This window comes from Oryctolagus cuniculus, chromosome 3, assembly GCF_051225735.1.
Source record: "Oryctolagus cuniculus isolate XC-2025 breed Fujian yellow rabbit chromosome 3, ASM5122573v1, whole genome shotgun sequence".
In the NCBI taxonomy this organism is placed as follows: domain Eukaryota; kingdom Metazoa; phylum Chordata; class Mammalia; order Lagomorpha; family Leporidae; genus Oryctolagus; species Oryctolagus cuniculus.
Genome location: NC_142869.1, coordinates 56,161,227 through 56,233,315, shown reverse-complemented (window position 1 = coordinate 56,233,315; position 72,089 = coordinate 56,161,227). Strand labels below are relative to the sequence as shown.

At 36.8% G+C, this 72,089-nt stretch overlaps 2 long non-coding RNA genes and 1 pseudogene across 2 annotated transcripts in view; 1 reads left to right on the top strand and 2 right to left on the bottom strand.

The window, feature by feature from the left end:
* The window catches only part of LOC149127343 (uncharacterized), a 213,118-nt gene extending 208,155 nt beyond the window's left edge, over positions 1–4,963 (top strand). Inside the window, exon 4 of the long non-coding RNA XR_016231480.1 lies at positions 4,495–4,963. This is a non-coding gene — a long non-coding RNA (uncharacterized LOC149127343). The remainder of the gene's footprint in view (positions 1–4,494) is intronic.
* Positions 4,964–20,260: 15,297 nt separating this feature from the next.
* Positions 20,261–63,157, bottom strand: LOC103348793 (uncharacterized). Its single transcript, XR_011387208.2, has 4 exons — positions 63,102–63,157; positions 29,539–29,678; positions 21,954–22,090; positions 20,261–20,701 (listed from the first exon to the last, which is right to left on the bottom strand). It is a non-coding gene; the product is annotated as an uncharacterized LOC103348793 (long non-coding RNA).
* LOC127491956 (U2 spliceosomal RNA) lies at positions 31,837–31,940 on the bottom strand (annotated as a pseudogene).
* Positions 63,158–72,089: the final 8,932 nt, after the last annotated feature.

Sequence of the window (72,089 nt, the reverse complement as noted above, 5' to 3'; positions counted from 1 at the left end):
CAGATATATGTTTGTATGTGGATTATTTTAACCCACATAAATTTAATCAAAACTAACTACAACACACTTGTTTTTCATAATAATTATTGACTTACAAATATTGACAAACCTGTAATAGAGCTAAACAGGAAAACAAGAAAATAGAACACATTTTTCTATAATATTTGTAAAGATCTTAAGATCTGGAATATTAAAAATTTAGGATGGCTGGCGCTGCAGCTCAATAGGCTAATCCTCCACCTACAGCACCGGCAACCTGGGTTCTAGCCCTGGTCGGGACGCTGGGTTCTAGCCCTGGTCGGGACGCCTGGTTCTGTCCCGGTTGCTCCTCTTCCAGTCCTACTCTCTACTGTGGCCTGGGAGTGCAGTGGAGGATGGCCCAACTGCTTGGGCCCTGCACCCGCATGGGAGACCAGGAGAAGCTCCTGGCTCCTCGCTTCAGATCAGTGTGGTACGCAGGCTGCAGTGTGCTGACCATGGCAGCCATTTGGGGGTAAACCAACGGAAAAGGAAGACATTTCTCTCTCTCTCTCTCTCACTGTCCACTCTGCCTGTCAAAAAAAAAAAAAAAATAGGGGTTTTCTTAAATTCTGTTTTTTCATTGTGAAGCTTATTGTTCAAGGACTATGGATTTTCTTTTTTTTTATCTTTTATTTAATGAATATAAATTTCCAAAGTACGACCTATGGATTACAATGGCTTCCCCCCCATACCGTCCCTCCCACCCACAACCCTCCCCTTTCCCACTCCCTCTCCCCTTCCATTCACATCAAGATTCATTTTCGACTATCTTAATATACAGATGATCAGCTTAGTATACATTAAGTAAGGATTTCAACAGTTTACTCCCACACAGAAACATAAAGTGAAAAATAATAGATGATTTTTTTTTTAAATGATGATGAAATCAGAGCAGACCTATTGTCATGTTTAATCACAGTGAGAGTCAAGTTGGGAATTGATAATTTTTTTTTTTTTACAGAAGATCAGTTTAGTATGCATTAAGTAAAGATTTCAACCATTTGCACCCCCATAGAAACACAAAGTGAAATATACTGCTTGAGTACTCGTTATAGCATTAAGCCTCAATGTACAGCACATTAAGGACAGAGATCCTGCATGAGGAGTAAGTGCACAGTGACTCCTGTTGTTGACTTTACAAATTGACACTCCTGTTTATGGCATCAGCAATCTCCCTATGCACCAGTCATGAGTTTCCAAGGCTATGGAAGCCCCTTGAGTTCTCCGACTCTTATCTTGTTTAGACAAGGTCATAGTCAAAGTGGAGGTTCTCTCCTCCCTTCAGAGAATGGTACCTCCTTCTTTGAAAACCTGTTCTTTCCACTGGGATCTCACTCACAGAGATCTTTTTGCCAGAGTGTCCTGGCTTTCCATGCCTGAAATACTCTCATGGGCTTTTCAGCCAGATCCGAATGCCTTTAGGGCTGATTCTGAGGCCAGAGTGCTATTTAGGACATCTGCCATTCTATGAGTCTGCTGAGTATCTCACTTCCCATGTTGGATCACTCTCCCCTTTATTTATTCTATCGGTTAGTGTTAGCAGGTACTAGACTTGTTTATGTGCTCCCTTGACTCTTAGTCCTTTCATTATGATCAATTGTGAACTGAAATTGATCACTTGGAATAGTGAGATGGCTTTGGTACATGCCACCTTGATGGGATTGGATTGGAATCCCCTGGTATGTTTCTAACTCTACCAATTGGGGCGAGTCAGCTTGAGCATGTCCCAAATTATACATCTCTTCCCTCTCTTATTCCCACTCTTATGTTTAACAGGGATCACATTTCAGTTAATTTTCAACACTTAAGAATAACTGTGTGATAATTACAGAATTAAACCAGTCATATTAAGTAGAACAGACAAAAAAAAAATACTAAGAGGGATAATGCATTAAGTTGTTCATTAACAGTCTGGGCTATGCTGATCAAGTCACCATTTCTCATGGTGTCCATTTCAATTCAGGAGGTTTCCTTTTTGGTGTTCAGTCAGTTGTCACCGATCAGGGAGAACATATGGTATTTGTCCCTTTGGGACTGGCTTACTTCACTCAGCATGATGTGTTCCAGATTCCTCCATTTTGTTGCAAATGACTGGATTTCGTTGTTTCTTACTGCAGTATAGTACTCTAAAGAATACATATCCCATAATTTCTTTGTCCAGTCTACCGTTGATGGGCATTTAGGTTGGTTCCAGGTCTTGGCTATTGTGAATTGTGCTGCAATAAACATTAGGGTGCAGACCGCTTTTTTGTTTGTCAATTTGAACTCCTTTGATTAAAATCCAAGGAGTGGGATGGCTGGATCAAACGGTAGGGTTATCTTCAGGTTTCTGAGGAATCTCCAGACTGACTTCCATAGTGGCTTGACCAGTTTGCATTCCCACCAACAGTGGGTTAGTGTCCCTTTTTCCCCACATCCTCGCCAGCATCTGTTGTTGGTAGATTTCTGTATGTGAGCCACTCTAACTGAGGTGAGGTGAAACTTCATCGTGGTTTTGATTTGCATTTCCCTGATTGCTAGTGAACTTGAACATTTTTTCATGTGCCTGTTGGCCATTTGGATTCCCTCTTTTGAAAAATGTCTATTGAGGTCCTTGGCCCATCTCTTAAGTGGGTTGTTGGTTTTGTTTTTGTGGAGTTTCTTGATCTCTTTGTAGATTCTGGTTATTAACCCTTTATCTGTTGCATAGTTTGCAAATATTTTTTCCCGTTCTGTCGGTTGTCTCTTCACTCTCCTGACTGTTTCTTTTGCAGTACAGAATCTTCTCAATTTGATGCAATCCCAATAGTTGATTTTGGCTTTGACTGCCTGTGCCTCCCGGGTCTTTTCCAGAAATTCTTTGCCTGTGCCAATATCTTGAAGGGTTTCTCCAATGTTCTCTAATAACTTGATGGTGTCAGGACGTAGATTTAGGTCTTTAATCCACGTTGAGTGGATTTTTGTGTAAGGTGTAAGGTAGGGGTCTTGCTTCATGCTTCTGCATGTGGAAATCCATTTTTACCAGCACCATTTATTGAATAGACTGTCCTTGCTCCAGGAATTGGTTTTAGATACTTGGTCAAATATAAGTTGGCTATAGATGTTTGGGTTGATTTCTGGTGTTTCAATTCTGTTCCATTGGTCTATCCATCTGTTTCTGTACCAGTACCATGCTGTTTTGATTACAACTGCCCTGTAGTATGTCCTAACATCTGGTATTGTGATGCCTCCGGCTTTGTTTTTGTTGTACAAGATTGCTTTAGCTATTCGAGGTCTCTTGTGCCTCCATATGAATTTCAGCATCATTTTTTCTAGATCTGCGAAGAATGTCTTTGGTATCTTGATTGGGATTGCATTGAATCTATACATTGCTTTTGGGAGAATGGACATTTTGATGATGTTGATTCTTCCAATCCATGAGCATGGAAGATTTTTCCATTTTTTGGTATCCTCTTCTATTTCTTTCTTTAAGATTTTGTAATTCTCATCGTAGAGATCTGTAACAAGGACTATGGATTTTCAATTAAAAATAAAAGTATTTGAGAGGTTCTCTGATACATTTCCCCCCAAAAAAGATTTGTGTATCTGCTATTTCACAAGGTAGTTTATTTCCTTTTTAAATATTTTAATGATTTCACCACTAGGAGCAAAATCTATACTTATTCTAGTCCTGTAATCCTAATCCTAGATATTTGAATGATAGCAAATGAATTCTTCAAATCTAGTAGGACCTATGAACAATTTTGAAATTAACATATTTGTATTAAAATATAATATACATTTATAAATATTTTAAAATGATGTGGACATTTGTGTGTTCTGTTTTAGATAAGTCTTTCACATGACCTTTCATTTACTACTTAAGATAAAATCTATCTATTCCTTCTTTTTGGAAAATATTCTTATTTAAAATCCACAACTCTTTTCCAAAACTAGAAGTCACTTGAAATAATATCAGTCTCTAATTTTTGTTCACTGCTTGTTTATGAAAAGGGATCAGTGCCAGACATGATATCTTGGTCACTAGGAAGGAAGACTAGATTTTATGATGACATGATTTTGAGATCAGGATAGTGGTAGCACATGTTGTGTACATTCAACCATCCGGCTTTATAGCTTAAATTCATTTAATTCCTAGTCGCTCAAAATCCTCAGAATGTATAGATTTGAAAAATTCTGTGTAAATTTAGTGAAGCTAGGCAAAAAGCTCCATAATGATAAATGTCTTTGTCTACTTGTTTTGTTGTTAAATCCAAGCCTAGAGCCTATTCTAATCACTCAAAAGCTATTTAATGAGTAGGCTAATGAATGCTCAAATAGATAATAACTAGAGAAGCTGGGAATCAAGTCTCACATTCTCATTTAGAACTGGGATGTTTTAAAGAGAAACATGCAGGGCTGGCACTGTGGGGAAGTGGGCTAAGCCTCTTCCTGCTGCGCAGGAATCTCATATGGGTGCCAGTTTGAGTTCCAGCTGCTCCTCTTCCAATCCAGCTCTCTGCCATGGCCTGGGAAAGCAATAGAAGATGGCCCAAGTGCTTGGGACCCTGCACCCACATGGGAGACCCAGAAGAAATTCCTGTCTCCTCGTTTTGGATCAGTCCAGCTCCAGCCATTGCAGCCATCCGGGGAGTGAACCAGCAGATCGAAGACCTTTATCTCTATCTCTTCCTCTGTCTGACACTTTGCCTCTCAAATAAATAAATAAATAAAATGTTTTAAAAAAGGAGAAAAGAAAAATGCTGAAGTGTGACAGGCTGTATTTTTTAAAGTGAATCAAAACAGTGACTCCCATTCCCATAATGTCATGAAATTTGACATACTTGCATTTTCCTAATGGCACCTTTTGTTTGACTGTTTGCCACTTATATATCTTCTTTGGAGAAGTAGCCATTCTAATTTTTAGACCTTTTTTTAAAATTTGACATCTTTATCTTATAAAATTATTTTCTAACAGTTCATTAAGATATAATTAACATACTATAAAATTCCATTTAAAGTATAGAAAATAAGTCATTTGCTCTATGTTGATCCATAGTCAATAAATTCCAATCAAAATACAAGCAGATGTTTTTAGAAGATTTAATTATTCAAAAGACAGAGTTACAGAGAGAAGTAGAGACAAAAAGAGAGGTCTTCCATCTGCTGGTTCACGCGCCAAATGGCTGCAACTGCCAGAGCTGAGTGGATCCAAAAGATCTGAAGCCAGGAGCCAAGAGCTTCTTCCAGGCCTCCCACATGGGTACAGGGGCCCAAGAACTTGGGCCATCCTCTGCTGCTTATCCAGACACATTAGCAAGGAGCTGGATTGGAAGTGGAACAGCCAGGACTCGAACTAATACCCATGTAGGATGCTAGTGTTGCAGACTAGGGCTTTAACCTACTGCGCCACAGCACTAGCCTCAACAAGCAGGTGTTTTACAGACAAAAATTATATTTATATAGAAATTACATAGAAATTCAAACTCTTACAATTACCCAAAACAATTTTGAAATGGAGAAACAAAGTTGTATGTCTCATTATATGACTCAGGCTTAAAATGAAGCTTCTTTAAAGCCAACAGTGAAATATTGGCACAGGCTACTCACATATATCAATAGATTCCTCATATAATATGTGGATTTGTGATAATGTCATAAGGAATTAAATTGGTTAATAATGGTCATCACACCTATAAAATAACTGAAAATGAATTGTACATCTAAATCTATAACTATTAAATACAATGTAGATAACTTATATTCCTTGAGTTAGTCAAATATTTATTAGAGAATGCATAAAACTAAGGAAGGAAAAATGATCAGTTTCTCAGAAATGTTAAAGGTCAGATGCTTCTCTCGGTGGTTAAATTGCCTCTTGGGACACCTACATCCCCAGTTGGAATGCCTGGTTTACTTCTGCATCCAACTGAACTTCCTGTTAATACACAACCTGGGAGGCAGAAGGTGATGGTTTAAGCTTAGTCTCTGCCATCCATGTCAGAGACCAGATGAGTCCCAGGTTCCAAGTTTCAGGCATTGGACTGGCAGAGTTGGCTGTTTGGGCATTTGGGGAGTGAACAAGCAGATGGAAGATCTCTCTGTCTCTGTCTTTCAAATAAAATGAAAATAAATACATTTAAAAATGTAAAAAAAAAATTAAGCATAATCTCATGAGCTAACCAAGCATGAGAGTTCAAGCCACAAATTGGGAAAAATGTATACAAATAATATGTTGGGAAAAGGTGCTATGAACTTTTAAAATGAAAACTAACCATCAACTAAAATGCATAAAGGATTGAGCCAACAAAGAAGATACCCAGAGAATATATAAGAGTAAAAGTTTCAAATAAGAATATGAAGAAATTCTCACTTCTATTAGTTATTGGAAATTCAGATTTTAAAAAGTGGGATACCGGCTGGCGCTGTGGCCTAGCAAGTTAAGCTGCTGCCTGCAGTGCCAGCATGCCATATGGGTGCCGGTTTGAGTCCCGGATGCTCCACTTCCAATCCAGCTCTCTGCTATGGCCTGGGAAAGGAGTAGAAGATGGCCCAAGACCTTGGGCACCTGCACACACATGGGAGATCCGGAAGAAGTTCCTGGCTTCTGGCTTCGGACTGGCACAGCTCTGGCCATTGCAGCCAATTGGGAAGTGAACCAGCGGATGGAAGACCTTTCTCTCTCTCTCTCTCTCTGCCTCTTCTTCTCTCTCTGTGTAACTCTAACTTTCAAATAAATAATAGATTTTTTTTAAAAAAAAAGGTGGGATACTACTTCATATCTGATCACATTGATAAAGAAGACTGGAAACATAAAATATTGGCAAGAATATGGAGCAACTATTACTTTCATGTATTGCTATTGGGAATCCAAAATTTTAGATGCAATTTGAAAAGCAGTTTCTCAATGTATTATATAATTAAATGTACACATAACCTAGCACCCACCACTGTGTACATTTCCAGTTATCCATCCAAAATAAAGGTTAATATGTTCAAATGCTTGTACCTGAATATAATGCTTTATTTATAATAACTTTAACTTTTAATAATACAAATTCCCATTAACTGGTTAATGATGAATTGTTGCATATCCATACAATGGTATACTATTCCGCAGTAAAAGGAAATTGGATGTTTATACACTTACAAACCTGGATAAATATTGAAAGGCTAATGCTGAGAAGCCAATCATAAAACACATCATTATGGATGATTCATTTTTTTGAAGATCTTGATAAGGAAAGCATATAGTGACAAACAGCAAGGTAGTGATTGACATTGTTCATCTTAGAGATAATGCAAAGGGACTTTAGGAAACATTTCAAGTATTAAGATCATTATTCTAGGTTATTGTAATGGTTACTAACTTTGTGTGTCTTTTTTTAACAGAAAGTTGGGGTGAGGGAGAGAGACAAGTCACTGAACTATTTACTTAAATTAGTGAATTCTGTCATGCAACTTATATACGAATAAATATATGGAAAAATGCATATGGATAACTGTTTTGAGGCATAACAAATAGGAAAAACCTCTAACTCTTGGAATTCAATTTATTTAGAGTGTCTCACAATAGAATTTCTAAACTAACAACAATAGTAGATATGCCATAATTCATAGCTTCTTTAAGGCATGAATGAGTTGAAGATTTCCTAGAAACTTAAATGAATTAATTATATAAATGGCCAGCATTTTTTACAAATTAAGAGGCACATCTGCTTTTATCCTTGGTGCAGCTATATGAGACAAAACAAATCTTTCCAATTGAGGCCTGGTAAAACCCAGCCATTTATATAGTACCTCAGAAGATAAAGCTTTCTTGCTAAATTCATTGTCCCTGATGATATGACACAGAGATTTCATTCTTCAATCTGTGGGTTGATAAGCACCTCATCAATCTCACCAGACCTACCTTGCATCCTTTACCTGACCCCAAAAATGACTTTGCCATACTACATCATTGATCTGAAAGCAATCCCATTTCTAATACCACTCAGCAATACAACATTCTCAAAGAGCAACACTAGTTTTGAGTTCAGATTGGGACTCCATCTCAGTTGAAAAATTGTTCACAAGGAGACATTTACTTGGTATTAAGAAAGGAACAAAACAGAGAGCACATGTCAAAAGCAAAGCAGTGGTCTCAGAATCCCCAGTTGCAGCCACTGACTGATGGTAGGCACTGAGGATATACATGATCGTATGTGAAGAGGCAGAGTGAGAATGTTACCTTACCACAGTTAGGACCAGGCTGCTCAATGCTGAAGAGTCAATACACCAGACAGGATGTTTGATGAGGGAGACAATACATATATTAGACCAGCTACCCAGAGGAAGGTGTGCCCTGCAGTCTCAAATAAGCAGTTTCCCAATTTGCAAGCTAACAGGACAACTTTTAAAGGAGAAAGTATAGTTGTTAGGATTTGTGAGGGGGAGGTGGTAAGGGAACACAATGGGGCCTGCAGTTCTTAGGTAGACAGTCTAGGTCATGTGATAATAGAGGGGATTGAAATTATGCCTTCACAGAAATTAAAGAACAAAAGAGAAAGGGGGGAGGAAAGTATGGTTATCATCTTAGAATTATACCTATGGAATACATTGTATGTGTTCTCTTATATTAATAATAATTTTAAAAAGGCTTGTCATTGGTGCTGGTGTTGTGGTATAGTGGATGAAACTGCCACCTACAGTGCCGGCATCCCACGTAAGTGCTGGTTCAAGTCCCAACTGCTCTACTTCCGATCCAGCATTCTGCTGTGGCCTGGGAAAGCCGTAGAAGATGCCTAAGTCCTTGGGCTCCTGCACCCACATGGGAGACCCAGAGGAAGCTCTTGGCTCCTGGCTTTGGATCAGTACAGCTCCAGCCATTGTAGCCAACTGGGGAGTGAACCAGCAGATGGAAGACCTCTCTCTCTCTCTCTCTCTCTTTCTCTCTGCCTCTCCTCCTCTGTGTAACTTTGACTTTAAAATAAATAAATAAATCTTAAAAAAAAAAAAAAAGACTAGTCGAAGGGTAAGTCATAAGACAATTTGTTAGCTTTTGTTAGTTAAAATGTGAAGGAAGGGAAAGGCAGATGCATTTGTTATGGCCGTGAGAAGACATATCTGTTATCACTGCAATCCTCTGTCTTTTATATGTTGCTGACAATCCGCTCTGGGCCTCTTCTTACCACAGTAGCATCTCAACCCTGGCAGTTGTTACTCAAATTATGAAGATAATGAAACAGATATTTGGTGTGGTACACAGTGTAGGCAGAATTCTTATTTATTTTGCACCTAGCATAGAGAAAATTCTATTAATTCTGTATTCTAATATTGTAGGTACCTAAATAAAGAATAAATGTTTAGATATTCCTGGAGTTAAGGAAAAGATCTCATAAAGACTTGTTAAGCTTTTCTTCTCAAATTGTGAATTTCTTTTTGTAAAAATTAATTAATTAATGTGAAGTGTAGAGTTCCAGAGAAGAAGAGAAAGATCCTGAATATTCTGGGGCTGGGCCAGGCCAAACCCAAGATCCTGGAACTCTATACAGGTCTCCCACAGGTGTAGCAGGAGCCCGAATACTTGAGCTGTCTCTATGACATTCGCAGGCAACAGCAGCAGGCAGTTGGCTTGGATGTGGAGCAGCCACGACTCAAACCAGCACTCACATGGGGAAAACAACATCACAAGCAGTGGCTTAACCCACTGTGCCACTAAGCTGGCCTGTCATATAATAACTTTCAAGGTAATATATTGTAATCTATTTGTCAAATAAGTCTTCCAGTATCTTTCAGAGTTCAACAGTTATAATTTAGATTCATCACTTTTTTATGAATTTAACTGAAAACAGTAATATTAAAACTAGTTTGCAGCATTCAGTGTATTGTATAATTCAAAAAACACCATTGTTTCAGATGTCTATGTTTATGTATACTTAAAAGAACATAGACTTTTACATTTCTAATATGAACAGTCTTACTTTTAACACATAATTTATAATTTTAAGTATAATAAGCACCTACTTCTACAAAAACCTTAAGAAAAAGATTACTTAAGCTCTCACTAACTAGATTCTAATTGGGTTTCTAATTTGATATTAATATTTTTCACAGGAGGCCAGTGTAGCTACATTTTCATCATAATGTATCAGAATTTGAAAACCATTACTACCTGACAATATATGCTTACAATAATAATACACATATAAACATTTTCCACATAGCTCCTCAAATTAAGATATAGAATTCTAAAATGGTTGAACAATGTTTAATGTTGATAGTATTCTGAATTTCAGTTCTAAGTTTCCCTTTACTTAAAATGTTAAATAAATTGTTATGACAGTGCAGTAAATAGGCTTATTCATTATATCATCCATGAACTGTAAGTACTTTCTCTTCATGCAATGGATTGAATAATCTCTTGTCATCCAAGGATCAATAACAAAGATTAAATACATACATCAGAAACTATTGATGATATTTGGAAAGAGAGAAAAACTAATGTTGTAAATAGTTTAAAAGTCATTGTTTTCCCACCTAAAACTGCAAAAGTCTAGTAATGTAAATATAAACATCTCTTCAGAACCTAATGCAACAGATATCATAAGGACTCATTTATAATATGAGTCAAATAACTACTAAGTAGGGTAATTGCTCATAGTTTTCGGATTTATTTAGTTTTTCATTTTTATGTATTGTCCATCAAGTCACACATTTAAGGTGCGTGACTGTGCAGATTTATGTGTACTTTTATGTGATATTTTTTAAAAAATGGGCTGGCATTTGCAGAATGGAATTCTAACTTAATTAAAATTAAATAGGATGCAGCAGGCACAATGTAAATTTTCAAGAAACAAGAGAAGAAGGATCACCTACACGGGTCTTAAATTTGATCCAAGTACTGAAAGACAGTGTGATTTTTATGTATTGAGCCTCTTTGAATTTACACATCTGTTTTTCATGAGGAGTTTTTTAAAGTTAAATCTTCAAATAGTTCCTGTATAAATATAAGGTAATACAATTTATGCTGTTGTTTTTGGATTGCCCAACTGAAATCTTATAAACTTCAATATTTATTGTTAGAATGTTTTATTATTATGTGGGTTCCAAGAAAGTGCACAAATTATAGTACCTTAGGCTTATTTCGAAATTTTAGAGTCATTTCAAAATTTTAGAATACATCTGTTGAACAACCCGTGATGGTTGTTTATTCATTATTTCATCATCATAACTAATTCTATTATAAGTGATTTAGTGATATTATTAAATATTTACTTATCTTTGCAAAAAATAACACAATTTTCACAAATAACAAAGCAGTTCCCAGATGGTGGTACACATGGTGTCCAGATGAAGAAACTAAAACTTCTGTATTTTACAAACATTAGTGAGATGACGCAATGAATATAAAGTTTTATGCTTTATTGGTGTCAATACTTAGGCCAATTTGTAGAGTACAGATTTTCAGTTTTCTAGTGCTAATCAAAATATTACATATGCATTATTCCATATTTAAGTATCAACCATCTACTTTTGTAGATTTCTATTCTCATAATTAAGGAAAATAAACCCTATTAAAATTTGCCTTGCCATTTGTTTTATATGATATAACGCCTTAGAAATTGATAGAAGACAAAACAGCAAACAACCTTTAAAACTCCCTAATAGACCTAAACCATTTGCAAACACTACAAAACAATCTTTAACATCTGATTAAATATATATTCAAGGGATTGGCACTGTGGCATAATGGGCTAAGCTTCCGCCTGTGGGTGCTGGCACAGGAATCTCATATGGGTGCCAGTTTGTGTCCCTGCTGCCCCTCTTCTGATGCAGCTGTCTGTTGTGGCCTGGGAAAACAGTGGAGAATGGCCCAAGTGCTTGGGACTCTGCACCCACATGCAAGACCTGGAAAAAGCTCCTGGTTATTGGCTTAGGATTGGCCTAGTTCCAGCTGTTACAGCCATTTGGGGAGTGAACCAGCAGATGAAAGACCTTTCTCTCTGTCTCTCCTTCTATCTGTCTGTAACTGTACTTTTCAAACAGATAAATAGAATCTTTATATAGATACTTAAAATACAAGCTACAAATAAAAAATAAATACACAAAAAGGTATATATAAGTCTTTCTGCATATACTGTGATTCTCTTCTTTGTACTGTAGAGTGTTCAATTATTCTGGCTTCATAATAATGAAGAGTTGAGGAAAATATTGAGCAAAGTCATAAGAGCCTTCTATAGAATTCAGAAGAGTAAAGCTTAATGAAAAATACAAGGTTTAAAAATGTTGACATAAGAATGAATAGTTTTTTAAAAATAATTTGAAAAATAAGCTTTCTTGTTTTTTAACTTTTATTTAATGAATATAAATTTCCAAAGTACAGCTTATGGATTACAATGGCTTCCCCCCCACCATAACTTCCCTCCCACCCGTGACCCTCCCCTTTCCCTCTCCCTCTCCCCTTCCATTCATATCAAGATTCATTTTCAATTCTCTTTATATACAGAAGATCAGTTTAGCATACATTAAGTAAAGATTTCAACAGTTTGCACCCACATAGAAACACCAAGTGAAAAATACTGTTTGAATACTAGTTATAGCATTAAATCACAATGTACAGCAATTAAGGACAGAGATCCTACATGAGGAGTAAGTGCAGTGACTCCTGTTGTTGGCTTAACAAATTGACACTCTTGTTTATGGCATCAGTAATCTCCCTAGGCTCTTGTCATGAGTTGCCAAGGCTATGGAAGCCTTTTGAGTTCACAAACTCTGATCATATTTAGACAAGGTCATAGTCAGAGTGGAAGTTCTCTCCTCCCTTCAGAGAAAGGTACCCCCTTCTTTGATGACCTGTTCTTTTCACTGGGATCTTCTCACTCGCAGAGATCTTTCATTTAGGGTTTTGTTGTTGTTGTTGTTGTTGTTGTTTTTGCCAGAGTATCTTGGCTTTCCATGCCTGTAATAATCTCAGGGGCTTTTCAGCCAGATCCGCGTGCCTTAAGGGCAGATTCTGAGGCCAGAGTGCTGTTTAGGACATCTGCCATTCTATGGGTCTGCTGTGTATCTCGCTTCCCATGTTGGATCATTATCTCCCTTTTTTATTCTATCAGCTAGTATTTGCAGACACTAGTCTTGTTTCTGTGCTACCTTTGGCTCTTAGGCCTATCATTAGGATCAATTGTGAACAGAAATTGATCACTGGGACTAGTGAGATGGCATTGGTACATGCCACCTCGATGGGATTGAATTCGAATCCCCTGGTATGTTTCTAACTCTACCATTTGAGGTAAGTCAGCTTGAGCATGTCCCGAATTGCACATCTCTTCCCTCTCTTATTCCCACTCTTATATTTAACAGCGATCACTTTTCAGTTAAGTTTCAACACTTGAGAATAACTGTCTATTGATTACAGTATTCAACCAAAAGTATTAAGTAGAACAAACAAAAAAAGTACTAAGAGGGATAAAGTATTAAGTTGTTCATCAACAGTCAGGGCAAGGGCTGACCAAGGCACCGTTTCTCATAGTGTTCATTTCACTTTAACAGGTTTCCTTTTTGGTGCTCAGTTAGTTGTCACCGATCAGGGAGAACATATGGTATTTGTCCCTGTACTTCAAAAGAAACAGTCAGGAAAGTGAAGAGGCAACCAACAGAATAGGGAAAAAATATTTGCAAACTATGCAACAGATAATGGTTTGATAACCAGAATCTACAAAGAAATCAAGAAACTCCACAAAATCAAAACAAACAACCCACTTAAGAGATGGGCCAAGGACCTCAATAGACATTTTTCAAAAGAGGAAATCCAAATGGCCAACAGACACATGAAAAAATGTTCAAGATCACTAGCAATCAGGGAAATGCAAATCAAAACCACGGTTAGAATGGCTCACATTCAGAAATCTACCAACAACAGATGCTGGTGAGGATGTGGGGAAAAAGGGACACTAACCCACTGTTGGTGGGAATGCAAACTGGTTAAGCCACTATGGAAGTCAGTCTGGAGATTGCTCAGAAACCTGAATATAACCCTACCATTCAACCCAGCCATCCACTCCTTGGAATTTACCCAAAGGAAATTAAATTGGCAAACAAAAAAGCTGTCTGCACCTTAATGTTGATTGCAGCTCAATTCACTATAGCTAAGGCCTGGAACCAACCCAAATGCCCATCAACAGTAGACTGGATAAAGAAATTATGGGACATGTACTCTATAGAATACTATACAGCAGTCAAAAAAAATGAAACCTGGTCATTTGCAACAAGATGGAGGAATCTGGAAAACATCATGCTGAGTGAATTAAGCCAGTCCCAAAGGGACAAATATCATGTTCTCCCTGATCGGCGACAACCAACTGAGCACCAAAGGGGAAACTTGTTGAAGTGAAATTGACACTATGAGAAACAGTGACTTGATCAGCTCTTGTCCTGACTGTTGATGTACAATGTAATACTTTATCCATTTTAGTTTTGTTGTTGTTGTTGTAGTACTATTGGTTGAACTCAGTGATTAACACACAATTATTCTTAGGTATTTTATTTTAACTGAAAAGTGATCCCTGTTAGGAATTTGGAAAGCATTATGCTGAGTGAAAAATAAGCTTTCTAAGTTCTTACGAACTATAGAATTATGACATGAAATTAGTTCCTTTAATGGACAAGACTCATTATAATGTCCTGCCTGGTCCTTAGTGATTGCAGGTTTTTTCTATGATTTAACCAACACTTGCAGACTTAGACCCATTATACCCTATGTGTCTTTATTTTGAGTCAGAGTGAATTCAAATATTATAGAAAACTTGTTTTTAAACATTTATAATGAAATAACTTCATTATATGTATATGTATATATATACCATATATGCATATATGGTATATATATATATAACATATGCTTATATATGTGTATACATATATATATATATATACATGAGAGAGTGAGAGAGAGAGAGAATATGCCCATAACAGAATAGCACACTATTGTATAAGCACTCACTAAAGATTGATTGTATAGTATTAGTTGTCAAACTATCATATTTGTCACTTCATTATATGAAGAACTCTGGTTCAGAGGTACTTCCCATTGTGTCTTACAATAATTATTGAATCCATAAAGACACAGTATTTGAGACTAAAAGAGCTTGTGGCATTTTTCTTCCGAGGAATTCATGGACAACCAAATTGATTAGTTTATAATGATGCAGAATGCTGGTGCCAAACTGGTACATAGAAAAATAATTTAATAAAATAGAATGAGACGTGACTGTGTAATTATACTGGCATATGAAAATTTAAATGTTAAAATACTTATCAAGAGAAAGCTCATGCTGGAATCAACAAGCAAAGGTCCAAGGTAGAAATGTAGAAATGATGACTATAGTGCATATTCTGGAATGGCTGCTTTTTACGTGTATGCCAGTTGACATTTGTAAAGTACTCCTTGACATTCTCTGTGCTTCATGCTGAACAGCTTTGTTGTTACTAGAGTAATGACCCTGCAAAGAGAATTTATGTAAGTGGCCATAAGGATGGCAATGAACTCTAATCAAAGCATGTTATAAGGGACCTTATTACTAAACAAGAAGGTCTTAGCTTGGGTCAGATGACTTGAAAAGTGAATTCATGATTTATTGTGGCAATCAACTTCTTCCTCCTAAGAACTAGTGAGGCACTCTTCTTTCAATGGATCTGGAAACCTTTGGCAATACTAGACCAACTACAATGAATAGTCTAATATTGCTTTCACTCAAACTCAGTTGTCACCGTCTGGCTTCAGAGACCTTATTGATGATCATAAAGGCCTTACCTTCAGAATGATGTTATTATCTTTAGCACTCTTTCTTTCTTCTTTTCATGTTTCTTTTTTTGTTTTCACCTACTTGAAAGGCAGAGGCAAAAAGAATATCTTCCATCTACTGGTTCATTCCTCAAATGCTGGCAACAACCATGGCTGGGCCAGTCAGAGCCAGGAACCTGGTACTCCAGCATTGCTGCCTCCTGGGATGCAGTGGTAGGAAGTTGAATTTGAAGTTGATGTTCCAAAACTTGAACCAGCATTCTAGCATGAGATGCAGGTGTTCCAAGCAGCAACTTACCCTGCATCGCTTGCTCCAGTTCTTTTTTCTTTTCTTTGATTTCCCTGAATTTGAGTACACTGCACATCTGGCTTCTTCTTCATAGTGACTTCATATCTACTTATTCTTTTCTAAAGTCATTCTGTTTAAAGGTCTAATGCAGATTTGGGTAACAATGGAAGATGAAAAAAGGAAGATCCATTCCATAACAATTCTTGTCTCCTTTCACATTGTCCCACCCTGTCTAGTCCCATCTGTGGTATGCTAAGCATACTAACCTATGCAGAAGAAAAAGTGTTAATTTTAAGTTTGTCCTCTGAGACAGTTTACCTTGGTGAAAATGTTGAGATTAGTGGGTAATAAGAAGTGTTATATGCTCTCTGAAGCTTTTAGTAAGATGTTGAAGGACAGAGGTTAAAACTATCTTATTTGAAAATCTGTCTTCCAATGTATAGTCTTAATTTAAGACAGTGCCTACATCTTGACATTTCCTTCTGCCTTTTTACTTCCTCAGGTAGAGTAACACTTAGAACTTGCACTTTCATCAATGTAAATCACATGTCATGTCTGAGCTATATAGTATTGAGAGGTAACCAGACATGCTTAAATTATATATGTGCATAAATAAAATATAATATATAAAATAGATAGATAAAAATATATTTGTGTATTATCACAACATTTTCCAAAGAGAAAGGAAAGTTGAAAGCTAATGCTAATTATTTGAAGGAAAAAAGTGTTGCTGCATCATTTGAAAAACAGAGAGAGAGGCGGGGAAGGTGGGAGAAAGAAGAGAGGGAGAGATCTTCAATTCACTGGTTCATTCCTCAAATGGCCACAAGGACCAGGGCTGGGCCAAGCCAAAGCCAGGAACCAGGGACCATGAGATTCATCTTGGTCTTTCACATAGGTAGAGGAGCCCAAGGACTTAGGCCATCCTCTGCTGCCTTCCCAGGTGCATTAGCAGAGAGTTAGAGCAGCTGAGAATTGAACCAGCACCCATATGTGATGTCAGCTTTGCAGATGGTAGCCTATCCCATGGGTCACAACACAGGCCCTGATTGATCTTTTATTTTTGATCCTTACATTCTGCCTTTCTTCACTGCAATATGCACAGAACAGCACCTGCCATATCTCAAGCTTCAAGTAAATGCTTGTTAAATGAAGAAATAAAAGGATGAAGAATTCTTTGAGTTATTCAAAGATATCCCTTAGAATTCCTAAGAGTTCTCCAACTGTTGTCTCTGGAAAAGATTCTTTATGTCCTGCTTGGATAACCATGACTTCTGATCATGAGACTACTATTCTCCTAGATGATGACTTCTATTTCTGAATGCTATTGGCTGTGCTATTGTCTTAATCTCAGAAAGGAGACTGCCCATTGCTACCTCAACTACTCTTTGCTTTTAAGCCTCTTAACAGAGCAGGTACTAGACCATAGCATTTGACCGTGGTTTAGTGAATGTGGAATGATGAACAAGAGGACTTGCATACAGAGAACACTACTAAATTTGGCAATACTCAGTATGGGAATTAGTCATATATGGTTTTTATTATTAATATACTTTTAACATTTTGGTGAGGGAGGTTACTTATTATATTTACTATTTAGGAATGTATAAATCAGAAAAAAAACTTTTACCACTTTCACAATCATTGCTAGAGTCCTGAAGTATTTTAACTCCACTTACCATCTAATTGACTTTTATGATATTTTTGGCAAGTATTTTAATTTTACGTGTATTCACTATCCCACAAATAGTAATATTGTTAATTAGTTAAACAGATTTTCATTTATAGTTGCCTTAATACTTCCCTGTTGTTATTATCTTTCTTACAGCTGGGATTAATTTTCTTTAGCCGGATAAATTCATCTAATATTGTTTTTATAACTGGTTTACTATAAATGTTTTATCTCTATGTTTGTCTCTTTATCTGTCTCTTTCACTGTAAACCCCTTTATATTGCTTCTTTTTGGTAAAAATATTTTCCTTGAGTAGCAGATAGTGTGCAGTTCAATTCTTTCAGTAATTCAAGTATTATTATTAGGTTTCCATAATTTCTATTAAAAAGACAACTTCTGTTATTTTTTCTCTTTTGTAAAGATTGCTGTTTAAACTCTGGCTATCATTAATTTTTTTGCCTATTGTTTATAGCAGTTTTCCTATGTGATATTTAAAATGTTTATTTCTTTGAATTTACATTGCCTTAAAAATGTAATGGTTGTAAACTATTGGGCTTAAATTCTGTTTTCAATTCTATTTAGAAGACCCAAGCTGATAGTCCTACAGAACTGATGCATTTTCTTTTGGTTTTCATTCTAGGATTCCATCTTACATTCATGTTAGAACACTTCCCTCCATTTTCATGTCACTTTTCCCCTTCAATGTTTTCCATCTTTTTATAATTTGTGCTTGCTATTCCCTCTGGATATTTTTTTCAACCTCTTCCAGTTTGCTAATTCTCTTTCATCTGTATTTAACCAAATTTCCAACCTATGTATTAAATTCTAATTTTATATATTCTAATTTTATATATTTCAGTTTTATGGTATAGTTTGATTCACTTTGTACATTCAACTTTTATGGTTTAATTTTCCATCTTCTCTGCCTTCTTAAACATATCAAACAGTTATTTTCACCCATTGGTCTTATAACTCTAATATCTGGATCTCCTAGTGTTTTATTTCTTTTTGTTATTTATTCCCTGAAGTTTTGATTAGTCTTTTTTTTCTATATATACCAGCAATAACATATATTTATATGTATTTACTTTCAATTTTCTATATGATAACTTTGAGATGCTAAATAATTTCATATTCTTGTGAAACTACCCTATAAGCAGGTTATCTCAATCCAATAAAAATTGAATTTAAGATTCTGTGAAGGATGTTCCTCACCTGTCTTTATCTGGTTTACCCTTACTCCTGGTGCATAGTTAAGAATCTCAACTAAAAAGTGGGGCTTCTCTTGGTGTTTTCCACTTTTTTAATTTATTTAATTTATTTTTTTAAAAAGATTTTATTTATTTATTTGAGAGGTAAAGTTAAAGACAATGAGATGGAGGGACAGAGAGAAAGGTCTTCCATCTGCTGTTTCACTCCCCAAATGGCTGCAATGGCCAGAGCTGCACTGATAGGAAGCCAGGATCCAGGAGCTTCTTCCTGGTCTCCCATGTGGGTGCAGGGACCCAAGGACTTGGGCCATCTTTGATTGCTTTCCCAGGCTATAGCAGACAGCTGTGTCGGAAGAGGAACAGCTGGGAGTAGAATCAGCACCCATATGGGATGCCTTCACCGCAAGTGGAGGATTAACCTACTGCACCAAAGGGCTAACCCCACTGTTTTCCACTTTTTTAGGCTCTGCACTTTGATCAGTAGCTTTTCAGATTCTGTAGATGGTAAGAATTTCTGCTCAGAACCTGAGCATCTAGCCATCTCCTTCTTATTTGTCTATCCTGCCGCAGAAAACTTGAATTGGCAATCACTTTGGCAAATAAATTGCAGTAGAATCTTAAATTGAGACCCTAAAATTTCTTCCTATGGAAGTTTTCACTACTCAGAGTGCATGCAGCTGCTTTAGCACACAGAATTCTAAACTCCATCTCTCCATACCTGTTTAACCTAAACTAGATCTTTTGATTGGCTTCTCTTACTGAATAGTGAATTGGAAAATGCCTTAAGGGAACATATCAGAGGTGAAAGTGGGCACACCTTAATGTGCTTCCCTTCTCTCCTGGACATCGGTCTCTTCATTTCTGCCTGTATTGTTTTTCCCTGTTCAAATGGCGTATTTTGTTATTGTCTGTATAGTTGGTTTTGTGTTTCATTGAGCTTTTTATTGTTCTCTCCAGAAGTGTTGGCCTAATACAAGATATTAAATTATTTCCTGAGGCAATTTGGCTTTAAATAGCATATGTAGGTCATCAATCCTCCAGTCCACATTTAAAAAAAAAAAAAAAACTGAGTGACATATCTCTGCTAAAACAGACCTTTTCAACATTTCATCAAGACATTTTCATTTGTTACATTATAACTAGAATTTTTCCAAAGAATGCATATTAGTATAAATTTGTATAATTGAGTTTTAAAAAAACTAATATAGTATTTTTACCAGACACATAAATTAACTTTTAGATACATAATATCATATGGAATTTTCATGTTGTGGTTTTCTTGTTTATCATTATCAAAGTATTAAAAATTCCAAGAACCCACTCTGATTCAAAGCACCAAGCTACAAATTTCTTTATTGATCTTTATTTATGATCTATATTTTCTTTTTCTTTTCATTGGTATAATTTCTTCATAGAATTTAGTGGAAAAGCTTCCAAACTTACAGAGCCACTCCACTTTTTTTTCTTTCTTTACTTAAAAAGGCCATCTCTTTTTCTCTTTTTTTGGAACTAAGGTCAAGCTTGTGAATGTAATACTAATCTTTGGTAGGGCTCTCTTCACATGATTACCTAGTTGCTAGGGAGGAAAAAAAGCTAAGCAACAAAGCAGGTCAATGGCATTAGATTTGAAAGGAAAATCCTCTTTGCCTGACTCCCTAGAAAATCAGACACCATGTCAGGATTAACTTGATACCCAATAAAGGAGAAAGTTATTGAAGTGAGATTTCCACATAATATGTTTTTCTCATCTTCTGATTTCACTTTATATCCTAAAATAAAAAAATAGAAAGATTTCAGCTAAACAAGATTTCATGACTCTCTGAGAAAATATGAATCAAAGTAAATACATTTTAGTAAAAAATGGCAGGGAAGAACTGATATGACTAATATCTGAATTTAGAATCATATTGCCTAAATTAAAACCTTCAATTTACAATCTACTAATTTTGGTAAATTTCTTCAACCTTTTCTTCTAAGCCTAATAATATATTCTTTCTAAAATGGTCATAAAAATAGCACCAACACCTAAGGTTTTCTATTATTTAGTATTACAAACAAAACCCTAAAGAAAATACCTGACATATAGTAATCTCTCAATAAATGTTGATACCATTTGCATTATCTTTCCAATGACTAGAATAAGATATTGCAAAGAAACCAAGTAATACAATATGTGTTTTCTAGTCTCAAGCATTTTAAAGATGCTCTTGTAACTTCAAACTCCTTTTCCTTTTATTTTCCAATTACTAGTGTTGTAATAGATTTAATTTACAGCTTCCCTCAATCTCCTTTTTTTTTTTTTTATGAAAACAAAGTCAATAGAAGTAACATTTGATTTAGATTAGGGATGCAGTCTATTAAAACTTTGTTTTCTTTTTGCTGATGCATTGATCATAATTATCTTGTCAGATGTCACTAAAGACAGTGACAAGGTGGTAATAAAGCTTTGCAAGTTTAAAATAAAGTCAGTTGTTTTTATTTGCTAGCTTGTAAGTTCTGGAGCTTTTAGCCAAGCATGAAAAATACTCTCAAGAAGAGTTGAAACAAATAAAATCTAGTATTAAGTCTCAAAAATCAAAATACCCTGTTTTTTAAGTCAAGGAGTTATCTATATTAGTATTCACACTGCTTTCCCACATCTAGTACAAGGTATGGCAAATGGTATTCACTAAATGCTTAACTGTAAAATTTAAATTAGATTTCAGGCAGGTACAGATGGGACGTGTATGACAATTAAGTGATGTCAGTGAGATTCTAGATCATGAGTACATCTATACATGTTAACTTAGGTCAAATTGGTTTTATTTTCAATATACTCAGTAAAAGTAAACAAAAGACAGACAGACAGACATCCCTATAGGTAAGAAAGTTCAGGAGATAGGAGCAGGTGTTTGGCAGAACTGTTAAGATGCCTGCATCCTTTTCAGAGTGCCTGAAGTCTTGACTCTGCTCCTGCTTCCTACATTAATGCTAATATGGCCTGGGAAGCAGTGGTGATGTCTCAAGTAGCTGAGTTCCTACCATCCAAATTGAAAACCTTGATTGTATTCCAAACTCCTGGCTTCACCCAGGCTCAATCCCAGCTGTTGTGGGCATTTGGGAAGTAGATCATCAGAGTGAGCTCTCTTGTCCAGTTGGTTGTCTCTCTTTCTCTGTTACTGTGTCAAATGAAAACAAAATCAGAAGGTAGTAAGAACAGCAGACATTTTTCTGAAAATCAAGGTATTTATTCTCTGTCTTTTCTTTGGTATCATTGATGCATAAGGAAGTATTAGTTCTACATCTACTGAGTTTATATGAAAAAGTATTGCCTGCTGATTAATACCAATTTTAACTGAGGTAGTAACACAGAAGCTGCTTTGATCTCAAATATTGAGCTGCCCATTAAGTGTTTTCAATGGCTTTTTAAATATCCCCAGACATTATTATTCATATAAATGTATATATAATTCTGATTTTTTCTTGTCATCACACAATAAAATTTAGATCATAATATCAAAATAGAGGACAACAAATTTTTGCAGAAAAATGTATCTGTGTCTTTATAAGTTATGGTAGAAAAATACAAATTATTTAAGAACATTGATTAAAATAGATTTTAGTTTATCATGTCAAATAATTCCCTAGTGTATAAAATTATAGTCTTTTCTTACCCAGGTATAATTTTCTATATTTGTTCTCCAAGTATTTTTTGGTGGCTGAACCAGAGATACCAAAGATTTTTAATGAGTAAATTCATAGGTAATTCTATATATAATTATTGTATGGTATTATATGTATGTAATAGGAAAATAAGATTTCAAAATGAATAAATATAATTGATAACATGGCCACTAAATATACATCACCAGGTGATTATTAGAATTGCCAGAAGTATGATTTTAAGGCTTGCAGATAAGATACCCAGATCCTACTCAAATTATTCAGAATTTAAGTTGTTTAGGGACAATCATCTGTATTTTCTTCTAAAGTTGCCTACATTGAGCTCAGCTGATTATCTGATGTGGGTCAGATAAATGCAACATCAAAAGTTTGGAAAGCATATCTTACATTTTTAAACAAGGGAAGAGAAAGAAATAGATTCACATTTTTACACTCACAAATTTAATAAAATTAAGGCCCCTTAATTGGCAACAAAAATATATTGAAAATTATTTCAGGTTAAATATCTCATCAAACAATATCTATAAGCAATGAGAGAGAGAGAGAGAAAGAGAGAGAGAGGAAGAAAAATCTATGACAAGGAGACAACTTGATTACTTGGTTCACCCAGCTCTTCATAGCCTACTTGTTTGAAAAGAACTTGTTTTTCTTTTTTTTTTTTTACATTTTTTTTATTTGACAGGTAGAATTATATACAGTGAGAGAGGGACAGAGAGAAAGGTCTTCCTTCAATTGATTCTCTCCCCTAATGGCCGCTACTGCCGGCGCTGTGCTGGTCCGAAGCCAAGAGCCCAGTGCTTCCTCCTGGTCTCCCATGCGGGTGAGCAAAAAGGGCTAGTACACGATGCCCCAACCGGGACTAGAACCCAGGGTGCTGTAGCTGCAGGCAGAGGATTAGCCAAGTGAGCCGCGGCACCGGCCAAGAACTTGTTTTTCAATAACTGGACATATGTGAGGTACCTCTAGTTTCTTAACTGTCCTTAAATCAGTGAAGGATTGGATTAACATGCATAAGGACTCGAAAGAATTTTTAGAAGCAAATTTATTGAAAATATTCTGCAGTTATTTATTGTTTTTGAATATTTATTTTGTTTAGTTGAAATGCAGTTCAACAGAGAGGGAGGAGGAGAGAGGGAGCCAATAAGCTTTTGACCAAAATATATTTTAAAACTATACACTCTCAAAAAAACATAAAAATGAAAAGGGGAAAAAAACTAAGAAATCAGAAATACCAAAATAGTGAAAACATATTTTTCTTTAAAATTTACTCTTTATAGAAAATATTCATTTTGGTTCTTATCTATTAAAAAAGTATAATTCCATTTTAATAGTAATGAATACACTAAGGAAATGTGACTATTTGGGGTACATAAAGCTCAATTTCATCTAAGGCATTATATCTCAGAGAGCTAACAAGAATAGAAAATGAAGATTTTGAGATCCAAATATGTGATTATATTTTGTAACTGGGAAATGCCTTAAATAAATCTTTGGAAATTATAATTTCAAAGAGCAAGCTCAATTTTAATTAAGAGTCTTATTATATTAAAATTATATGTTAACATATTTAAAATATTTTATGGTCCCTCATTTATGAGAATATTTACAATGGAAATAGCAATTTTTATTACACATGTTCCAACTCTATCAATTTAAGTGATTTTATGATCAATTAAATATTAATTATCATACAAAATATAAAATGTTGGTATTATATACTGTGCATTTATTTTGTTAGAATAACTATGATTATTAGTGCACGATCATGAACTGTTTAAGACCATCAGAAGAAAAAAAAATAATACTTTAGTGCTTGCATGTTTATAAGTGGGCATTGTGGCACAGTGTATTAACTTGCTACCTGGGTGCTTGCATCACATGGTGGAGTGCCATTTCCTGTCCCAGCTCCTCTGCTTAACCTCCAACTTCCCGACAATGCATCCTGGGCAGCAATAGATGATGACTCAAGTTCTTGGGTTCCTGTCAACCCACGTGGGAGACCCAGGTGGAGTTTCAGCCTCCTGGTTTCAGCCTGGCCCAGCCCTGGTTGTTTTGACCACTTGAGGAGTGAATCAGAGTCAGTTTCTCTCTCTCTCTCTCTGTCTCTCTCTCTCTCTCTCTCTCTCTCACACACACACACACACACACACCACCTCTCAAGTAAATGAAAAATATGCATTTTTTTAACGATCGTCTAGTATAGATCTGTGCTTCTGCCCCTTTAATGTGCTTGTCAGTTGCCTGGGGACCTTGCCAAAGAGCAGATACTAATTTAATATGTCTGAAATGGGACCTGAGAGTTTGTAGTTCTGCTGTGTTCTCAGGTCATAAAATGCTACAACACTACTGGCCTGTGAGCCAGGCTCAGATCCCAAGGCTCCAGAGCATCGCAGCCCAGACTGATGTCTTGGCTCATGACTCCAATATCATGCCTCTCAAAATTCTGTAACTGACCTGTGGCAAGTCCTAGACATGGAGCTTTTGGGAACTTTTTCAGGAAATCTGATGGACAACAACATGTTGAGAAACAGTGCTCAAGAAAAAAGTTATAGTTTAGAAGACTTTGCCAAACTTCTGAGAATGTCTGGTGCTAAAATTGTGAAAGTTTGTCTAATTCAAAGACTCTGGAGGCCTGGAATTTGAATACCTTTAATGGCTGTAATGAAAACAAGTCCACCTATACCTCCACAGCCCAAGCACATTCTTGAAATAAAAGCATGCTTTAGGCAAATAATACTTTTAATTGAGACAAATTGACCCTTAGGATCAAGCCATTAATGCTCATTGTCTCTTCTCTATCATTAGCAGACATCAGTGGGTGGATCAGCATAAGAGCTGTAAATGAATACTTGGTATGGTAATAACTGCACTAAATCTGAATGTTTCTTGAAACCATTTGCACAACTTTAATGTACCTGTGATTTAGTCATCTCCTTGGAGGGCAATTTTAAACTGTTGTTCCCTTGGTTTAGAAACCTGTATGTGGTTTATGACCCAGTTAGTTTAAATTGATTCTTTCTCCATGTACCCAATTAGCAATTATGGTTTTCGGAGCCCAAAGGGGGAAGGTGTGTGTTGGGGGTTGACAATCGAAGTCATTAAATACAAAAACACAAACAAAAACTAAAAAAAAAAAAAAGAAAATCAAACCAACTTATCATTAGTCATCTTGGAAAAATGTATTGCAAATTTTAGTGGCCTTACTTTGCTTTTATATTGCAAGGTTATATATGCCTACAACTTCTATAGTTGACAATGTCATTTTAAATTCTTTTGCTGATACTACTTGCTTCCCCTTTCTTTTCACATAGCCAAGCAGTGAGCCTCATATTCTTTCCCTTCCAAACACAGGGATTTTGTCATGCTTTTCATGCTCTAAGCCCCATTTTCAGTTTAATTATAAAATTACTACATATGAAGTAGGCAGTCTAGAGATTGTTATAGCTTATTGTGTCATTAGAAAAATAAACTTAAACCAGAGATATTAATTTTAATGACTATAAAATAAGACAGCATTAAGGGTCCTGGAAATCATCTGGCATAGAGTGAACTTTCAGCATTATTGATCTCAGATTTAATCCATGCATTTAACTTGCTCCTGCCTGTGGTCCATAACACACTATGTTATTTGAGGAAAACTTGCAAACAACACAGAGTGAATTCTCCATTTTGCAATCCCAGGTTTGTTCCCTTTCCCCCAACATAGAAAACATATAACTGGGCAGCTAATGTCTCTGGGAAGCTGGAGCAGAGCCTAGAAAACACTAAAATAAATGGGAAAATAAGATGAATTGGTTTGGTAGGGAAGCTGTACAAAAGTGCCACAAACCAGTGGCTTAAACAACAAAAATTTATTGTCTCTCAGTTCCAAATGCTGAAAGTCCAGAGACTTGGTAGGTCTGCTCCCTTAAAGGAGCATGCTGTCCTCCTCTGAGCCTGCTGAGGCTTGCTGGCAGCTTTGAATTCCCTCCACTAGTGGCAGCATTGTCCTCATCTCTGCCTTGGCGTTCATGTGGAGTCTTCCGTGTGTGTGTGTGTGTGTGTGTGTGTGTGTGTGTTTGTAAAACTCTTTTTTATAATGCCACCAGTCATTTCTGATTCAGACCTCATTATTTTTTGAATATTTATTTATTTGAAAGGCATAGTTAGAGAGAGACAGGCAGAGAGAGAGACAGAGAGACAGACAGAGAGGGGTCTTCCATCTGCTGGTTCACTCCCTAAATGGTTGAAATAGCTGGAGTTGTGCCAAGCCAAAGAGTCGGGAGCTTCTTCAACATGGATGCATGGGCCCACGTACTTGGGTCACCTTCTGCTGCTTTCCCAGTCTCATTAGCTGGATAAGGAAGTGAAGCTGCCAGGACTCTAAGTGGCATTCATATGGGATGCCAGCATCACGGGTGGTGGCTGAATCTGCCATGCCACGACACCAGCACAGGACCTCATTTTGACTTGATGCCCTCTGAATAGACCCCATTTCCAAATTAAGTCACAATCTGAGACTAAATCTAAGGGAATTAGGACTTCAGCTTATACATTTGGAGGGGGAGCACAATTCAACCTAGAACATGAGGAAAAATATTTGGAGACTGTCTCCTTCTACAGATCACCTGGAGAGGTGAAAATTTGATGACAACAATTAAAGAAGACCAAGAATTCCTGTTTTATGATGAGATATATATATATACACACCTGACTTTCATTAGCACCTGTAATTTTAAAGTAATATTCATCAAAAATTTAGTGCATGGTAGGCCTTTTTAGTGTTATACTTCTTCTGTTTCCCCAAAAACCACATTCTGAGGTGAGGCACAGAGAAGTGTTTTATTATTTTTTTTTCAAAGTTCACAAAAGTGCCAACATGCATATCCAATGTTACATTTTTTCCCCTAAATTTATTTGTTATTTGAAAGAGTTACAGAGAAGAGAGGAGAGACAGGAAGAGAAAAAGATCTTCCATCTGCTGGTTCACTTCCCAGATTTCTGCAATGGCCCAGTGCTGTGCCAGGTAGAAGCCAGGAGCTTCATGTGTGTCTACCACATGGATGGCAGGGGCCCAAGCACTTGGGCCATCCTCCACTACTTTTCCCATGTCATTAGCAGGGAGTTGGATCAGAAGTGGTGCAGATGAGAAATGAACCAACACCCATATTGGATGATGGAATTGTAAGTAGTGGCTTTACCGCCTAGACCACAGTGCCAGCCTGGTATCATATTCTTAGACACAATGGGTGAGCTGATCTGCCTCCAAAGCCAGAAGCTGAGGTGCTTACCTAGCATGGAGTGGTTTCAAAGACTTTCTGCTAGAGATCAGGACTCAAAAAAAGTATTTATTTATTTGAAAGACAGAGTTATAGAGACAAGAAGACAAAGGGAGAGAGAGAGAGAGAGAGAGAGAAATCTTTGTTCCAACTGTTCACTCTCCAAGTAGCTGCAATGGCTGTGACTGGGCCAGGTCGAAGTCAGGAACCTGCAAATTCATCTAGGTCTCTCACCTGGGTGGCAGGGGCTCAAGCACTTGGGCTGTCCTCTGCTGCTTTCCCAGGAGCATTAGCAGAAAGCTGGATTGGAAGTGGATCAGCCAGGACTTAAACCCTGCACTCATACGGGAAGCCAGTTTTACAGTGGTAACTTAACCCACAGCACCACCATACCAGCCCCTTTCGGTGTTTTCTGTGTGTGTGTTTTTTTTTAAGATTTATTTATTTATTTGAAAGTCAGTTATGCAGAGAGAGAAGGAGAGGCAGAGAGAGAGGGAGGTCTTCCATCCGCTGGTTCACTCCCCAATTGGCCTCAAGGGCTGGAACTGCACTGATTGGAAGCCAGGAGCCTCTTCCGGGTCTCCCACTCAGGTACAGGGGTCCAAGGACTTGGACCATCTTCTACTGCTTCCCCAGGCTATAGCAGGGAGCTGTATCAGAGGTGGAGCAGCCAGAACTCGAACTGGCGCCCATATGGGATGCCTCATTGCAGGCAGAGGCTTTACCTGCTGTGCCACAGCTCTGGCCCCTGGTATCTTTAAAAAAGGATATTTTCCTACTGTTTATCTGGAACTAAATCTTTAACATTGCTGGACATTTTTTTCCAAGTGAATGTATATGGTGCAAATTTTGTCTATTTCCAACCCTTAATCATATCAGTTAATTAATATGAATCAAAAAGGTGATTAACCTGAATAAACCACAAGTATAGAAGTGCTTAAAGGTCCTATTGTATTGAATTAAAAATTTCATTGAAGTTGAGAAAAGAGAAAACACATATATTTGTCCATTTTTGAATGAATACACATCATCGTGAAATCAGTTCGTAGGGAATATAAACCGCCTTGCTTTACAGGGAATACAAGCAGATCCTGGCAGGAATGTAATATCCACATGGGTCTTTGCTGATTGGGAGAAGAGTTATTCTCCTTGCTGCATTGACACCAATTTTTCCTTAATGTTTGTAGTTCAGTTGGAACCAGTCGTGTAGAGATCAGTTAAAGGGGCCACTGCACACATAGTAAAGAGATTTGAAGGCGTTTCTTCAGAGGCAGGAAAGCTCAAGACAGAATAACAGATGAGTTTCTAATGAAAGGGAGTTGGGAATTACCTAATTATTGCCTTTCCACAGAGGTGGCAAATGTGTCACTAGAGCCCTTAGGGAGCCGCACACTGCAAAGGAAAGAGAACAGGCAGCTTGGGAAAGCAAGCTTAACAAGACGCGTGAGAACACAGCACAGCTAGCCAAATGATGCAATGAGTTCACTGAGTAAGAACAATATTTCTATTTCGCTATCCTTTTCCAGAGTGACTTATTCCATTCCCTTTCCCTTAAAAGATGTTAATTATGAGCATTTAAGTTAGTTCTTATATATTGTTCCATTTAATGAGATCAAACAGCCTGCTTTAGAACCTAGTTTCATTGCATTCACAAACATTGGTGGGAAGAGGTCAGAAGCACGTACCAGAAAGAAAACGTATTTTCATGGATGAAGTATCAAGATCAATCCAGGAAATGGATCGGACTTAGGTAGAAAAACTGGCAGCAACGTACACAGAGGAGGCAGCAGCTAATCAGGCAACCTCATAGGAACTGTTGGAAATCCTGCAAGTAGAAAAAACTGTTTTGTCAAGTAATCAGGAAAACAGAAACCTGGTCTGCTAGGAAGGAAAGAATGAGGCAAAGCAGCGGGAGGAGACAAGGAATCACCTTTAACAGAGAAAGTGAGGCAAAGCCCTGCTTTAGGCCAGCACTTGCATTTGTTTCCTGTGGATAAGTAACTCATCTACAAGAATAGCTGGCCTGAGGCTTGCAGGTGGAGAGAATTAAGGTCATTATATTAGTTTAACCTTTGAAAAACAATCTTGATTACAAAACCATTTAATATAATAAACAGAGCACAATACTTCACATTAATTGGCGCTCTTTAACCTTTATCCAAAAGTGTGATGTGGGTAAGGGGAAGGACCACATAGTTCCAAAAGGCAGTTTAAAAGAAACCCATGTGATTTAAACAGTTGTTTAAATAGTTGTCTCACGGGGAATATATTCGCAGCAAAAAACTAAAAGACAGGTGAGATTCCATTTTGGCTGTCTCACCTGGTGGCTCCCAGAAATAGCCCATCATTTCGAATTGCTCTTCGCAGACTGAAGCCATCCTGGGAGGCAGGGTTCAGGGTTCACTGGAGCTAATCTCCCTTTCATATCTGAGATCTTCTGACACTAAGATGTCATCTAGCTAAAGTGGAAAATGCATTCCTTGTAATCTACTAAAACAAGGGGGCCTAGAATCTTATAACAACTTCATAAAATTAAAGTGCCTATGGATACTGATTCTACTAAGAGAAAATTGTAAGGCATATGGAGAGTGGAACAGGAACTGGGGCTTTTTATAATGTCATATAAGCATTTCCCTTCTGTCTGATGGCTGATTATTCTCTTTAGTAATACAACAGTGATCCTGTGGATTGTGTTGGGGATAGAGATGGACACTTGAAACACATCTCACCATTAGAATCCTGAAGTGAATAATAACTACAACAGCAAAACTCAGTGTCACCTGTTTTAATGAATAATATCTTGACATTTCTTGTGGGTTGCTGCATCTCTCACAAAACACATGCATATCTGGCTTTTTGATTGTTAATATCAAGAGATATTTTAGTAGTAATTTATTTTAGTAGTATTTTAGTAGTAATTAATATAAATTCCTGTTTTCCAATGTGAACTGAAAAACTGCAGACTCAGACATATGGATGATACAGATTCAGCATCACTAATGCAAAAATCCAAAATCTGAGGTTTCCCAAAATATCACGTTTCTAGTACCAACATGATTCTTCAAATGGAAAATTCTATGTATGATTGCATAATAGGCCACAGTTCTAACAAAAATAGTGGATAAAACTGCATTTAGACTATATGTATGGGTGTTCATGAGACATAAATGAATTTTGTATTTAGACTTTGTGTTCCATTGCTAAAATATCTCATTATATATATGCAAATATTCCAAAATCTGAAACAACCCCAAATCCAAAATACTTCTAATTTCAGGTATTTTAGATAAAGGATAAACTGTTGTCTTTTATATATCTACTGTATTATTTAAAATATTATTTAACAAGTCAATTTTTCTTCTCCTAGACTCTGGCTAACTTATCAGCACTTTGTGTTTCTGAGAGTATTTTCTTGTTTCTGTTTTTCCTGGTTCCTTGGCCATGATCCACAATTTATCACTGTGTTTATTTCATATTCTCCACTCTTTCTAGATTTTTTTCTCTATTGCATCCAGCCAACTCCTTTCCTTTCTTCATGGCCCAGATTAAAATCTTCCGCTCTTATTAAAGTGTCATATTTTGCTTCGGCCAATAACTTCTTCCACCATAGTTGAAATACTATTTATTTCTGACCACATTACCTAATGGCAATTTATTTTGAAAATATTTTTAATCTTTATTTGTTCTTGATTTATTTAAATGTAAGAGAGAAAAGAGAGGGAGAGAGGATGAGAGGGAGAGAGGTCTTCTATCTACTGATTCACTCCTGAAATACCCTTGACAGCCAGGGCTGAAGCCAGGAGCCAGGAACTCCATCTGAGTCTACCACTTGGGTAGAAATGATTCAAGTACATAAGCCATCATCTGCTGGATCCCAGGATGCACATTAGTGAGCAGGTCTATCTGAAGAAGAGCCAGAATTTGAACCAAGCACTCTGATATGGCTTCTAGAACACTCATCCCAAGTTGTGACTTAACCAAACACATGTTCATAACAATATTAATTTTTAAATGTCTACTTCCTGGGACTGTACCTGATATGTGGTAGATATTACACTTGATCTAAGCCAAAAGGCCGAGAAGCAATTATGATAGATATTAATAAATGCTAAGCAAGTGGATTTTTGGTCATAGGAGGGAGAAATTGAAATACTTCATGAAATTTAACATTTTGTTAGACATTCTGTATATGTATTAATCTGGTCTTTCTCAAATTGTATACATATAATTTATATGAGATTATCTTTAAAGTGAAATTTACATTTGTATAAAACATACTTATGTATATCAGTATTGGCTTTTCTTAGACTAAAAATGCCAGCTTTAAAATATAATATTCTAAATGTTTTATCCATTTCACTGAGTTAGATGCTTGCTACTGACAATAAGCTTCCATAATAAAAATAACACAAAGAAATTGGGTACAATCTTTTGTTTGTTTAACTTTATTAAAGAGAGAAACAAAGAGAGAAAATCCATTTTATAGAAGATGAATGACTTGGATGATAAATTCACTTCTAATAAAAAAAACAAATTTTGGATGCAAGCTTAATTTATATAAAATATATAGACCAATGAAACAGAATAGAAACACCAGAAATCAACCCAAACATCTGCAGCCAACTTATATTTGACCAAGGATCTAAAACCAATTCCTGGAGCAAGAACAGTCTATTCAATAAATTGTGCTGGGAAAACTGGATCTCCATGTGCAGAAGCATGAAGCAAGACACCTACCTTACACCTTACACAAAAACCCACTCAACATGGATTAAGGACCTAAATCTACGACCTGACACCATCAAATTATTAGAGAACATAGAAGAAACCCTGCAAGATATTGGCACAGGCAAAGACTTCCTAGAAAAGACCCTAGAGGCGCAGGCAGTCAAAGCCAAAATCAACTATTGGGATTGCATCAAACTGAGAAGTTTCTGTACTGCAAAAGAAACAGTCAGACGAATGAAGAGGCAACCGACAGAATGGGAAAAAATATTTGCAAACTACGCAACAGATAAAGGATTAACAACCAGAATCTACAAAGAAATCAAGAAACTCCACAAAAACAAAACTAACAACCTACTTAAGAGATGGGCCAAGGACCTCAATAGACATTTTTCAAAAGAGGAAATCCAAATGGCCAACAGGCACATGAAAAAATGTTCAAGTTCACTAGCAATCAGGGAAATGCAAATCAAAACCACAATGAGGTTCCACCTCACCCCAGTGAGAATGGCTCACATTCAGAAATCTACCAACAATAGATGCTGGAGAGGATGTGGGGAAAAAGGGACACTAATCTACAGTTGGTGGGAATGTAAACAGGTAAAGCCACTATGGAAGTCAGTCTGGAGATTGCTCAGAAACCTGAAGATAACCCTACCATTCAACCCAGCCATCCCACTCCTTGGAATTTACCCAAAGGAAATTAAATTGGCAAACAAAAAAGCTGTCTGCACCTTAATGTTCATTGCAGCTCAATTCACAATAGCTAAGACCTGGAACCAACCCAAATGCCCATCAACAGTAGACTGGATAAAGAAATTATGGGATATGTACTCTACAGAATACTATACAGCAGTCAAAAACAATGAAACCCGGTCATTTGCAACAAGATGGAAGAATCTGGAAAACATCATGCTGAGTGAATTAAGCCAGTCCCAAAGGGACAAATATCATATGTTCTCCCTGATTGGTGACAAATATGCACCAAAAAGGAAACCTGTTGAAGTGAAATGGACACTATGAGAAACAGTGACTTGATCAGCCCTTGCCCTGACTGTTGATGAACAACTTAATACTTTATCCCTCCTAGTATTTTTGTTTGTTTGTTCTGCTTAATACTATTTGTTGAATTCTGTTGATACTTAACTGAAAAAATGATCCCTGTTAAATAAAAGAGTAGGAATAAGAGAGGGAAGAGATGTGCAATTTGGGACATGCTCAATCGGACTTGCCCCAGATGGTAGAGTTAGAAACATACCAGGGGATTCTAATTTAATCCCATCAAGGTGGCATGTACCAATGCCATCTCACTAGTCCAAGTGATCAATTTCAGTTCACAATTGATCATAATGATAGGACTAAGAGTCAAAGGGATCACATAAACAAGAATAGTGTCTGAAAATACTAACCCTAGAATAAAAAAAAAAAGGGAGAAAACGATTCAACATGGGAAGCGAAATACACAACAGACCCATAGAATGGCAGATGTCCTAAACAGCACTCTGGCCTCAGAATCAGCCCTTATGGCATTCAGATCTGGCTGAAAAGCCCACTCTGTCAAAATAAAAAAAAAAATGACCTAAATGAAAGATCTCTGCGAGTGAGATCCCAGTGGATAGAACAGGTCATCAAGGAAGGAGGAACCTTTCTCTGAAGGGAGGCGAGAACTTCCACTTTGACTATGACCTTGTCTAAATATGATCAGAGTCGGTGAACTCAGGGGGCTTCCATAGCCTTGGCAGCTCATGACAAGAGCCTAGGGTGATTATTGATGCCATATACAAGAGTGTCAATTTGTTAAGTCAACAACAGGAATCACTGTGCACTTACTCCTCATGTAGGATCTCTTTCCTTAATGTGCTGTACATTGTGATTTAATGCTATATCTAGTACTCAAACAGTATTTTTCACTTTGTGTTTCTTTGTGGGTGCAAACCACTGAAATCTTTTCTTAATATATACTAAACTGATATTCTGTATATAGAAAGAATTGAAAATGAAAAAATATATATGCATTTATTCACAGAAAACAAGCACTTTGTTAAGAAGCATTGAATAATTTGCAATGAACACTATTTTTATAGTTAAAAATAATACCATATTACTCATAAAGAGCATTCAGCCATCAGCTATTATTTTATTTTGGATGAAGGAAATCCTTGAGTTAGGCATCTGAGTACAAGTGTCAGCTTACTTTGGCTCAAATACCAACTTTCCTTCTTGTTCAAGCAATTTAAAAAAAATATCCTTTACTTTCACCATATTATTTTGGGAAGATCTTAGAAAAGTGTCTGACAAAAAGAAATTCCTCAGTGTTAGCTATTATTATTTCAATCAATGAAGAGTCACAGAATCTTCACAGCTGAATGTTCACAGAGAAGTTCTCCGCTTAACTGATTATGGCATGATTCATACATTCCCCACATTTTGAATCAAAAGCCAATTTAAAAGTCTTCAGAACTGGCAAAATTTGGGGCAAGATACTCTTATTTCTGAGTATTTGATTTTACTATAATACTTTTCTAAAGTTCCCTTTTATCCACTGATTATTGCAGTATCTCTGGCTAAAATTCCAATTTTGTTTCTTGTAGGTAATTTTGCTATAATTTAGTTCAGAATTTACCAGAACATTAGCAACAAATTGAATAATTTGATATTTCCTTAGTATTTAAATTTCACTGAACAATTATAAAGTCCAAGCAAGACTGTTGATAGCATCTATAATTTAGGCCAGAGATTTTCAGCAAAGTCTTCAGCTCAAGTGATGATACATGTTTAATTTTAATCTGTGTTTAATAGATTCTCCCAATATCAGTCAAAAACTTGTAGTATAGCCATTTACAAGTTTAAATTTTTATAAACCATAATATCTTGACAATATTATGTCTTCCTTTATATCCATCACAAAATACTCTATACTCATCTAGAAAGCTACCAATGTCAATGCTTTATTTCTCCAAGTTGTCCTGGTTATGATTTTTTTTTCATTTCTAAGATGATAGCAAAAACAAGACAGAAACAAATTACAAACCAGAATTAACTACGTGAAGTTTGAAGTGTTTAGAACTGTGAAGTACAAAGTTCTCATATGGACAGAGCAACCATGAAAACCAACATTTGGCAGTTGGTGCTTCTACTGAGTCTGTGCTAGCCTGCGTAGAAATGAAACTTTAGCCAAATGGATTACTACTTTAATTTCAAATTACCTGTGACAGTATGTGTTTCCATAATATTCTAACTATAAATGAAGCCACTGATTATAGCAATACTCGTGATTAAAATTTCATTATACCTGTATCATGTACATATGCACACTTTCTGTAGGCAATTGCCAAGACTTATTTCTCCTAGAGCCCAGTAGCCAAGTCATAAGATATTTCTTTTCTGCTCTCTGGTTATAACAATTACCTAATTTTCAAATTAATTCATTACTTTGGCTCAATTGCTGGCATCTAGGGGTATGACCTTTTCGAAAACTCGGACCAACCAACTGACCACACTTTTCTGCCACTTTTACTCCTAAAGCTAGTTACTTTTTTGTATACTAGTGAGTTCAGTTTTGTGATTACCAGTAAGTTTATTTTCTTGTTTCAGAAAGAAATCACACACAGAAAATACAGTTAGAGGAACAATTTAGAACTAAAACCCATTTTTTTGCTTATTAAATACACATTTTAACTGGAGTTTTTCAGTACACATTTGTGTTCAGGCAAAAACTTCAAAAAATCAAAGCTGTACCCAAGAAAGGTTCTGGTAATTCTGTTTTGTACCCATCTTAGTCATTAGGATCCAAAGCTGTCTTATGAGGTGCACTAGAAGGATTTCCTCAATATAAGTATTTTCCCACCTAGATGCCACTTTTTCTGAAATTCTATCATGGAAATTATTTCTTTGGCTGAAAATTTGTCATTGATCTTTACAAGGCATTTTTTCTTTTCATCACAGTGACCCATGAACAAGCAAAAAGGCTCAAAGAGGAAAGTGCTCATTCCCAAATCCATATCCCAGTACCACTACTGCACAGAACTTACAACTTAAAAAAAAAAACAAACCTGCAATTTAGATTTTCTCATGGAGACTTCCTATTTTTTACATAACTCTTCATGATACTTCTATATTTATTTTATGTTATTGTCCTTAAATCTTTATTAAGTAACATGTGAATATAGTTCATGTGTTCCTCCTCTATTTTGAATTTTTTATGATGAGTTTTTCTGTTAATTTATTGATCATGGCCTAGAAACTTTACCTAATAGACACAAATATCTATTTCCTATTCCAATCATTTCTCCTGTACCTTTGAACTCATTTTATATGTTTAAACAATTGTCATTCCTAAATATCACATTATAAAAGAAAGCTATAGCATCACTTTTACATTTTCATTGCAGTCAGTTTGGTAATTATTAAACATTTTTTCTTTCTTAAAATGATTTATTATTTGAAAGGCAGAGTTATGGAGAAAGAGGGACACACACACACACATACACACACACACACAGGTTTTCTATCCATCAGTTCACTCCCCAAATGGTAGCAGTGGCTGGGGCTGGAACAGGCCAAAGCCAGGAGCCAGGGGCATCATCAGGCTCTCCCACTTGGCAAGCAGTAGCCAAATCACTTGGGCCATCTTCCGCTGTTTTCCTATGCACTTTAGCAGGGAGCTGGATCAGAAGTGGAGTGGCCAGGTCTTAAACTAGTGCTCATATGGGATTCAGTCTTCTAGGTGGCAGCTTAACCCCTCCACCCCAATGCCAGCACTTGAAGGAAGAGTGAATCAGCCTGCACGATTTCTCTGTCTTTCTCTCCTTCCCTTTCAAGCAAGTTTGTTTAAAGATTTATTTAGTTGAAAGTCAGAGTTACAATATATTTTTTAAAGATTTTATTTATTTATTTGAGCTGTAGAGTTAAAGACAGTGAGATGGAAGGACAGAGAGAAAGGTCTTCCATCTGCTGTTTCACTCCCCAAGTGGCCACAATGGCCAGAGCTGAGCAGATCCGAAGCCAGGAGTCAGGAGCTTTTTCCTGGTCTTCTGCATGGGTGCAGGTGCCCAAGGACTTGGGCCGTCTTCTACTGTTTTCCCAGGCCATAGCAGAGAGCTGGATCAGAAGAGGAGCAGCCTGGACACAACAGGAACTGGCCCCGCAGGCAGAGGATTAACCTACTGTGCCACAGTACCCACCTACAATGTTTTATTTTTTAAATAAAAATTGCTTGTACAGACTGAGAAGTTTCTTACTGCTCAGAGAACACATTTCCAGGTGTTCAGTGTTGCATCACGTTCCCATGTGTGATCCTAGCTGGTACATTGGACAAGATGTTGAGGGAAGATGTTGAGACCTGAAGAGTGTTGTTACCTGCGGAGAGCCAGACTCCCTGCTATCATCCCTACAGTTGCTTTCATACACCCCTGAGCTTCAGGAGAACGACTGCCCTGCTTCTCACCACTCAGACTACCCGTGTGACCAGAAACATGAGTACACAGGAAAACAGCGTTTACCTAAGGAGATTCAGTAAATCACGCAGCTCTCAGTGAAATAAAATTTCTAAATGAAATAAAATTTCTGAAGTAGAAAAAGACAATCAACAAACAATAAAATGGTAGCATGCAAAGGAGAGACAATCAAAAATAAACTTTTGGAAATAAGAAAGTTATTTGTATAAAGATTTAATATAATGAACCAAAAATACAATGAAACCTTTTTTTTTTTTTTTTTTTTGACAGGCAGAGTGGACAGTGAGAGAGAGAGACAGAGAGAAAGGTCTTCCTTTGCTGTTGGTTCACCCTCCAATGGCCGCCGCGGTCGGCGCGCTGCGGCCAGCGCACCGCGCTGATCCGATGGCAGGAGCCAGGAGCCAGGTGCTTTTCCTGGTCTCCCATGGGGTGCAGGGCCCAAGCACTTGGGCCATCCTCCACTGCACTCCCTGGCCACAGCAGAGGGCTGGCCTGGAAGAGGGGCAACCGGGACAGAATCCGGCGCCCCGACCGGGACTAGAACCTGGTGTGCCGGCGCCGCTAGGCGGAGGATTAGCCTAGTGAGCTGCGGCGCCGGCCATACAATGAAAACCTTTAAACATAATGGAAAAATATCTCAAAACACAAAAAATGAAAATAATGTAAATACTTGGTATTAAAAGGGAGAAAAAGGAACAGCCAAGGCATATGATATAGCAAAATTAATTAATATAAGAAATTTTCTTCTATTTGTGGAAACTCTTAAGTCCAATAAAAACAACACTGAAAATTTGTTACAAAATTGATCTGATAAAGACACACACACACCCAGATCCTCATTACAGCACGCTAATCCTAGTGATGATTATGAAGATATAATTCTATAAGTATCTAGAAATAATGAAACAATAACTATTGAAGGAAAAATAACAAAACAGTTCTTATCAGCTAAGTTGAAAGCTGCAAGGCAGTGGAGTATCTATATTATAAAATAAATTATGTATTAAAATACTACACACAGCAAAGAATAATTCCTCTATCAGAAAGATATTTTCATATATTAAATTATTCTGAGCATGTATTACTAACACATGCAATCTAAGTAATTAAAATCTACCAGTCTCAAGGCAGAATGGGAAAGAGATTTTGAGATGTGGATTTATCTGCAGGAATATATTGATGAATATTTTCAATATCCAGCACCTGTGTGGAATGAATGAAGCAGGAGTGTGAAAGGAGAAGTTGAAGTCTAATGCTTTTGTATGTGTATACATACATTTGAGTATATATAAAATTATATATTATATAAGTATAATGTTACTAATCATCTTTAAGAGGCAAGATTTTTGGTGACTTAAATTTTTTCTTTTTTGCTACAATATTCTAAAAATTTTATTTTATGTTATCAGAAAATTATTAGAACATTTCCATAAAGTAAGATTTGAAAAAAATCACTACAGAAGACTTAATTTCTTTCTCTACAGTGCTAATACCCCAGTTCCTGTACTAGTCTCCTTTCTTATATTCTACCAATTGTTAACATTAATGCCTTATTGTATTGTACTATATTAGGAGAATATAACTTCCTTGTGTATATTTTACACTGATATGTATTTCCTTGCTCTTCATTTCTATTCATGATTCTGATAATATATATATTATATATATAATATATATATACTGATTCTAAAGCCATAATATGAAATGTTTATTCAAGTCATTTTATAGGCCTAGAACATTCCCATCTGAACTGGAATGTGGATATTGGTAGATATATCTGTACTTTTGAAGCAAACATATTTAGCATTTTCAAAGACAAGCTTTAGACTACATATTGCTTTTCGCCATGCATGCTGAGATAACTGCCAGAGCAGACCCATTTGGGAATAAACAAAACAATAAAAACTCATAAAATTTTAAAATTTTGTCTTCCAAAAATAGAGTAAAAGGCAGGATTCACTGAATTCTGAAATGCATTCTCATCTCATCTGACTGAATTCTTTCCTCAGATAATGTGGCAGTTGCAATTATTTATGTGTCCATTAATTTTCTGCTTTTTGAGTAGATACTTTCTGTTCATTATTTACCCAGCATTTAATGTATTGCCTATCAAGCCCATAATATATTCTGATAAATGCTTCAGCCCTTTCCATATGCCAATGCCCTAATATGGATTCAGATTCTATCTCTTTTTCTGTCAAAAGTAAATATTCTATAAGGCTTTCCTATCTCTGTGCAAGTAGATATAGGCTCCAAGTGGTGCATGGACTTCTAGTAACTCAGAATTCAAAAACAACATTTATATTTGTATATGAAATTCTTTTTGGCATAACTAAAATTGTTAGGACTTTAGGGTACATTAAGCAATTCAAACTTATCAGACTAGTTGGAATCCCAAACTTTCATGTCCCTTCTCAAGTAAGACTGACACAAAGAATGCTTTGTTAAACTGAATTAAACTTGAAATAGTTGTTTGTTTGTTTGTTTGTTTGTTTTTGTAGATAGGCATAAGGGTCCTGTTGAGATAAAATAGAGGTATGGAGAGAAAGCAGGTAAAGGAGAAAGGGTTTTGAGTAATCCAAATCCTTTATGCACTTCTACTTCCTTGTTTGTAAGATGGTAACTATAAGAGCAGGTGTTATGGGACACATTCCATAATAGAGTAACTGGGATCCAGACATGCCTCTCCTTCTGGTCAAGGTTTCTACTAATACGCGCATTAGGAGACAATAGGTGATGGCTCAACTACTTGGGTTTATGCCACCCATGTTGGAGACCCAGATGGATTTTCTGACCTCTGGCTATGGCATGTCCCAGAACTGCGGTGGGTATTTATGGTGATATCTCTCTCTCTCTCATTCTCTCTCTCTCTCTCTCTACTTGTCAAATAAACTTTTAAAAATAAATAACATAGGGAACGGCTGGCGCCGTGGCTCAACAGGCTAATCCTCCACCTAGTGGTACTGGCATACCGGGTTCTGGTCCCGGTCAGGGCGTCGGATTCTGTCCCGGTTGCCCCTCTTCCAGGCCAGCTCTCTGCTGTGGCCAGGGAGTGCAGTGGAGGATGGCCCAAGTCCTTGCGCCCTGCACCCCATGGAGACCAGGAGAAGCACCTGGCTCCTGTCTTCGGATCAGCACAGTGCACCGGCCTCTGTGGACATTGGAGGGTGAACCAATGGCAAAGGAAGACCTTTCTCTCTGTCTCTCTCTCTCTCACTGTCCACTCTGTCAAAAAAAAAAAAAAAAAAAAAACATAGGGAAAACAATTTCTGTAAGGTTGCCATATTGTTTTTTGAAAAATGCTGATAGAACATTTAATAAAATGTAGTACACAGAGAAAACATTCAGTAAATAGTTGCTATTGTATTTTTACCTTTCTAATAATCAGTTGGGATTGAAAGATTTTAATATTACAGAGGAGAAGACTCTTGGACTGGTTGAAATCTGTCTGACCAATCTCCCTCCTTGGTAGAACAGTGATCAATGCACTACTTAGCAAATAATTATGATACTAAATATCCCCAATCTCCCTTTTAAAAAGACTTGTTTATTTATTTTAAATACAGAGTTACAGAAAGAGAGAAAGAGATGGGAGGGAGGGAGAGAGAGAGAGATTGATTGATTGATTGATTGATTGATTCCATCCACTGATTCACTCCGCAAATGGCCACATTAACCAGGGCTGGGCCAGGTCAAAACCATGGACCCAAAACTCCTTCCAGGTCTCCCACATGAGTGGTAAGGGCCCAAAGGCTTGGACCATCTTCAGCTACTTTCCTAGGCACATTAATAGGGAGCTGGATCAGAAATGGAGCAACTGGGACACCATCCAGCACCCGTTAACTCACTTCACCACAACACCAGCACCTCAAATTTCTATAACAACATGCACATAGGCTTAACATCTAGGAAAAAAAAGTACCAATCCCCACAAATCTAAAATTTTGAAATATCTTTCTTCAATATGATTGGAAATATAGAGAAGGATGACTTAAATACCCAAGAGACCATGTGTGTTCAAGTATGTGGATTGCTATTCAATTTGATTAAGAAACCACAAGCTTGGCAGAGACAGAAATGTCAATGGAAAGTATCAACAGTAGTAGTAACCAAGTTGTGATAACCAGATTTCCTTGTCTCTAATTTAGTGTATAAGATTCATTTCTGTTATACAGAAATGTAACCACATGAAGGTGAACATAATGCTGCACTCTTTAAAATGTACCGTGAGCCATGGAAAATTTCCCATTTGTTAAGATTGGATTCCCCAGAAATCAGATGATGAGATGATTATTTACATACAGAGCATAAAGTATTGGGCATAGGTGTGGCAAGAAGCAGAGTTATGTAGGGGTAGGATCTAATCTGTGATGTCATCTTAAAGAAGATCCCAGTCTACTGAACAATGGCATATAGATCTTAGACACTCCTTCTGTGTTGTGTGGAGGCAAGTGAAACACTTTCCTGCTTATTTATTGACTACTCACTAGAGGCAGAATGCTCCTAGAAAGAAATGTGGTATTAGGCAAAGCCGATTTCTTCAACTACAGTAATTTCTGCAGAAGACTGATAGCTAAGACCATATTGAAGAAGGACTCCAAACTTCTGAAGCAATGTATCATTCTTGAAAGAGTATCTGGGGCCGGCGCCGCGGCTCAACAGGCTAATCCTCCGCCTAGCGGGTTCTAGTCCCGGTCGGGGTACCAGATTCTGTCCCGGTTGCCCCTCTTCCAGGCCAGCTCTCTGCTATGGCCCTGGAGTGCAGTGGAGGATGGCCCAAGTGCTTGGGCCCTGCACCACATGGGAGACCAGAAGAAGCACCTGGCTCCTGCCTTCGGATCAGCGCGGCATGCTGGCCATAGCACACCGGCCGTGGTGGCCATTGGAGGTTGAACCAACGGCGAAGGAAGACCTTTCTCTCTGTTTCTTTGTCTCACTGTCCACTCTGCATGTAAAAAAAAAAAAAGTATCTGGATGGCCCATGACATCCATGACATAACCCATATCTTGTGTGATTCAGATCTTTTTTTTCAAATAGGCTATTAAAAAAAAAAAAAAAAAAACAGCAATTTCAGGCTTCTGTTGGGCATCTCTTTCAGGTAGAAACTTTAGAGATTAGTAAGACCAAGAACAACCCCTGTCCTAAAGCTGGCCTGAGGGATAAAAATAAAATTATTGCTTCTTTCCTTCTAGATTTCCCCTTGCACTCAGCTAGTAATTAGGATTGTGTGAGTGTTAGTTGGGTAGGTCTATATTCAGATTTCTGAGGTATCTCCATACTGTCTTCCACATTGGCTGCACCAGTTTACATTCCCACCAGCAGTGGATTAGGGTACCTTTTTCTCCACAGCCTCAGCATTTGTTAGGTGAATTCTGTATGAGAGCCATTCTAACTGGATTGAGGTGAAACCTCATTGTGGTTTTGATTTGCATTTTTCTGCTGGCTAGTGATCTTGAGCATTTGTTCATATGTCTGTTGGTCATTTAAATTTCCTCTTTCAAAATATGCCTACGAAGTCCTTTGCTGATTTCTCAGCTGGAATGTTCATTTTATTGTTATTGAGTTTCTTGAGCTCTTTATAGATTCTAGATATTAATCCTTTATCAGTTTCATAGTTTGCAAATATTTTCTCTCATACTGTTGGTTTGCTTGTCACTTTGCTGAATTTTTTTGGGCAGTGCACAAGCTTCTCAGCTTGATGTAATCCCATTAATCAACTTTGGCTTTGATTGCCTGTGCTTCTGGTGTCTTTTCCAAGAAGTCTTTGCCTATGTCAGTGTCTTGTAGGGTTCCCCTGATATTCTGTAGTGGTTTGATGATATTTGGTCATAGATTTAGGTCTGTTATCCATTTTGAGTGGGTTTTTGAGTAAGGTGTGAGGTAAGGGGCTTATTTCATACCTCTGCATGTGAAGATGCAGTTTTCCCAGCACCACTTGTTGAAGAGACTTTCCTAAACTCTAGGGATTTATCTTAGCTCTGCTGTCAAAGATAAGTTGGTTGTAAATGCGTGGATTGATTTCTGTAGTTTCTATTCTGTTCCATTGTTCTACATATCTGCTTTTGTTAGTTTGTTTGTTTTTGTTGTTTTTTAACCAGTACTAGGCTGTTTTGATTATAACTGCCCTGTAGTATGCCTTAAAATCTGGCATTGTGACATCTCCAACTTTGTTTTTGTTGTATAACATTGCTTTAGCTATTCAGGATCTCTTGAGTTTCCATATAAATTTTAGCATATTTTTTTCTAGGGCTGAAAAGAATGTTCTTGGTATTTTGATCAGGATACATCAGATTTTGTACATTTTTTGTAAATTGCTTTCAGTAGAATAGATATTGTGATGATATTGATTTTTCTAATCCATGACATGGAAGATTTTTTTCCATTTTTTGTGCCTACTTATATTTTTTTTCTTTAATGCTTTGTAATTTTCACTGAAGAATATATTTGACATCCTTGGTGAAACTTATTCTGAATAATTTATATTTTTGAATCTGTGTGTTTGGAATTGATATTAGAAGTTCTTTCTCAACCACGGCATAGTCTGTATACAAAGACTATTGATTTTTGTTAACTTTATATTCTGTAATATTACCAAACTATTTTATGAATTCCAATGATCTCTTAATGAAGTCTTTTAAATCCCTGATATTTAGAATTGTGTCATCTGCAAATAGAGATAATTTGACTTCCTACTTCCCAATTTGTTTCCTTTGATTTCTCTTTCTTGCTTAGAGGCTCTGGCTAAAAATTCCAGGACTACACTGAATAGTAATGGTGAGAGTGGCATCCTTGTCTGTTTCCAGATCTTAGTTGGAAAGCCTTCAACTTTTCCCCTTTCAATAAGATGCTGCCTGTGGATTTGTCATAGATTGCTTTGCTGGTCTAGAGGAATATTCCTTCTGTACCCAATTTGCTTACGATTTTCATCATGAAAAGATTTTGTATTTTATCCAATGCTTTTTATGCATCTGTTGAGGTAATCATCTGTGTTTTTTCTTCAGTTTGTTAATGTGATGTATCATATTTATTTATTTGAAAATGTTGAACCATCCCTACACAACAAGGATAAAACCCACTTGATCCGGGTGAATGATCTTTCTGATGTGTTGTTGGATTCATTTGGCTAGTATTTTGTTGATGTCTATTTTCATCAAGGGTATTGCTCTATAGTTCTGTTTCTCTGTTGTATCTTTTTCTGGTTTAGAAATTACGATGATGCTAGAGGAGGCAAGATGGCGGAATAGGAAGGGAGCACACTAATTGTCCGGGGAGAGACAGTTTAATAAAAGTGGAGATACTGCAGGTTCAAGGAAGAGTAGGGGAAGAAACAGCAGAAGAAACTCTTCCAGAACGAGTGATTCACAGCGGACCTGCGTGGAGAGCGTGGGAGCCCACAGTTTGGGACACCAGCGGCAGACTCAACACACCAGCGCTGGAACGCGAGGTGAGCCGAACCTCAATAGCCCAAGACACCGGCAGGCAAGTGGAAAGAGGAGACTAGAGGGAACGACCCCCCGGGGGGGGGGGGGGGAAGTTCACCAGGCTAACTAGAAGAGAGAGAGGAAGAGAAAAAAAGTGACTGATACGGACATGGGTTTCTCTCTCTCTGCTCACCTCTCAAAGGCGAGCAAGACAAAGAGCAGGCGCCATCTTGGACATACGTCATAAGCAGAGCGACCTCAGGTCTGCACCGGCCCTGAGCCTAGCAGAAAAACCTGACTCTGGGAAGGGCAAATTAACAGGAGATTAGGACCTAGTAAATTTGTGGTGCTACTGAACTGAGACTGTGAAAAAAGAGACTGTGGGGGAGAGAACTCATGGAATTCACGTGAGTACTCTCCAGAGACGCTACAATTCCATAACTTTGGCAACCCAGTGGGAGACTGAAGGAGAATTTGAGCCCACTCTGAGGGCCGAAGAGATTCCCTGTGTGGTCCTTGGGAAAGAGCTTCTGATCTCTGGCTCCTGTGGGTATATCATTTGCCTGATAACTACCTCCAACTTCATTCAGCTGTGTGGAATGACTTCCCTTTTGAATCAAAAAAAGAAAGAGAGAGAGAGAGAGGGAGAGAGATCTACCACACCTAACCTGGGAGTGTCACCTTTGGCACACCAAACAGAGCTCTCAGGCCACACCCATCTCAAGCCTCTAAGGCTCCATCAAAAACAGACAGTCCACTTAATCTAGAGTCATAGTATAACAAGAAAAAGCACCACAATGAAGAAACCAAATATCTCCAATATGCCAAATAACAAACGCAAAAACCAAGATAATAAAAACAAGGAAGTCACTATGACGTCCCCAAATGAAAAAGACACCCCAATTCAAGATTATGAAGATGATGAGATAGAAGAAATGCAAGAAGCAGATCTCAAAAAATTGGTAAGAACATTAAGAAGTTCTCACAAACAAATTCTTGAACTACAGAAATCCTTAATGGACAAGATAGAAAATCTCTCTCGTGAAAATGAAATATTAAGGAGGAATCAAAATGAAATGAAATAACTAGTACAACAGGAAACTGTGATAGTGACAAGAAATCATAATGAAGTGAAGAATTCAAGAGATCAAATGAAAAACACAATAGAGAGCCTTACAAACAGAATGGGTGAAGCAGAAGAGAGAATATCAGACTTAGAAGACAGAGAACAGGAAAGGATACAGTCAGACCAAAGAAAACAAGAGGAAATTAGAAATCTAAAACATATTGTCAGGAATCTGCAGGATACTATTAAAAAAACCAACATTCGGATTCTAGGAGTTCCTGAAGGCATGGAGAGGGAGAAAGGAATAGAAGGCCTTTTTAGTGAGATATTAGCAGAAAATTTCCCAGGTTTGGAGAAGGACAGAGAAATCCTAGTACAGGAAGCTCACAGAACCCCTAATAAACATGACCAAAAGAGATCCTCACCACGACACGTTGTAATTAAACTCTCCACAGTGAAACATAAAGAAAATATCCTAAAATGTGCAAGAGAGAAACGTCAGATTACTCTCAGAGGGTCTCCAATCAGACTCACAGCTGAATTCTCATCAGAAACCCTACAAGCTAGGAGGGAATGGCGAGATATAGCCCAGGTACTAAGAGAGAAAAACTGCCAGCCCAGAATATTATATCCTGCAAAGCTATCATTTGTGAATGAAGGTGAAATAAAGACTTTTCATAGCAAACAGAAATTGAAAAAATTTGTCGCCACTCGTCCAGCCCTGCAAAAGATGCTTAAAGATGTGTTGCACACAGAAACACAGAAACACGGTCATCAATATGAAAGAAGGTAAAGGAAGGAAACCTCACAGCAAAAGATCACAGAGAATTCAAAGCGTATATTAGAACTTATCTTTGGCAAATGGCAGGGCAAAGTTACCACTCATCAATAGTCACATTGAATGTTAACGGCCTGAACTGTCTAGTTAAAAGACACCGATTGGCTGATTGGGTTAAGGAACAAAACCCATCTATTTGCTGCTTACAAGAAACACATCTTTCCAACAAAGATCCATACAGACTGAAAGTGAAAGGCTGGAAAAAGATATACCATGCCAACAGAAATGAAAAAAGAGCAGGTGTAGCCATCTTAATATCGGACAACATAAACTTTACCACAAAAACTGTTAAGAGAGACAAAGAGGGACTCTATATAATGATTAAGGGATCAATTCAACAGGAAGATATAACGATTATCAATGTATATGCACCTAACTACAGGGCACTGGTTTATCTACAAGATTTGTTAAGGGACTTAAAGGGAGACTTAGACCCCAATACAATAGTACTAGGTGACTTCAATACTCCACTCTCAGAAATAGGCAGATCAACAGGACAGAAGATCAACAAGGATACAGTAGATTTAAACGACACTATAGCCCAAATGGATCTAACAGATATATACAGAACTTTCAATCCTACAGCTAAAGATTTTACATTCTTCTCAGCAGTACATGGAACCTTCTCTAGGACTGACCACATACTAGGCCATAAAGCAAGTCTCAGCAAATTCAAAAGAATTAGAATCATACCATGCAGCTTCTCAGACCATAAAGGAATGAAGTTGGAAATCAGCAACTCAGGAATTCCTAGAGCATACGCAAACACATGGAGATTGAACAACATGCTCCTGAATGAACAATGGGTCATAGAAGAAATTAAACGAGAAATCAAAAATTTTTTGGATTAAATGAGGATAACAGCACAACATACCAAAACTTATGGGACGCAGCAAAAGCAGTGTTAAGAGGAAAGTTTATATCAATAGGTGCCTACATCAATATATTGGAAAGGCACCAAATAGATGATTCTGGCTTCATATAGGGAATTTGGGTGAACTCCCTCTCTTTCAATTGTTTTTGAATAAATTGTGGATAATTGGAATTAGTTCTTCTTTAAATGTCTGGAATAATTCAGCAGTGAAGCTGTCCAGTCCTGGACTTTTCTTTGTTGGGAGGGTCTTTATTACTGATTAATCTCCATCTTGGTTATTGATCTGTTTAGATTTTTTATGTTTTCATGGCTCAGTTTAGGTTGGTTGTATAGGTTCAGGAATCTATTCATTTCTTCTAAGTTTTCTCATGTGTGGGCAAACAACTCTTTCTAGAAATTCCTTACTATATTTTTTTATTTCTATGGTATCTATCCATTATTACATTTACTTTTTCAGCTCTGATTTTATTGAATTGTGTCTTCTACCTCTTTTTTTTTTTTTTTAGTTAGTTGGACAAATGGTACATCAATTTTGTTTTTTTTTTTAATAAAAAAATTCTTCATTTCACTGATCTCTTGTTTTTTATTTCATTAATGTGTATTTCTTTTCTAATTTTAATTTTTTTTTCTCCTACTAATTTTGGGTTTGGTTTGTTGTTGTTTTCCTAGGTCCCTGAGATTCATCAAGATCTCATTTATATGATGCCTTTCCAATTTCTTTTTTTTTTTTAATTTGATAGGTGGAGTCATAGAGAGTGAGAGAGACAGAGAGAAAGGTCTTCCTTCCATTGGTTCACTACCCAAATGGCCGCTATGGCTGGTGCTGCCCCGATCCGAAGCCAGGAACCCGGTGCTTCTTCCTGGTCTCCCATGCAGGTGCAGGGGCCCAAGCACTTGGGGCATCCTCCACTGTCCTCCCAGGCCACAGCAGAGAGCTGGACTGGAAGAGGAGCAACCAGGACTAGAACCTGGCACCCATATGGGATGCCGGCGCTGCAGGCAAATGATTAACCAAATGAGCCACGGTGCCGGCCCCTCCAATTTCTTGATGTAGGCACCAATTGATATAAAATTCCCTCTTCACACTGCTTTTGTGGAGAATAAACACACTGTGCCACAGTGGCAGCCCCATGCTTTTGCTGTATCGTAAGTTTTGATATGTTATAGTATCATCTTCATTCATTTCCAGAATTTTATGATTTCTTCTATGACCCACTGTTTATTCAGGAGCATGTTGTTCCTTCTCTATGTCTTTGTATATGTTCTAGATATTTTTGAGTTGTTGATTTCCAGCTTCACTCATTGTGGTCAGTGAAAATGCATGAAGTGATTTTGATTTTTTTTTTTTAATTTGCTGAGACTATGTTGGTGAGGTGTGTTTCTTGTAAGCAACAAATAGATGTGTCTTGTTTTTTAATCCACTCAGCCAATCTGTATTTTTTTTAGATTTAAAAGTATTTATTAGAATCAAGGACCTCCAGCCAGAGTGGCATGGAGGGGGTCTTCCAAGAGAGGAAAACCCATAGGGGACTGGTGGCAGTCAGTATTAAGTACAATTTCGGAGGAAAAAAAAAAAAAACTTGACCATTAGATTGACATTTGGTTACGAGGTGGGGACAAAAACCATCAAAAACCCATTTACAATTCTCCATCTTGTCTGGCCTGCTGAGGGTGAGGTAGATAACTTGTTTTCACAATAAGCTGTGAGCTCTGGAGGAGTACCCTTGCTCTTCTCATGGTAAATTTGAGATTTGGAAGGAAAGATGGTAGCCTGTTTGTTCTTGCTGAAGATAAAGTTTTGGGGAAGGAAGCAAATATTTTACACCATCCATTGGGGTCCCCTGACTATCTATTAACCCGTCTGACTCCTCACATTCCCTTCTCCTGGATGGAAACCCTAACATCTATAAGTGGGAACTGAGCGATGATTGTTCTGGCCACTTCATGCTGAAACGGGGCGTCTTTGGGAAGGAGAGTCAAGGCAGGGTTGCAAGAGGAGGTGGCTTCTCAGCAGGAGGTGGATTTTCCAGGGGCATGCAGTGCCAACTTGCAGAAACTGGATCCATCAGAGTTTTCAGTGCATGGCCACCTAGAATTTTACTTTTTGAAGTCCGGAGAAAACGTATCTAACAAGCAGTTTAAACTCACAGGATCTAAAATCACAGGATCTAGAACCAAGGACAGAGTCATTATTAGAGGTCCTAAGAAAAGTGTCTAAACCATAAGCAAGTTTTTTTTCCATGGAGAGGCAAATACAAACTGACAGAAAGAGCTCAAAAATAATCAGAAGGCCCTGTCAGTTATGAGGCTCAGACATATCTATCTCTTCACATGTGGCACCTCATAAGGGATGCACCCTGTTGACTTCCATTACCTAGCTAGCCTGGAAGGAGAGCTAGCTTGAAGAGAAGGTAGGTGTTGTTTAACTGGAGCATTTAGGCCATTTACATTCAAGGTCACTATTGGTAAGTAATGACTTGGCCCTGCCATTTTCATTAAACATTCCTATTATTTATAGGGAGATTTTCTGCCTTCACATTCTTTCAAAGTAATGACTATGTTTCTGTATTTCTGAGTGTAGCCCATCCTTAAGCATCTTTTTTAAGGCTGGACAAGTACTGACACATTCTTGCAATGTCTATTTGTTATGGAAGGTCTTTCTTTCACCTACCCTCATAAATGGGAGCTTTGCAGGGTAGAGTATTTTGGGTTGACAGTTATTTTCTCTTAAGACTTGGACTATGTCTCTCTGTTCTCTCCCAAGCCTGTGGGGTTTCCGATGAGAAATCAGCTATGAGTCTAATTGGAGATCCTCTGAAAGTAATCTGATGTTTCTCTTGTGCACAATTTAGAATCTTCTTTATGTTTTACTCTTGAAAATTCATACTATGTGTTGTGGTGAAGTCTATTAGGAGTTCTATGTGCTTCCTCTACTTGGATATATCTTTCTTTCTTCAAACTGGGAAAGTTCTGGAAATATTTCACTAAATAGGTCTTCTAATCCATTCTACCTTCAGGAACTCCTAAGACACGTATGTTGGGTCATTTGATAGTATCCCATAAATCTCCATCACTTTTTTTAATTGTTCACTTTTTTTGTCTGTTTTTTTTTTTTTTTTTTTTTTTTGTCTGACTGAAAAATTTCCAATGACTTGTCTTCTCGCTTCTTTCTTCTGTCTCACCAAATCTGTTCCTAGGGCTTTCTACCATATTTTTATTTGATCTATTGAATTTTTCATTTACACAGTTGTTATGTATGTCCAAAATGACACCTGCCCTCCAAGCTGGTTGCCAGGTGCTGTTGTTGGGTGTAAGGGAAGAGAGTATTGTGTCCTTTTTTCCCGTCTAGGTTGCCAGGTATTCTGTCCCCAACAGGGCTCTAGGCTGTACTCCCATCAGGCTGTCTCTGCAGCTGTATCACCAGTGGCAGAAGCTGCTGCAGTCTGGTTTCACTCCACTCTCCAAAACTAATCCTCAGGCTCTCGGCTGCTGGGGTCCTATGTTTCATTCTTGCTCATGCTATGCATGAGCATCCCTCTTCTTTCTATAGAATTTCTTTTCTCCCTAACTCTTCCCTCAGATTACACGTTCTCCACTTTCTTTTTCTTAACCATCTTCCCTTAGCCTAAGGCAGTAAGCTCCTTCCCTATTCTGCCATCTTGGAATCTAGCATATTTTAACACCTTGTACCAGTCTAATATATTATTACCCCAGATTTCCTTATTTTATATCTTCCAGTCTTCCTTGTTTTAGATTTCTGATCAAGCCAGTTGCCTGTGTACATGTGTTTGCATGTATACTAATCACTCTTTTTTCACATATGGTGAATCATCAAGTAAAAAGCCCAAAAATCAGTTCAATAGATTTTATTTTCTCACCATTCTCTTTCCAAGCCATCCCTGAGTAGGAAAATATGGTGGCTATCATAGATCTTTGGTTTGCATCAAAGAGAGCCAAATTAGCTCTGAACCAAACTTAGGTTTTCCTGTTCTGTCATCTATCTATGTGTAGTACCAACATGTGGTGAGAGGAGAGAGAAATTCTGGTTCAAGTGTAGTAGAGGGGGCTGGCAGTGTGGAGTAGCATGTAAAACCTCTGCCTGCAGTGCCAGCATCCCATATGGACACCAGTTCAAGTCCTGACTGCTCCCTTCCGATGGCCTGAGGAAGCAGTAAAAGATTACCTAAGTCCTTGGGTCCCTGCGCACGTGGGAGACCTGAAAGAAGCTCCTGGTGCCTGGCTTTGGATCAGCATAGCTCCAGCCCTTATGGCCAATTGGAGAGTGAACCAGCAAATGGAAGACCTCTCTTTCTCGCTTTCACTCTCACTCTCACTCTCGCTCTCGCTCTCTGCCTCTCCTTCTCTGTGTAACTCTTTCAATAAATTCATAGATCTTTAAAAAAAAAGTATTAAAGGACAAGTGGGCCTAGGGTCGTGCTTTCCTTCTCTTATCCTGCTTCTGCCAAACCCAAGATGTAATACTTGTACTTGATAAAATAAATCTTTAAAAAAGTAACAGTATACAAAAAGTTTAAATACCTTCATGAGTAGCATGGAATGCAAAAGGGAGAACAGCTGATTCTTAAAACTGGAACTGAAACAGAAATGTGCAAAAGTATACAGTGGTCTGTCTCATGAATTATGTTGTCATGTATGCCTCTCACTGGAGATATTGTCTCATTGCTTGTCTTTCCTATTTTCTAAAATAAAGTAAGATGAAAATCTTGCAGAGCAGGACTTTAGTTGTTTTTTTCCTTTGTGCTTTCTACTAAATAACACTGAATAGTATCTGAGATCAAGAGGCTTTTATTGGTTTTCAAAAAAAAAAAAAAAACCTATGGCTTTTCAATAGTTGAAAGAACATAGATAAAACTGTTACATGACACTTTGCTCTTACCAGACCACTAAATGTAGATAAACAAAAGTGTATAAATTATATTATTGTTCTAACCTGAAAAAAATGTCAGAAAACAAAGAAGACTCTTGCAATGGAATACTTATGTCCATTATTGTGAAAATTCTTTAAACACTAAACAAAAATTATTTTCCTAATGCATAAAGGTTGTAGAATAATATAAAAATATTTCAATATTATAAAAAGGAATAACTTTATTTTTTTCATTTTTATCAGAAGTTATATAAATACCTCATTTAAATGGCAACTGCTTTTCTTTTATCATTTTAGAGGTGGGTGTGAGTGAAGAAATGATAAACCTAAGTGAGAAAAATTAATACAAATAATCCTTGCACTCTTAACTAAGGACGGGGCATCTGATAATGAAGTGAAAAGCAGATATGAGAATTGTACTGGGAGTCTTTTCATATATTGAAAGAAATGCTTAGAAAACATCTGACTTTCATGTCAGACAAGCCGTGTGCTATTGTTTGAACATATTTCTACTGTTAATATATAGTATGGCTATAAATAGTTGGCTTTTTCTATTTATTCTGAGAGGAGCAGGTATTTTGAGTGTGCGCATGCTGTAATTTAATCTCAAAACTGTTTATTTGTTAGACAAAGTCACAGTAATCTTTAGATTCTAGGTTATCAAACAGCTCTGTATTCATCAAGAGACTTGAGAATATGTTTGGAATTATCTGTGCTTTGCAGATGCTCTTAATCCACTGAGAAAATTATTTAGTGGGGAATTTATATCCCATAAAGGATTGTGTGCTGAAAAACCGGACTGCATGGCTGACCACAATGCAGACACAATCCAAGCAGAACTCCATCTGTGTCAGTCCGTCTGCCAGTCTCTGGGTAACGAGCATTCCATTCAATTTCCTGTGCATGTGGCTGAGAAGTCTGTCTCAGGCACATAGGTAGGACTTGGGAGAGTCTGGCTTAAAGGAAGCTACAGACAGTGTGAATGCTTAAGTTTGAGGAGCATCCTTAAGTTAGGTCTCCGGAATGCTGGGTTTAAGTTTAACCACTGAAAGACTGAAAGTATTTCCTTGAAATTTAATATACATTTCCAGAGATTACTCAGGTTATAGAAAACAATGGAACTACTCCTATCAGGGTGCACAAGCAGCAGGAACAGAAAATGTTTTCTAAGGTTCTGCTAGATTCATGTTTTCCCAACTGTGGGTTGTGTTTATAATTAGGTGGAACAGAATTCTCAAAAATTCAAAAACTACGTTTTCATTAAAATAAGTATATACATATTTGAAGAATTAAAAACGTACAAAATAAGCAACAGAACACCTTTTCATTAATTTAGGTTAAGGAAATCTTAAGGACACTTTATTTTAAATATGTAAAAATGAAACACTAGAATGACGCTGATTTATATTATAGTTCTGGGGAACAAAAACCATATAATGGGAGGGAGAAATATTATGCATGTGTTTGTTAAAAATGTTTAAGTAAGTGATAAATTTTATTGTATGAAATATCATATTAATTAATATGTACTATAGTACATCATTATGTACTATATTACTATCATTGTTAGTATGTACTATAGTAATTATTTTATGATTTTATATAGTTATTTCAATAATGTTTTGTAAGCATTGAAACCCACCCAAGCATAGATAAATCTAAGTTAGACGGCACATTCAAGGTGCATCTTTGGGTGTCTGAAACTTGTAAAAGTGATGAGAGTGCAACAAGAAGGAATAACAGCACCTATAAATTATGCCTTGTAAATTGGGCCTTTCCTAGGAAATCAACTAATTCAAGTAACGTGTTGAAAAGAAAAGCTGAATTCCTGCCTAAAAGGTGAATGTGTGATTTTGATTTTGTAAATTCCTTCAAGCAGTTCCCCTCTTCCTACACATTTCTGTTACCTTTGCCAACACACTCTTATCTCAAGTACATTTATTTTTACTTTCAACTTATTTTTCCATTACATTTTGATCATGCATTCAATATCACTTCTGCAAAATCTTTCACTTTATTAGCTTATTTTCACATTATTAGTGGTACAAGTTAAGTAACATCACGTTAACATTGCTGCTACTATTAAGCACGTTTTATTGCCATGTCACTATATCATGTACCTATTCCTGGGATAACTGGTTCTGTATCAGTGAAGGTTCCCAATAGAAAATAGCATACTCACAGGCACTGCGGCTCACTAGACTAATCCTCTGCATGTGGTGCCGGCACCACAGGTTCTAGTCCCAGTGGGGGCACCAGATTCTGTCCTGGTTGCTCCTCTTCCAGTCCTGCTCTCTGCTGTGGCCCTGGAAGGCAGTGGAGGATGACCCACGTGCTTGGGCCTTGCACTCACATGGGAGACCAGGAGGAAGCACCTGACTCCTGGCTTCGGATAGGCGCGGTGTGTTGGCCACAGCGCGCTGACCATAGCAGTCATTTGGGGGGTGAACCAATGGAAGGAAGACCTTTCTCTCTGTCTCTCTCTCACTGTCTAACTTTGCCTGCCAAAAAGAAAAAAAAAAGAAAATAACATACTCAGAATTATTAGATGAAAGTTAATTACTAAGGGATCATATGCAAAGCTGTAGCTTCAGGAGAACCTAAAGAATAGAAAGATAAGCCTGGCTAGTCACCACCTTCATGCTGGTGACTCTCCCGCAGCTCTGTTTCCTTTGTTTTATTTCTTTTTCTTTTATTTGGTAAATATAAATTTCCAAAGTACAGTTTATAGATTACATTGCCCCCCCATAATTTCCCTCCCACTCGTACCCTTCCCATCTCCCACTCCCTCTCCCATTCCATTCACATCAAGATTCATTTTCAATTATTTTTGTATACAGAAGATCGATTCAGTATATATTAAGTAAAGATTTCATCGGTTTGTACCCACACAGAACATAAAGTGTAAAAATACTGTTTCAGTACTAGTTATAGCATTACTTCACATTGGACAACACATTAAGGGCAGATCCCACATGAGAAGTAAGTACACAGTGACTCCTGTTGTTGACTTAACAATTTGACACTCTTGTTTATGGCGTCAGTAATATCCCTAGGCTCTAGTCATGAGTTGCCAAGGCTATGGAAGCCTTTTGGGTTCTCCGACTTCGATCTTATTCCGACAGGGTCATAGTCAAAGTGGAAGTTCTCTCCTCTCTTCAGAGAAAGGTATCTCCTTCTTTGATGGCCCCGTTCTTTCCACTGGGATCTCACTCACAGAGATCTTTCATTTAGGTTTTGTTTTTTGGTTTTTGGTTTATTTATTTATTTATTTATTTTGCCAGAGTGTCTTGGCTTTCCATGCCTAAAATACTCTCATGGGCTCTTCAGCCAGATCCGAATGCCTTAAGGGTTGATTCTGAGGCCAGAGTGCTATTTAGGGTATCTGCCATTCTATGAGTCTGCTGTGTATCCCGCTTCCCATGTTGGATCATTCTCTCCCTTTTTGATTCTATCAGTTAGTATTAGCAGACACTAGTCTTGTTTGATCTCTTTGACTCTTAGACCTATCAGTGTGATCAATTGTGAACTGAAGTTGATCACTTGGACTATTGAGATGGCATTGGTACATGCCACCTTGATGGGATTGTATTAGAATCCCCTGGCACGTTTCTAACTCCACCATTTGGGGCAAGTCCAATTGAGCATGTCCTGAATTGTACATCTCCTCCCTCTCTTATTCCCACTCTTTTATTTAACAGGGATCACTTTTCAGTTAAAATTTAAACACCTAAGAATAATTGTGTGTTAATTACAGAGTTCATCCAATAGTACTAGAACAAAAAAAATGCTAAAATGGATAAAGTATTAAGTTGTTCATCAACAGTCAGGGCAAAGGCTGATCAAGTCACTGTTTCTCATAGTGTCCATTTCACTTCAACAGGTTTCCTCTTTGGTGCTCAGTTAGTTGTCACCAATCAGGGAGAACATATGATATTTGTCCCTTTGTGACTGGCTTAATTCACTCATTCTCTCCCTGCTATTGAATTGTACACATCTAACTTCAAGTGGACTGAGTCATCTCTGTCACTTGCATTATGCCATTAAACACATCAGTAATTTGCTTTATTTCAGAAATCTTACTTTTTTTTATGGCTCTGCTAACATTTTTTGGATAACATGTATTCATTATGAGAATATATTTTTTCATTGCAATAAGAATAATTATGACTCCATCATTCTTGTCTGGTAAAGAAGCATTTGGGTCATGTTGCATCATCCTGTATTTGATGTTGATCTCTGTTGATTGTCTTTTTCCTTAATAATGAGAAACATGTTCCTATTATTTAAATGTTGATTTACTTGAATATCAAGTGTCCTAAATGTTATGAATGTTATATTAGGCTACCCCTGACTCCTAATGTGTTTTTCTGAATAATTTGCAAATTTTAGTAGGCAGTTAAATTTGTTATAATCAATTTGTGGCAGCTAAAATCCTATTTTATATATTGAATCTTCAGCCCGAGTGGACTATACCCAATGAATGCATGGCTGAGGAGTCAGCCAGAAAGTATGAATATTTTAGACACGGAGTATAAGGCATTTCTCTTGCTTTTCCCCCCGCTTTGGCATTTGAAACTCCTCCTTGTATCAATGCATATTAATTCCCAGGGTCCTTTTACCTGATGTTTTAATCCAGAAAGATGACAGAGTTTATACAAAAATTTTAGCTGCTCTAGGACTATTCATGACTATGATTTGCCTTCAGTTAAAGAATGCTGTGCGTTTCATCATTATCTATAATTACTACTCAATCTAATTCTATCCATAAATGTATTTGCTTGTATTTATTTTCTAAATCAATTGGATATTTGCATCCAGAAGTATGAAACAACTCCTACCCTACACAGTTACACAAAAAAATCAACTCACAATGGATCAAGGGATCTAAATCTAAAACCAGAATTCATCAAATTACTAGAGGAAAACATAGGTGAAGCACTGTAAGACATTGGCACAGGCAAAGACATCTTGGATAAGACCCCAGAAGCACAGGCAATAAAAGTAAAAGTAGACAAATGGGGTTACATCAAGCTAAGTAGCTTCTGCACAGCAAAGAAAACACAGCAAAATGAAGAAGTTTCCCCTTCTTTTCTAAGAATATTTCCTGCAGAACTATTTGTCAAAAAAAGTGTTTATTTTGTAAAGATTTTGAATTAATTTATACATTGGAATAGGTTTTTTATAAAGTCATTTATACAATAATCTGTGTGGATTTCAAATTCCAGTCCCAAATGTATTTTACTTTGAATTTTGTCATATTATTTATTTTCTTTATTGCAATTAGATCCTCGTATATATTTTTGTACTATATATGTTCTCTGTTACTCAAAGATATTTAATCTTAACATGCACTATAAACTCTACAGAAGAGGTTTTTATTTTTACCATTTTGTTTGGAATTCTATTACTCTTTTCAGCTGAGGTCATTCTATCAAATATGCTCACTTTGTGTTTTTAAAATTTTCTTTTGTTATTTAGTTGTAACACAATTTTATATTTCTGCTTCTATTTTATATTTCCTATTTTTTCCCTACAAGTTTGAAAGATAGTGAGATAGAGATCCTCTATTTGCTGGTTCAATCCCTAAATGTCTGCTATGTCTGCACCCTAGCTAAGAGTGGAGAACTCAGTCCAAATCTCCCAGATGGGTAGAAGGAATGTAACATCACCTAATGCCTCACAGGGTGCACATTAACAAGACACTGGAATCAGGATCAGAGCTGGGACTTGATTTTAGGCACTCTGATACAGGATGTGGGGATTCCAAGCAATGTCTGAACCTCTGTACCAAATACCCACCCCGATCACCTTGTTAATTCATAGTTGCCTATGTTTCCCTAATGGGTTTGCTGGGGAAGCATCTGTGTTGTTCAGCACTGCAATCTCACTCTCCTCTCTGTCCTAAGGTAGAAATGAGTGGTCCTGGTATAGGTTCCCTTTCCATATCATTCTTCCTAACTGCATGATACCCTTGTTATATTAGTGATGAGTAAGCTCTGTTACAACATCTTTCTCTAGGATCTCAAGAAAACATTTTTCTTCTGATGCATCACTTATTTACATCATGGCTTTAGGATTATTAATTTTGAATTCTTCATTCAGATCATTTTGTATGATCTTATATATATATATATATATATATCCCTTGCTAAAAGTCATTCATTATCTATAATGTGTGCCCGTATTACATACACACTAGGGCATGGACGAAGGCTCTGAGTTGTTCATATACGGAGAGATTTGCAGGGTAATGTAGTTGAGGAAAGACTCCCATCGTTCCAGGTTTGATGTTAACTTCATAGAAATACAGGAAAAGCCATAGACCCATTTGAGTTTTAATTTTCCACAATTGCTTTATTTTTCCTTAGAAGGTTTCTTATTGATAGTTCTTACTGCTTGCTGACAGGGGTGATCTTTTGAATCTACTATGCTTACAGTCCCACAGCACAGTTTAGCAAGTAAAGTGAGTGCCTTTTATTTGATGGATACAGGTGACTTAAACCTCCAAGCAGCATTAACTATAAAATTTTGTTATTTCTTCTGTGCATAGGCATTTATGCATCCTGAATAAATAATTAAAAGTAGTGATGTGAATAATAAACCTGAATAAAACTGACTGGATAAATAGTTCTAGATATTTGAAAATTATTTGCTAAAATAATTCTATATTCCAGTTTTGATCTTTTAATTAGACCAAACTAGTTTTATTTAAAATTCCTTAAAACAGTTCAGTGGTCACTATTTTGTTATGATAACGTGAACTTTCATGGACTTCAAGATCAAATCAACCACTGTCTGTGGTGCCCTAGTGCCTGTTCTAGTCAAGGAAAAATAAAGATCAAATGTCGATTTTAGGATTAGTTAACAGAAGAGATGGCTCTCTAATCTAGGAGGTTTTAAATGCAATTTACTTTTTTGCTTGCTCTATGCATTTGTCTGAAGTGCTTTGCATAAAAATTTTCTATAACCAGTATCTGGGGAGAGTATGAAGAAATAAAGAAGCAGAAACTATCATATTTCATATGCAAGTACTTTTTTTCTAATATGCTCCTGTTATGTTGTGTGGAGTATTCAATAATGAAGTAGAGGTCTATGTACATGTACATTTTACATAGTACAACTTCTCATTGCACATTTTTCATAACAAATTAAGAATTGCCATTTAACTTAAATGCAAAAATCATTCTACTCTCAATACTTAAGTTTTTAAAGCCCACCTTTTAACCTTCACATTCTCAACCTTCTTCCTTAAGATACTGCGATACATAAATGCTTGCCACAAAATATCAGAAAACAGCTGGCACTGTGGTTGCCTGAATGATCAAATATTTATAAAGCTGGAATGAAGGCAAAGGCAAAATGAACTTGTGGTTACTGGGCTTGAATAATCAAGATTTTTAAGTGATTAGAGTGGCACACATTATTGAAAGACATTTATCATTTTCATCAGTGACATATACTTATAAAAATATTTCCAATGTTTATTGTTGATGCAGGAATAATATGCAGCCTATATTAGAAATTTCTACAAAATGCAGAAAAAGAGAATAAGGTATTAGGTTTTAGGTGAATTATATAAATATGCAGTCTGGGGGATAAAGAATTCCAAACAAAAAATTGGATTAACATTTATTAGTAATAATCTTAAAAGAAATACTAAACAAACCATCCTAACCACATTCTTTCTATTAGACTAAAAGCAGGTTACAATTAATTTCATGACTCAGCAGAGAAAAGGAATTATTTTAAAGCATATTTTTCTTGTGCAATTGTATGTGGATGTAATAATCCCAGGTTGGAACCTCTTGCAAAAAAATTAAGGCTATGTATACATTGTGTTATCATAATGGTATGTCTAGGTGGAGATGTTAAGAAAAATTGTATATATGGAGATATTTATTGGAGTGCTACTAAACGTATCTCAGATTTAAAGTCAAAATAAGGAAACTATTATAGTGGGTGGATGAAATACAGTAGATACACACAAAAATATTTTGCTATTTATAGTTGTAGCAATATGGATATTTAAATATAGCACACAATGCAATTGATATGTACCAAAACCTAAGAATCTAGAAAGTACATGTTAAATTGTACTGTAGATTAATACAATTTCATTTTCATTCCAAAGTTTTAATTTATTCCTTCTTTTTGTGAAAATTTATAAGCTAACTCTAAAAGATATATAAGTGATTATGATAAGCTATTGATAACATAATGTATAATTAGAATTATTTTGGATTTCTATTTGATCTTGACACAATAAAAAGTTATAATAATTAAAAGAATGTGACATTTTTCAGGGATCAATACGTTGGCTTACAGAAAAAATATAGACCCTATAAATGGAGTTACACATATATATTATTCTCAGTTATTAGATACTACAGCAACATTGAGAAAAAGATTTTACCAGTATACTTTGTTAGATCATAGTGGAGATAATTGCATTTAACTCTTTACCTCAACATTTACAACATATGTAAATAATAAATCATAAATGTCAGAGGCATATACACACAGAGAGAGACATTTTTTTCTGAGAGAAAATGTAGAAATCTACCAACAGATCTCATAAGAGAATACTTCTTAAATAGGACAGGATATTTACTATTGTAAAGGAGGAAATTCATATTATATACTACACTAAGATGAAGAGCACCTGTTCTTCAAAAGTCAGTTTAGAATGGGAAAATTCAAACCATGGAAGTACAAGACACTTGGTATAGACATATTTAACACAAGACTCATATCCAGGAAAAAATTCTAGAAAATATATTAAACTGGATAATGAGTAATTGACTTGAATGTGTGCTCAAGAGTGAGAACTTTCAGTTATCCAAATATATCTTGAAATATTCCAGATTTATTTGTTATTTAGGAAAACTAAATTTAAAGCAAAAAATTACAAAAAATACCAAATATTATCAAGGATCTAGAACTGAAACACTCACATATATTCTGGTAGGAAAAAAAGAAGCACAAATATTTTGAAAACTCAAAGCATTTATAATGCTTAACATTTGTCTAGCCTATTAACCAACAATTGTGCTCCTATAGATACAACAGAAAATCATTTATATGTCCACCAAGGGAGAAACGTTCATACAACCATACAGTAGAAATAACTCAAATGTTTATAAACACTAGAACAAGTACACATACTTTGGTATAGTCATAACATTATTAGTATATATATATAATTTTATATGCTTGTATATGATAATATATAATATACATTATATATGTAATAATGGAAATTTAAAATCTATTACTACATCCTAAAAAATAAATTAATTTCTAACTATCACAAGTTTTTTTTAAGATTTATTTATTTATTTGAAAGTCAGAGTTACACACAGAGAGAAGGGGAGGCAGCGAGGGAGAGAGGACCTCCATCCAAGGGTTCACTCCCCAATTGGCCACAATGGCCAGAGGTAGGCCAATCCAAAGCCAGGACTCAGGAGCCAGGAGCCAGGAGCTTCTTCCAGGTCTCCCATGGGAGTGCAGGGGCCCAGGGACTTGGGCTATCTTCCATTGCTTTCCCAGGCCATAGAAGAGAGCCAGATCAGAAGTGGAGCAGCCAGGACTCCAACCAGCGCCCATATGGGGTGCCAGTACTGCAGATGGCAGCTTTACCCACCACCCCACAGTGACGGCCCCACAAACATGTTTTACCAAAAGAAAACATGCACAGGTAAAAGTAACCAGGAGGAGCTCTAAATTACAGAATTGGAATATCCACTTTATTTATCTGCATGCTGATTACAATAATGTTAATTTTAAGAAAATGATTATCTATTTACATTTCATGTTCTTTTGTAAATGAATAATGTACACCAATTTAAAAAGAAAACTTATTTAAAAGCAATGCATAAGGAAATTGGGGCACTGCATAGATGGTGGAAATGTAAAGTGATACAGCTGCTATGGAAAATGATATAACAATTTCTCAACATATTAAGCATAGACTTACCATACAATCCAGAAATTCCTGATCCTGCCTTTGAGGGCCTCTGAGGCACACCAAAGTACATTGACCAGGGTGAGTTAATTATTATTTGAGTTGGTTCAAAATAGTTGTAATTTATTGACTTACTCTTAAAGACACAGGCTCTACATTTCAGGACTGATGACATCAGTTTTAGTATTTACAGAGCAGGAGTTTTATTAAAAGCCTAATTTGAATAAAAATAAACAATATGTGCTGGCACTGTGGTGCTGTGGGTTAAGCTGTGGCTTACAACACTGCTGCTTATCAGAGTGCCAGTTTGAGTCCTGGGTGCTTTGCTTACAATCCAGTTAGCTACCAATATCCTTGGGAATGCAGCAGAGGATGATCCAAATACGTCCATGGGATATCTGAATGGAGTTTCTGGCTCCTAGCTTTGGCCTAGCCCAGACCTGGCTATTGTGGCCACTTGGCCAGTGAACCAGCGTGGGGCAGATTTCTCTCTATATATCTTTGCCTCCAGTTTTGTCACTCTGTCTTTCAAATAAGTAAATCTTTAAAACAGAATAAATATAAAAATCAAATTATCAGAGCTTTATTCATTTATTTATTGTTTGTTATTTTGGCTATGTAAAATAACATGCCTTTCTAAATCATTATGCATTTTTAAATTTAAATCATATTAGGCCAGCGCCACGCCTCAATAGGCAAATCCTCTGCCTGCGGCGCCAGCACACCGGGTTCTAGTCCCGGTTGGGGCACCGGATTCTGTCCTGGTCGCTCCTCTTCCAGTCCAGCTCTTTGCTGTGGCCCGGGAGGGCAGTGGAGGATGGCCCAAGTCCTTGGGTCCTGCACCGTCATGGGAGACCAGGAGGAAGCACCTGGCTACTGGCTTCAGAACAGTGATGTGCACAGGCTGCAGCACGCCAGCTGTAGCAGCCACTTGGGGAGGTGAACCAACGGAAAAAGGGAATACCTTTCTCTCTGTTTCTCTCTCTCTCTCTCTCTCACTGTCTAACTCTGCCTGTCAAAAAAAAATTAAATCATATTAAATCTGAAAATGTCTGTCTAACATACATTATGTAATCCCAACTCTGCTTTGCAGGCTGAGCTATAGAAAGTGTTGAAAGGCAGTCTTTGTAGTGAAGCACCTTAACATAGTTTTGAGATTATAAACTAGTTGAAAATATTAAAAGGAGGCATGACCAGTGTGGGAAGGATTTGATAAATTTAAACTACTTTGTCAGTTTGTTAGGATTTTTTTTCCTCTTTTCTTGTTTGAATAGGGAAAGATGTGATGATATAAAAATGAATTTGGTAATGTCACTTCATTTTTTTTCTATAGTTGACACATGGTGTGACATTTCATCTTTTTTTCATGGTTTCTGAAATAAACATTCTGAAACTTCAATGAACAGCAACAGATCTTACAATTAGGAATTGTGTTGCATAAGGACATCATGCATTGTTAAGTGAATGTTTAACAACAGTCTGTGTTAGAGATGTATTTATAAGTTAGAGAAATTCAAGCTCAAAAAGAAGTAGCAAAAACAAAGTGAAAGAGAGACGAGGCAGCATATCTGCTTGCTTGGAAAGAGTTATGAGGATTGGCATCTACAGAAATCTAGTAACTGGGTAAAACAGGACAGGCTGAACTTTAGTGCTGTGTCATTTCAAACTTAGAATCTTAGAGGTCTTGCTCTTTATTTTATTTCCATTGAAGTAAATAGATATTCATGAAAAGCTATAATTATATTTTATTTGGAAAGTTTATAATTATTTCTTTATGTACATATATCAACATATACCTGAGTATTAAATGGTTGGTAAAATGAAAAGCAAAAAACAAAGGTGACAGCTGGACTCTGTCCCTTTAAGTTTAGTGGTACAAGCCCCAAAATGCACCTAACTAATCAACAGTAAAATTAGTTTCTACCCAGAAGGTATTAAGCAAAGATGCAGCAAGCTGTTTGCCTGAGATTAGAACTCTGGTGAGCCAAATCCAGCAAATGTGAATGCAAGAACACAGTCTTCCTTGCTAGTCTTTAAAACTAATCTGGCCTTTTCCATGGCTTTCAGGAGACTTGCTCAGTTGCTTATAGTCCAGATGTTCCCACTAATGGCAGTTCCGCCTCGTACTTTTTCTTTGATTCTCTGTTTAATTACTGATGGGTTTGAAGTTTATAAAACATATGCAGTACACTGTAGTTCAGATTTAAACCCAATAATGACTGTGCACACTTTAAAATGCAGTTCCAAACAAGTACCACATCTTGACTCACTGCTGGATATCAGTAAATTGGTCACCAATTTAAGGTAGGTCTGGAAAGCAGAAGTGACCCTAACTTGATTAAATTTTTTCCATTTTTAAGAATACAGTCATCAGAAGGTTGACTGGGAATTCTGATTTTTGGTTTTGTGATTGTTTAAGCATCATTCTCTTGCCCACTTTCTCCTCTTCTGCTAGTGGTCCCATGATGAAAAAGATTACTTGGCAAATACCAGTTAAAATCATTTGAAGTGTGATGTAAGAAAAATTGTGCTACATTAAATTAAAGCTGATTGCCTTACTTCCCAATGTTCTACTTTTTGAAATCTACTTTCATGGGATGTTCCGCCATGCAATACTGTTTCATATATTCTTTCTCCTCCATTTCTTTCTCTATTTCTCAAATTTGATTATCAGTAAATTTTTGCTCTACACTAAATTCTAAGAAACTTTCAATGACTTTCCCAATTTTGGCTGAAATACCCCAGTTTTCCTTCTCCTGTTCATACGGGATACTTGATTTTATTGTGATGCCTATCTTGTGTTCAATTCAAGCTGCTCATTAACAAAAGTGAAAATCAAGGTATTTGCTGCCAAAATTGGTTTTATACTTTTATTCAGTCATATCCACGTAATTCATTGGTACACACTTATTCATTACTGAAAGTTAGATGTCTGGCCATAATTCATCCCTTTATTCTCTTTCTATTCATTTAGTTGTTTAGCACTCTTGGGATTTCACCCCTTCAGTTCTTTTTCTTCACCACCCTGATTATCTATGCTGTGGTGATTCTGCAAACCATATAATAATATACCCTTAGGTGAATTTATATTAAACTACTAAAAATATTGTTTCCTAAATATGCTTATACCCTAGCACTTTTCTTCTGAAGACATAAAAACTTTGTTGTTTGGCATCTAAGACTTTATAAATTTATTCCTTGGTATTTAGTCACCATTTTTCTATGCTATATTTCAACTTCATTATTTGAGGGATTACACAGCAACCCATCTCTTCTCTCAACATAAACATTATTCCTATATACAGGATATTTTGGATTTTTTAAAATTTTTAAAAAATATTTAAAAGGGAAGAGAGAGAGTGAGTGAGCTAGGGAGGGATGAGGTGAGGAAGGAAATAGAGAAAGAGAGAGAGAGATCCATCTTCAATCCACTGGTTCACTACCCAAATATCCCAAACGAGGATAAAGGCCTGAAATTCCATCTAGTTTTCCCACATGGGTGACAAAGAACCAAGTGCTTGAGCCATCATCTGCCTTACAGAGTGAACACTATCAGGAAGCTGGATCAGAAGCAGAAGTGAGACAGAACCTAGGTAACCCTTTATGCATTGCAGGAATCTCAAGCAGTGGCTTAACCAACATGCCCTCCCTTAATTTTTTAACTTTTGAATGTTTTCTTTCCCAAGTAAAAGCTTCATCTATTCTTTAAGTCCAAGTTTAATCATTAATTTCATGTGATACATCTTGAGTTCATTACTCTTCACAACTTTTGCAATCCTCATTGTAGTTACAAAAATGACTTACTTCACAGTCCTCTCTCACTTGCCCATCTCACAATATTTTATCAAATAGGTAACTTCATCAAAATACATATTATATGATTTCTTTTTTGGCTTCCCTAAAACATATGTCATATGGTATATGTAGGGATACTTAAAATCCTGTTTGAAGAGTCATAGTTTGATATTTGATTTAGTTAAGCAAGTTGAAGTTATAATAGTTACATATAGCTGGTTACTGTAGTTATTGCTAGAGTAAAACATTTAATTGACAGTTGTGAGGTAAAGCACAATTATTTTCTGATATGGTCACTGATGATTTCACTTGGTGTTTGAGAATAATATGTAACATATGCTATTCTGCTTGTGTGTGTTGTCTATAAGCAGAATGTTGAATCAAAATGATGATGGTATTCTTTTTCTATAAAAACAAGGGTACCTCAAACACTTTTTTTTTGAAAAATAGAAATCAAAGACAAATTTATTTTGGTGCAAATATGTAGAAATGCATGCATAGTTTTATTTTCACGATCTACACTCTCCTTTAATTCTTTAATTTTTTGAAGTTCCCTCAATTATTAAGATTAGCTCTCTTTCTTTTTTTTTAACTTTTATTTAATGAATATAAATTTCCAAAGTACGACTTATGGATTACAATGGCTTCCCCCCCGCAACGTCCCTCCTACCTGCAACCCTCCCCTTTCCCACTCCCTCTCCCCTTCCATTCACATCAAGATTCATTTTTGATGCTCTTTTTATACAGAAGATCAGTTTAGCATACGTTAAGTAAAGATTTCAACAGTTTGCTCCCACACAGAAGCATAAAGTGAAAAATAATAGATGATTTTTTTTAAATGATGATGAAATCAGATCAGACCTATTGTCATGTTTAATCCCAGTGAGAGTCAAGTTGGGAATTGATAATTTCTTCTTTTTTTTTTAACAGAAGATCAGTTTAGTATACATTAAGTAAAGATTTCAACAGTTTGCACCCCCATAGAAACACAAAGTGAAATATACTGTTTGAGTACTCATTATAGCACTAAGCCTCAATGTACAGCACATTAAGGACAGAGATCCTACATGAGGAGTAAGTACAGTGACTCCTATTGTTGACTTTACAAATTGACACTCCTGTTTATGGCATCAGCAATCTCCCTATGCACCAGTCATGAGTTTCCAAGGCTATGGAAGCCCCTTGAGTTCTCTGACTCTTATCTTGTTTAGACAAGGTCATAGTCAAAGTGGAGGTTCTCTCCTCCCTTCAGAGAAAGCTACCTCCTTCTTTGAAGACCTGTTCTTTCCACTGGGATCTCACTCACAGAGATCTTTCATTTAGGGTTTGTTTTTTTGTTTTTTTTTTTTTTGTTTGTTTGTTTGTTTTTGTTTTTTTTTTTTTTTTGCCAGAGTGTCCTGGCTTTCCATGCCTGAAATACTCTCATGGGCTTTTCAGCCAGATCCAAGTGCCTTTAGGGCTGATTCTGAGGCCAGAGTGCCATTTAGGACATCCGCCATTCTATGAGTCTGCTGAGTATCTCGCTTCCCGTGTTGGATCACTCTCCCCTTAATTTATTCTATTGGTTAGTATTAGCAGGTACTAGACTTGTTTATGTGATCCCTTTGACTTTTAGTCCTTTCATTGTGATAAATTGTGAACTGAAATTGATCACTTGGAGTAGTGAGATGGCATTGGTACATGCCACCTTGATGGGATTAAATTGGAGTCCCCTGGTATGTTTCTAACTCTCTTTCTAATGACAAAGTTGTAAATACCATGTTTAAGCATTTTTGTTCATAATGGGGACATGTGTTCTTTTCCCAATTTCTTTCAACTGAAACCAGGACAAATTGTGTGTGTGTGTGTGTGTGTGTGTGTTCCATGGCTTAATTAATGCATTTTTATGTGGTGGACCCTAACATTGAAGGAATGCTAGTTAGGAAAACTGAAAAATTCCATCTTCTCTTATTTTGGTTTTGCTCCCAGTACACAGAGCCACTTCTGACATAAATCCAACAGATTCAGGGGCAGGAGGTCTGCAGCGTCCAGGGAGCATCACTGTGCAAGACACATTTTATGCATTTTTGCGTGAGTTGTGTTAATTTCCATTTTGCCCTCACAATGAGAAAGGTTACTTAGAACATACACAGAAACATTCCCTATCAGCACATATGATAAGATATGACAGGCAGCACTCCATTTCTCAAAACATCTTGATATCACTTCTGAAATGACAGCTTTCTTAATCAGCTTTTAGGAGGATTTGAAAATAATTTACAACAATGGGTCATAAATTCAAACAGTGTTATAAAAACTAGATCAATACTAGCAGACTAATAAGCCAAAATGTGAATCTTATTCATATCCATCCTTGTCCAATATGTTTATTAACTTGAGAAAATACACTACACTAACTCCAGCCTTACTTGTATCCAGGCCCTGATTTATGGAAGTTATCTGAGGAGAATTATAACAAGAAGTTGATTATTTTGAAGTCCAAATTTATGTTTGTTCCAGGAAAATTAAGTAGAAATCTCCCCTTTCTACTGTGTCCCATCAGTGGTGGGTTTTCATTTCAAGTTACTCAACTAAAGACTTGAGGAAAAATGTTTATATTAAATGTATCACTTAGACGGCAATCATTCCTATTCTTCATATCCTCTAACAAATGGGTAGAGACATTATTTGTTACCTTTTGGAATCCAAGACCATTAATGGAGTACTATTCAGTATATTCAGCTGATGACTGGGGACCCTGATCTTACCTAAAATGTTATGGTAATTCAACAAATAATATGGTGAATGGAGATACAGAGAAATATGAGCATTGATCTTTTGGTCTCTCAGTGTTACAATAAATTCTTTTCTCTTTTAAGGAAAATTTCTTCTCACAATGTAGTATATAATCATCACTTGTAAACAACCAAAGATAATTTTTCTCTCTGATATATCCACTGACTATCTTCCACTGATATTTCCAAGATGTCAGCACAGGTCATGAGTTGCTGCTTTATACTGTGGGATCTAAATAAATAATCTCTAGCTTTCTGCTCTGGGATTCTTTTACATATAAGGGTGAGGCCTGCAGGCCATAAAAGTCCAAAAAAATCAATTCGGGACATGCTCAAGCTGACTTACCCCAAACAGTAGAGTTAGAAACATACGAGGGGATTCCAATTCAATCACAACAAGGTGGCATGTACCAATGCCATCTCACTAGTCCCAGTGATCAATTTCTGTTCACAATTGATCATAATGATAGGACTAAGAACCAAAGGGATCACATAAACAGGAATAGTGTCTGCAAATACTAGCTGATAGAATAAAAAAAGGGAGAAAACAATCCAACATGGGAAGTGAGATACACAGCAGACCCATAGAATGGCAGATGTCCTACACAGCACTCTGGCCTCAGAATCAGCCCTCAAGACATGTGGATCCGGCTGAAAAGCCCATGAGAGTATTTCAGGCATGGAAAGCCAAGACACTCTGGGGGAAAAAAAAAACCTAAATGAAAGATCTCCGTGAGTGAGACCCCAGTGGAAAGAATGGGTCATCAAAGAAGGAGGTACCTTTCTCTGAAGGGAGGAGAGAACTTCTACTTTGACCATGGCCTTGTCTAAATATGATCAGAGTCGGTGAACTCAGGGGGCTTCCATAGCCTTGGCAGCTCATGACAAGAGCTTAGGGTGATTACTGATGCCATAAACAAGAGTGTCAATTTGTTAAGTCAACAACAGGAGTCACTGTGCACTTACTCCTCATGTAGGATCTTTGTCCTTAGTGTGCTGTACATTGAGATCTAATGCCATAACTAGTACTCAAACGGTATTTTTCACTTTATGCTTCTGTGTGGGAGCAAACTGTTGAAATCTTTACTTAACGTATGCTAAACTGATCTTCTGTATAAAAAGAGCATCAAAAATGAATCATGATGTGAATGGAAGGGGAGAGGGAGTGGGAAAGGGGAGGGTTGCGGGTGGGAGGGATGTTATGGGGGGGAAGCCATTGTAATCCATAAGCTGTACTTTGGAAATTTATATTCATTAAATAAAAGTTAAAAAAATAAAAAATAAAAAAAAACTCCAATAAAATCATTTGGTGTGGCCCTTCCAAGTACCAAAATTCAATAAATCTGTAACAGACTAATTTTTAAGTTGATAATCTTGTGTGGACTATGAATGTTGTAATAAATATCCAAAAAGCCATTGACAGAATAAAATGCCCCTCCCTCTAGACAGTATGGGATACCCACAGGAATCTGCAAGCAGCAATTTTGACATGTACGTATGGGATTCTAAAATAGTAATGGTTCAACCTTTTCTGTTAGATGTTGGAATCTGGGGGATATTCATTTATTTTTTTCCTTTGAAACAACAATTCTGGAATTATTTATATAAAAATCCCTGGAGTTAACTAACTGGGAATGAGGCTGATTTCATTCAATTTTGGACAACGTGAAAACCCTCTTTTGAATAGACTTCTTCACAGTCCACCAATATTATTCATCAAGATCACTTCTCAAAATCTAGTTCTCACCTCACTCTTTAGAGGAGCAGTCTTAATAAAATAGAAAAATTGAAAAAAACTATTAATGAATTCAAAACTTTATCTCAGGGACATATGGTTGGCCTAGCATTTAAGAGGCTGGTTGGATACCCTCAATCAATGTCATCATAGCTTGGCTCCTGATTACAATTTCTTGATAATGCATACCATGTGAAACGTAGGTGATATACAGCTCAAGTAGTTGGGTCCATCTTAGCCACAAAGAAAGACTGGATTGGGTTTCTGATTCCTGGCTTCATACTGGCCTAAGTCTCATCTTTTGCATGTATTTGGGAATTGAACCAGTTAATAGAAGTGTTTTCTCTCTTTCTGGCTCTCCCTATCTCATTTATTTTTCTTTATTTTAGAGAAATAGGAAACATTTTATCTCTCTTCCTAGGTGTTAGTTTGTATGATTGATTATTATGCAAAATACTTTATTTTAAATGATAAAGATAACCTAAGTAGAAATTACTAAATAAAAAAAAAATGAATGAAAAGAATAAATTACTTGATTTTTCAAAAGTATATTGATCATTTTAAAACAGTAAAGGCCTAGTGACATTCTTATCACAATGTATATAATGACTGTACTATAATTATTTGTGCAAAAGTTGATAGCTTCTTCAAGGCATAAACTGCATGTTACCAGACTTGGTCTCTTTGGCTCCCAGC